The sequence below is a fragment of the Triticum aestivum genome, chromosome 6A, assembly GCF_018294505.1.
Source record: "Triticum aestivum cultivar Chinese Spring chromosome 6A, IWGSC CS RefSeq v2.1, whole genome shotgun sequence".
Lineage (NCBI taxonomy): Eukaryota > Viridiplantae > Streptophyta > Magnoliopsida > Poales > Poaceae > Triticum > Triticum aestivum.
In genome coordinates this window covers 292,682,896-292,754,984 of record NC_057809.1, presented here as the reverse complement: position 1 = coordinate 292,754,984, position 72,089 = coordinate 292,682,896, and positions in this window count along the sequence as shown.

Genomic DNA, 72,089 nt, shown 5'->3' with positions numbered 1-72,089 from the left:
CTTATTCGTCTCCTGTTTTGCTTTATTAGCTCTATTAATATCATCTTTCAAAATGGAATCAGGAGTCATAGGAAGCAAAGTAATATTTTTATCCTTATGAACAAGAGTATATTGATTGTTTCTACCATGGTGTACAGAATTTTTATCAAATTGCCATGGTCTACCAAGTAATAAGGAACATGCTTGCATAGGTACCACATCACAATCAACATAATCAGCATATGTAGAGATACTAAAATGCACACGAACAGTACGTGTTACCTTAACCTTGCCGCTGTTGTTGAACCATTGGATGTAGTAAGGATGTGGATGTGGTCTTGTGGTGACAGAAAGCTTCTCCACCATCTCCATGCTAGCCAAGTTGTTGCAGCTCCCTCCGTCTATGATGACGCGCACAGAACGTTCCTTCACAACTCCCTTGGTATGGAACAAATTGTGCCTCTGATTTTGCTCAGCTTGTGTGACCTGCACACTCAAAACACGTTGAGCAACTAAACATTCATACCTGTCAGCGTCTTCAGGAGCCATGTATTGCGTCTCATGATCAGAATCATCTCCACCATGTTCTTCACGTGTAATAAGAGCCAAAGTCTCCTCATCATAGTCACTAGCGGACTCATATCCACCATCCGTGGTAGCAATCATCACACGCGGAGATTTGCATTCTCTCGCATAATGACCTCCTCCCTTACAACGACGACAAATAATATCACTTGTGTGCCCTGTTGATGCCATGGAAGAAGAAGAACGCTGTGCAGGCCCCGCAGGTGCGCTCTTGGCAGATAATGGTGGTTGTGCCTGTTTTCTTGTATCACGGCTGGAGGTGGCACCTGATGGAGGTGCTGGTGCAGTTGAAGTAGAAAATGCACGTGGTGTCCATGATGAAGGTCGGCCTGCAGAAAAGTTAGTTCGCGCCAATGCTTGTCGATCCTGCACTTCACGTTCAGCTTTACAAGCAAGATGGAATAAACGAGTGATATTAGTATACTCCTTATAGTCGAGAATGGTCTGAATCTCTCTATTTAATCCACCCAGAAAACGTGCAAGCATAGCTTCATTCTCCTCAACAATACCACATCTAATCATGCCAGTTTGTAATTCCTGATAATATTCTTCTACAGAATTTTTTCCTTGTCTTAAACGCTGCAATTTTTGAAGCAATTCACGTTGATAATATGGTGGAACCCAACGCGTACGCATAGCAGTTTTCAAAGCAGCCCAAGTAGTTGGAATAGGATATAATCTACAATGTTCAGACCACCATACACATGCAAAACTAGTGAAAGCACAAACAGCAGCAGCAACTCGTCTCTCCTCAGGATATTGTAAACATGTAAATCGTTGTTCAGTTTCTAACTCCCAAGTAAGATATATATCAGGAACATATCTACCCTCAAATGGTGGAATATTCAATTTCAGTTTAGGAATATGGACATCATCGCGTACCTGAGGTGGTGGTGCAGGCCTACCATTACGAATATATACCTGAGGTCGACCTGCTGGTGGTGGTGCTGGTGGCTGCTCGTAGATCTGATTTTGATCAACCTCATCCTCATAATCGCCCGCATACTCATCATCCTCCTGGGTACCAGCAACAGCAGTAGCAGGAGCCACAGAAGTATCAACAGCAGCACCAACAGTTTGGCCAAACGCAAGAGGAACACGGCTCGCTCGGCGAAGGTCTATTTCGCGACGTGGAGGTAGTCGTTGTTGTTGTTGGTGGAGAGGTGCGTTAGGTGCAGCGGGTGGTGGTGGTGGAAGACGCGCGAGCAATTCATTAAATCTGTTATCGAGCTTTGTTTCGAACGTCTTCTCAAGGCCAGTGATCTTCTCCATGGCCTCTTCAAAATTGTTCAGCACATCTTGCACCTGTTCAGTCATCATTTGCTGAAACTTATCATGAAGCTCCTTGTTCGATAAATTCTCCCAGTCAATCTCGTCGGCTTGTGATCCTGGCATGGTTAGCAGCAATAGAAACACACAAGAATATGATCCTACAGACTACTAAGAAGTGGTGGTGGTGTATCACAAATCCGTCAAGCAAATCTCAAATTCTTACCAGTTCTTACCCAGCAGCAGGCGGTGATCGGCAACCGTTGTAGTCAAAAACTCTCAAAGCTTGGATAGAGCGATTACCAGGGAGAGTCGAACACACGACGTAGATGTATGTGGAGCTGGGAAGGCTTATAGTATGGTAGCAAAAAGGGTCAGCAATAATCAATTCAGAGATGCAAAGTTGAATAACCGCTCAACGACGGTACTGTGCTGGTCCTAGGCTAGACTGTGCTAGAGACGCGAGCCTAGAACACCAACAAAATCACGGCGCGGCACGTAAACAAGGGAAAAGCACACTCTGAATTTTTTTTTTCGCTCTTTTTTTTTGCGCTCTTTTTTTTTTGCGCTGCTTTTTTTTTGTGCGAAAAATCACTATAATGGCGAGTGTCTCAAAACTCTTCCTAGCTCAAACTGTCAGGATGGGCACGAAATTTTTCGACCAATTTTTTTTTTTCGACTGCCCGGACCCAAAAACTGGAAACGGGTCAAAAAAAACTTCCTATAATGGCACCTGTCTCAAAACACTCAGAAACACCTAAAAATAGGATAGCCAGAAATTTTTTCGAAAAATGCGTTTTCGAAAAATTTTGGGCCTAAACGGAGCGTGGCTACCCGACTCTTTTTTTTCCGAAACCTACTCCGGCAAGGAAACACGAATCGGAATCTAGATTGATCCCGAAAACAAACCTAATAAGCAAGGAACTCGGATTGGTGGTGGATATATGGTGGTGGTATATGGCAGCGGTGGTAGTATATGGATATGGATCGGTGGTGGTATATGGACACGGATTGGTGGTGGTATATGGATACGGATTCGGAGCGGTGGTGGTAGATGGCAGGGGCGATGATGATGGTGCGGCGACGGCGTGACAACTTGTGAACAGAACTCGAAACTCTAAAAGACTAGACGCTAAGACCAGCAACTGAACACGACGATGCAACCGCAAATTCAACAAAGCAAATACAGAAAAGATTATGCAAGGCTCAGATTGGTTCGGATGGGATGAACTAACCCTAATTTTTTTTGGCTTTTTCGTGGACTATAGGTATGAAGAACAGACTCGATCTAAACTACGAAAAACTGTAAAATCTCACCGAGCAACCTGGAAATCTGATACCACTTGATAGAGGCAAAGGTGTCCCGTCTTTCGATGAGATGGTGGATTTCGCTTTGGTGGAAGTCGACTTTGACGATCCGACTACGAACGTGCGAGGACGTCGCGCCTTAGCAATCGCTAAACCAACTCCGAGAGGTTATTGACCACGCCGGAGCACGATCAACCTGACCACGAGGGTCTGTTTCCTGCGAGCAAACGAAGAACAAGCAAGAAACTAAGATTGCAATCTGGATATTGCGAATATAAGATGAAAGCTTTATTGATCAAGATGGGGTTCTGTGACGCCTTTGTCTGGTCGTTGAACACAAACGAAGTACGCGAAGTTGCAGCTATGGCGAACTTTTAATCTAAACAAAACCCAAAGTCTAAACGATGCCCTAAGGGCTGTATATATGGAGGAAGAGGGGGGAATTTCGTGGCCCTTGGTGGAGGGGTCCGAAATCAACCCTATCTCTTGTTTCCCCACACATACGGACTCTAAAAATAGCCTATACTTATGTATTTCGAAATTACATGGGCCTGGCCCAATAATAAGGTGACGCAGCACCTAAAATAGCCTCGGGACGAAATTTAGGAAGTGGCATCTTGTATATTTCGTCCAAGGCTTCACGCACCCATTATGGTGGCTTCAAAGTCCTGAAATCATCACTTGTAACTCCGTTCTTGCTCCCCTTGCGCACGCCATCATCTCCATGCTTGTTCTTGCTCCAATGTTCATCCTTCTCCAAGCTAGGCCCTTCATTTGTAAGCAAAACAAATGTATCCAATTTAGGAAGCATCATATTCTCATGAACATTAGAATCATTACCAAGAAACGAAAGTACCTGGTAATTTAGTTGGCGTGCACGAGCTCTAGTAATTGGTCCAGTATGTATAGCAGCAGGGGTTGTGGGTGTAACAATTGTATTGATGTCCTCATCAGGATCTTGATGCTGTCAAGACAAATTTCTTTCTTTCACTTAGAAATGTTAGTACTCAAAACATGCGACCAATAGTGTTCGTACTGAACTACGGTCACATATATTTAGGAAAGATGGTAAGATTTCTACTATTTCTCCTCAGTGCATCTTTTGCATACATTATTTTTTAAGCTAAACTTCATTGCTAAGTATGTTACTATACGATGTTCTTCAACAGGGACTCCCGATGAATGTTGTGCCTGATTGGATCGAGACTAAAGGTACCATGAATATTGTTAGCTTACGACCAAGATATCCTACAATGCACTTTAGTGCATTCAGGATTTCTAATAGCGAGGAATGCTTAATAGTAAAAGACTGGAGCAAAATTGTGACCGATCACAGAGAAGTACTAGGGGGCAACAATCAGATGCGCAACCCACGATTAGGAGACAGGTTCATCTGCATGCTCCAATATGATGAATCGGCAAAGCTATACATGTTCTATGCTATTTTACCTGAGAGAGAGCAGCAGGAGTGATTAATTAGCTAGTTCAAGCTCTTAGTACTCGTCCTCTCATGTCCGTGTTCTTCGTCCTGAACTTAATCTCAAAGAGTGATTTGCTTTTGTGGTGTTATGAACGCTTATAATATCATTACCATGTTGAACTCGATGATATCTTTGCTATGAAAACCGTTGGTGATGATATATATGATGCAAGAGTTTTTATATTAATTAATATGATGATGATGATGATGAGTTATTATATCATTTATGAAAGAAATTGCATATTAGTTTCAACTGGATGGATTCTAGCTAAGTGATCAAGTATATGCCATATCCATATTATCTCGATCACTTAAGTAGGTGATCAAGTATATATAATATGGATATGACATATACTTGATGACTTAGCTAGGATCCACGCATCCAGTCAAACTAATCACCTAATGATTTAACAACTCATTATAATGTAAACCAATCACTAAATTAAATTGAAAACACAAAATTAAAGTAAAAATAAAAAAATAAAACCAAAACACACCCAAACATTTAGTACCGGTTGGTGTTACCAACCGGTACTAATGTCCTACGCGCCCATGGAGCTGGCTCGTGCCACGTGGTTGCCCTTTAGCACCAGTTCGTGCTGAACCGGTACTAAAGGGGGGGGGGGCTTTAGTGCCTACAATTTAGTGCCGGTTACCGAACCGGCACTAAAGGGCCTTACGAACCGGTGCTATTGCCCGATTATGCACTAGTAGTATATCCCCAGGTGCCCACAACCAATCCACCCAAATGTATGTTTAAGTAGCCACCTTAAGTTAACCATTAATTAAATAACCTCACATCTGTCATGGATACACTCAAACCCAATCCACGTCTACGAGCATAGCATTGCAATATAAGCATCACGTAGAAGTAACTCCCAAGGGTTTGATAATAAAAGGGCAATAGGTTCTACCTCATCAACTACTTCCCAAAACCCACATGTTAAACTCATCCTAATCATGCAATGTTTGAGGACCGAAACTAATGCATAAAAACTGGGTATGAAAAGAATATGATCAATGTGTTACTTGCCTTGCTGACGATCTGCAAAACCTAGTGACTCGTAGTAGCATGCTTCACACTCGGGGAATTCTATCGCAAACAAACAATAGCATACATAAGCACTCAAGCATAGATGCATGGGTAAAACTCAAATAAGAAGATCGAATCTGAAAACTCAACTGAAAAGATTCGATCTACAAAAAGAATCAATCGAATCAGAGATATGGAATTGAAACTACGGTCAAAAGAACTTCGAATTCAAATCTACTTGAAACCAAAATTTTAAATTTTCAAAACCATGTTCAAGTTTATTAAACAGAAAGAGGGGCTCGAGACGAAGATTTTGGCATTGGTTTCACTGGATTTGGACAAAAGGTTAAGAAACGACGAGGGTTTGAAAATCAGAGGTTAATTTGTGATAAAATAATCGCGGATAGGTCCCTGTCAGAAAAAGAAAATAAAAAGAAAAGACTAACGAATGAACGTTCGCTGTCTGAACCTAACCGGCGAACAACGTTCGTTAAAACGAACGGACAGACGAACGTCCGCTAAATAAAATAAACCGATGAAAACCGATCTAGGAAAACAAACCGGAAAACTAAAAAAACCGGGATCTAACCGAGAAAAACCGACCAGTCAAACAGGGTCAACGGCGGCGGCTCCGGCGAGATCCGCGGCGGCAGCGGTGTGGGTTGTGGGGGGGGGGTGGCGGCAACTTTAAAGGCTGGGGCGGCGTTGACTTGGGCGAGGGGCCTCGGGAGGCGTGTCCACCTTGGACACGGTCGGCGGCGGCGGGTGGATCCCGCTCGGGGAGGCGGTGCGGGTGGTTGGGCCGGCCTGGCTTGGCTGGGCCGTTGCCCCAATCGGGTGAAGCGATTTTCTTTATTTTTTAGATCAAATTCCGCCGAGAATAAAAAAATCCTAATAAAATATAAAAAAAATTCAAAGAATGCCAAAAACAATTTTCGCCGTCTAAACAAAATATTCAGAACAAAGCGAACATTTTCTTGGCCTAAAAATGCAATTTTGAAAAATGCATATTTTTCTAATTCAAATAAAATCCAAATAAAATTATTTATTTTGGAGAAGCCATATTATCTCCTCTCATATAATTTTAATATGAAATATTTTCGGAGGGGAAAAATAATTAAAACGGTGAAATACCCAACTCTCTCCGTGGGTCCTTGAGTTGCTTAGAATTTTCGAGGATCGCAAAGCAAAATGCAATAAAATATGATATGCATGAATGACCTATGTATAACATTCCAAAATGAAAATTTGGGATGTTACAGGTTGCTCGTCCACCTGCTCTTTAGTAGGCAACAACCAGATATGCACCAAGTCGCCACCCGTACCATCGCATGTGGGTCTCATCACACCCCCACCGGCACACGCACCACAAGCGGTTGCTCATCGCAACCCACTGCCATTGGTGTGGTGCCACTGCTGCAAATGATGTAGAGTCATCCGTCATGTCTCAACCACAATCCTCAACCCTCGTCGAGTCTTCTACAAATTCCTGAATCATGGGGTAATAATATATTTTAAGTGTTGTTCTGCTGCTTTTAGTTGTTGATTTTTTAATAGTTTGGTTGATGATCTTCCAATTTGATTCATGTAGAAAAGGGAAGATTCGTGTGATTTGTATTTCTAGGAAGTTGCTGATGTGGGGGAATGCAACTATGCTGATCATTTGGTTAGTCGAGGAATTCCAATACCAGCAGGTTGGGGTGTTGGACAAGTAACTGAAGGAATGGCAGAAGAGGAAGATGGAGAGCATAAGGTTAAAGATGTAGTTCCTCAGATCATGGCCAAGCAACAGTTGTTGAACGGCCTTGACAACAATGAGGAGATGAAATAGCTTATGAAGATAATGGGCAAAATTGAGGTGCTTTGTAGAATGATTGTCTCTTTATTTGCAGCGTATGTAGCACTCGTGATGTATTCAGTGGCTATGACATAAGCACTTTGCTGAAACTAGTAATGAATGAAACCTATTTAGCAGGCTGGATGTAGTGTTGTGAACATCTAATGATAAATAGATAAATAAATATCAGAGGCCCTTTTGCTAATAAGTAAATAAATTAGCAAAGGCCCTGTCGGGTCAGCTTTGTTCCCATTCGAAGACGTCGAGCAAATTGCAGTCCAACAACAAACTATGTCATGAAATTCAAGTTTCACAACCAAATATGAGTACAACTAAACAACAATGTCATCATATCTTAGTCGTCATACAGTCACCAAACACAAGCCAACATACATAATAAGTGATGTTCTCACAGCAAAATACTAAACAACAAGTTCATTAGGTTTAAATTGTCATAGCAAACACAATTTCACATAGTAGATAAAAAAATGTCTTCTAACATGCAAATACGACAAAAGCAGTCTAATCATCATCCGCAGCAGCAGCGTCAACATCTTTGCCATGTGTATCAGTCTGAATCGTAATTCCCCACAGTGTCATCTTCTTCTTCATCCTCATTGTCCTCGAACGTTGGCTTCTTATTGATCAACTCTTGTATGTCCACAGCCCGACAGGCAATCTTTCCGCCAGCGTCATTGACATGATGGTTCTCAAAGATATTAGGAACATCTGTGGAATCTTGTACATTAGGAGCAGTGTAAGCATCGCCTTGTTGTGCAACTTCATTAAACGAATTCCTTTAGTCAAACCTTTGCAATACTCTCTAGTCATTGCTACGTGCAAATATGTCTTCCAAGAAAATATTTGTGTTGCTTGATTTGCCAAAATAAAAAGCTCGTTGGTCTGGTATGCCGCCTTGACATTGATGGATTTGAAATAATCATCAGCTCTGGGTTTTGCGATCATGGAAAACAGGTTATACCAACGACAACACAACAAAACCACACACCGATGAACCTCGAAACTGGACATATACTGCAACTGAACAATGTCTGTTATGTTAGCATACATTTCAGTTGTCACTTCACCGTACTTATCCATGCTCATGATTGCACTGTTTTGTGTCTTCCTGCCTTCGTCATGTGCAAGGGTGTTGTAGCGCACATCTCCAACAACGCAAGATTCATATTGTCTTACCCGAGTATCAGGACCCATTGCTAGTGCGTAAAGGGCATCATCAACTGTCCTGCCCATCCTCCTGCATCTTCTTAACCTATGGTTTGAAAATAGATAAGATAATCATCTTATGTACTCAATATATTAAAAAAAACTCATAGTGCAATTCAAAAGCTTACATGGCTCTTGAACAATCCTGCCATAACCAGTTTGTCAATGTTTCTTGTATTTTGCGGCAGTAACTCCTTTTTGTAGATGTTGCACAACATAGTGACCGCGTCAAACATCTAAATATATAAGAATGTGCTACAAGTTTAGTAGATTACGATGTATAAGCTGCAGTACTTAGCACTTACTTGATATAAGGTAGTATCTCAGGACAGTTATTCAACACATACCAAACCATTTTGTCCAAATCTTTATGTTCATCATCTTGTCGACTCTTCCCTGTAACTCGAACAAAACAATCAAAAACACTGAGCCCGGGTGATAGAGGCGAGGGTGTCCCGATCTTTCGATGAGATGATAACTATCGATTTAGTGGAGACGACTTTGACGATCCGACTACAAACGTGCACGACGTTGCGCCTTAGCAATCGCTAAACCAATCTCCTGAGGTTACTGACGATGCCGGAAGCACGGTCAGCCTGACCACGAAGGTCTATTCCTGCAAGCAATCAAAGAACGAGCAAGAATATGATAAAGCAATCTGAATATTGCAAATATATATGAGGTATTGATAATGGTGGGGATCCGTAAGCGGTCTTGGTCTGGTTGTTGGACACAAACGAAGTACACGAAGTTGCGTTGGCTAACTTTTAACTAAACAAATCCCAAGGAAAAGCTACTAGATGGATCTACTTATATAGGAGCAAGGGGTGGCGGCCAAGGAGGTGGGAGGACGTCCCAAGGCAGCCTAAAACTAAATCTAGGTCGTACAAGGCCAATGGGCCCAAGTGGAGGTGATGTAACACCTTTGGACTTGTAGTTTGACTCGGATTCTGCTGCAGCATCAGATTGTTTCGTCCACAACTCAACGCTCCGGACGAATTTGAAGGTGATTCCAATTGGGTTGGAAAGTGCACGAAATCTAGTTTCCAACAAAAAAAGAATCACCCAATTCGGAGTCCGTATGAAAAACTTGTGTGCGTTTTGAGTCAGGTGTGTCTGTGCAGTCCGAATCTGAATCCAGAACGTGAGAGACTTGGACTATATCTTCTCTTGGGCCAAAAGTGACGTGATAGAACTTTTTGGACAGCAAATAAACATCTCTTTCTTCCTTATCTTCATATGTGGATTGTACAAATGTCCCATACACCTGCAATTAGACAAAACACAAAAGTGTGTGAAGTATTTTTGTTCTGGATAACATAAATAGATTATTGAATAGTTTGCACTAGAAATCACCTGACAAATATGCATATATGCAATATTTTTTGTCATATCCAAGGTAGTCATGTCCTCATCATCCTCCCCTTCTTGAAAATAAAGCCGTCCTCGGCGTTGCTTAATCTGAAATGTGGCTAACAAAAGAGCCAAGGTGTACATGTTGTATATGTATATGTCATCCATTTTTACTTCCCTTGATTTTTGCATATATGGCACATGAATAGATGAGTAACTTGCATAGTTCATAAAATCTAAAGCCAAAAAATTAGCACAAGAAGTAGAAGGCATGAAAATATTGCAACTCAGTTTGCACATATAAGTGAAGCTCTTATTCATTTCAAAAGATTGACAATGTTCATCATTAAACCATCCCAACATTGGTGAATAAACCTTACTTGCATCAAATTTACATGCTACAACATGCTTAAATAAGCAAACATGCAATAAGTCATTCAACACAGAATCATCACCAAGATTAGAGGTCATATCAAAATGATTAAACATTGGTTCTTTTGCATCAATAGTTAATTCAATGGGTGCACTCAAAATTGTTGGTATTTCAGTTGTTTGATCACATGGCAAAGTCAAATTATAAACGTAGTCCTCTAAAATAGGTGGTGTGATCAAAGTAGTGGATAGCTCATCAGATGGTGCATTCAAATTGACAAGGCATTCATCATTCTCATGTAGAGATGGAAGATCAGTACCTTTGTCATTACCTCTTATGATCAACTCAGATGATGTAGCCACTCTCGGGGGCGATGTGTCACATGGTGGAGGTGATGTAGTCCTGACAACAACGGATGTGGTTGTCATAGTATGCCTAGTAGTTGAAGGAACAATCATATCAACTCTTGGAATGTGCACCGTGCGCTTGTTCTCCTCGTGGCCAACACGTCGTTTTATTTCCTGTTCAGCTTTGCAAGCAAGATGAAACAAATGGTCCATAGGATATCACTCTTCATGAATTAGTATCTCTTGAATATCACGGTTTAATCCTCCCCAAAATCTAAAATCATCTTCACTTTCTTCTAAAGAGGAATGCAACAAGGTAGTTTGTAAATCATCATAATATTTTGTTACAGTTTCACTACCTTGTTTTAAGTGTTGCAACTTCTTAATCATGTCACGAGTATAATAAGCAGGGACGAAAATATGTCGCATGGCAAGTTTCAAATCATCCCAAGTAGTAGGTATATAATCAGGGTGTAACCGACAATATTCACTCCACCAAACCAAAGCATAACCAGTGAAAGAACCAACCGCAACCTTAACCTTTTTATGTTCATCGAAATTATGGGAAGCAAATATATTTTTTATGTCGAACTCCCATTCAATATATAAAGCAGGTTTAAAACGGCCATTAAATGGTGGTATAGATACATTAACCTGATCATGTGCATTTGGATGTTTGTGCACCTCTCGTGACGGTTGTGGTATTTGCAAAGGTGGTGGCACGTCTCCCGCGATCGACAAAGACCATGAATTGACTCTGGATCCTGTCATGATTAGTAGAACAAGAAACAAAACCCAAAATAATGTTCCTATAACTACTAGGATGTGGTGGTAAAACGCTCACAGTAAAGCAAATATCAATGTCTTACAAGTTCTTACCATGCAGCAGGCGGTGATCGGCAACCAGCGGTGTCAAGTAACTCTGAATATTGAGTAAAGCGATTGCCAGGGGAGCATACGTATACACGGTGTAGAAATATGTGGAGCTGGGTTGGCTATATATGGTAGCAAAAGATTAGCAATAATCAATTCAAAGATGCAATGTTGAATAAACGCTCAACGACGGTACTGTGCTGGTCCTAGGCTAGACCAGACTAGAGACGCGAGCCTAGAACACTAATGAGGTCACGGCGTAGCACAACTAGCATCAATGAAGGATACTAAGTAGCTCTTGACAGCAAGATATAAGTGAAGATCACAACAGTAGTGAAGATAATGAGGTGAAACAACAGCCAATCAGGATATATCAACAACTTTGTCTCCAACTTTCCTCTGAAAAAGTTTGTGCCGATTCTTTTGTTTTTTTTTTCTTCTCTCTTTTTTTTCCTCACACTTTTTTTTTCTTTCTCTCCTTTTTTTTCTCTGACTTTTTTTCCTTTTTTTCTCTCGTTTTTTTCTCTCTTTTTTTCTCCCTCTTTCCAAAACAAACTAGATAAGATGCAGATTGGATCAAGTGAAGATGTGAACGATCTCAACTATTATTATGACTTACTGACGATGCCGGAAGCACGGTCAGCCTGACCACAAAGGTCTATTCCTGCAAGCAATCAAAGAACGAGCAAGAATATGATAAAGCAATCTGAATATTGCAAATATATATGAGGTATTGATAATGGTGGGGATCCGTAAGCGGTCTTGGTCTGGTCGTTGGACACAAACGAAGTACACGAAGTTGCGTTGGCTAACTTTTAACTAAACAAATCCCAAGGAAAAGCTACTAGATGGATCTACTTATATAGGAGCAAGGGGTGGCGGCCAAGGAGGTGGGAGGACGTCCCAAGGCAGCCTAAAACTAAATCTAGGTCGTACAAGGCCAATGGGCCCAAGTGGAGGTGATGTAACACCTTTGGACTTGTAGTTTGACTCGGATTCTGCTGCAGCATCAGATTGTTTTGTCCACAACTCAACGCTCCGGACGAATTTGAAGGTGATTCCAATTGGGTTGGAAAGTGCACGAAATCTAGTTTCCAACAAAAAAAGAATCACCCAATTCGGAGTCCGTATGAAAAACTTGTGTGCGTTTTGAGTCAGGTGTGTCTGTGCAGTCCGAATCTGAATCCAGAACTTGAGAGACTTGGACTATATCTTCTCTTGGGCCAAAAGTGACGTGAGAGAACTTTTTGGATAGCAAATAAACATCTCTTTCTTCCTTATCTTCATATGTGGATTGTACAAATGTCCCATACACCTGCAATTAGACAAAACACAAAAGTGTGTGAAGTATTTTTGTTCTGGATAACATAAATAGATTATTGAATAGTTTGCACTAGAAATCACCTGACAAATATGCATATATGCAATATTTTTTGTCATATCCAAGGTAGTCATGTCCTCATCACCGGGATTGTCTTCACCCACCTCTTTGCTAAGTTGGCCAGCTGTTTCAATGTATTTTGAGCAAAATGCCAACGCTTCTGTAGCAATGTAGGCCTCTATAATGGAACCCTCAGGTCTAGCTCTGTTCCTAACATAGCCCTTGAAAGTGCCTAGCCGCCTTTCAATAGCTTACATCCAACCATAATGTACTGGACCTCTAAGTAGTGCCTCATCAGGTAGATGAACAACCAAATGCACCATCACATCAAAGAAGGCTGGAAGATATATCTTCTCAAGGTCACATAGGATAGTTGGTATCTTGTCTCTAAGATGCTCCAAAGCATCTATCCTGATATTTCTACTGTAGAGTTCCCTGAAGAATTGTCCCAACTCTGCAACTGCTCATTATAAGTCAGGGCGGCCCAATCCTCTAAGGATAACAGGTAAAACCCTTTGAAGTAGGCAGTCATTAGTTTTCAACCCTTGTACCTTGTTTCCATCCGCACTGACTCTCCTTTTAGGGTTTCAAGCAAATCCACGTGGGAATCTCACATGTGACAGGACCTCGCAGAATTCTTTTCTTCTTACCTTGTCCAAGACGTACACAGCTGGTACCATATCCCGTGGTTTACCTTCATCTTGCACCTGCAAATCCTGTCTGGTACCCAGGTGTGTCAAATCAATCCTAGATTTTAAGGTATCTTTCGTCTTGCCTTCAATATTAAGAAGTGTGCCGATAATGTTGTCACATATATTTTTCTCGATGTGCATCACATCAAGATTATGCCACAGATCCAAATCTTTCCAATACTCCATGTCCCACAAAGTGGACCTGTGGGTAAACAATAATCGCTCTTCTGCCCTGCCACGCTTCCTTTTCCTGCTACCATTATCAGGATGGTTTCTTGGTGTAATATGCCTGACCTTCTCTAATTCCACTTGCAACTCATCGGCGGTGAGCCTCTTTGGCGCATCATGGTTTTCATGCTTTGCATTGAACACATATCTTCAGTATTTCGTAGGACGCGGCTTGTCCTTGTCAAGGAAACGGTGGTGTCCAATGTAACATTTGTTGCTAAGTATTGCGTATGATAGTGAATTCTTGTCATAGCGAACACATGCATTGTAACCATGTGTCATTCGCCTTGACATAGTACCCGAAGCCAGATAATCATGGATGCACCAAATTATAACAGCACGCGAAAAGAAATCAGCTGGTGGGCTGCTATATAGGTCTCGAGTGAGAACACCCCTCCATAGCTATTGAAGTTCCTCCATAGGAGGCTCAATGAGTAAATCAATATCCTTTCCAGGAATTTTTGGACCTGGGATGGGCAAGGCCATCATGTAGTTTGATTCTTTGGTGCAGACATTTGGAGGCATGTTGTAAGGGATAACAAGCACTAGCCACATGCTATATGTGGCGCTCTGGTGGCCAAATGGGTTAAATACATCTGAAGCTAAGCCAAGTCTAATGTTTCTTGGGTCAACAACAAACTTTTTGTGTTTCGGATTGAAGATTTTCCAGTCACTACCATGAGATGGATGGCTCATTACATTCTGATCTCTGTACTCCTGGTTCCTAGAATGCCACAGTACATCCTCTCTTGTTTCAGCATCATGAATCAGCCTATGCAATCTTGGTATAATTGGAAAATGTCTTAGAACATTATGAGGAATCTTCTTCACAACATTGCCATCTTTCCATCTTGATGATTTTCATTTTGGGCATTCACTTAAGTTGGAATAATCCTTCCAAAACAGAATACAATTATTCTTACAAACATGGGTCATATCATATCCAATTCCAACTGCACGAAGGAAATTCTTCATTTTACTGTAGGTGTGTGGAAGCTCAGACGCATCTGGGAAAGATTTGCGGAAAGTAGCCAACATCGCATCGAATGATTTGTTGGTCATCCACTCAGATGTCTCCACCTGAAGAAAGGTGACCATAGCTGAGAATACTGACAGCTTATTTCCTAGCATGACAGCTACATTGCATTGTTCCAACATGTGGGCCCACCATTTTTCTTCCACAGGTGAAAGTTCACGAAATGCACAAGCATTTCGTAGCATTGTTTCAATGTTGGTTAAACTCACTGGCTCCTCCACCACCACCTCCTCCTCCTCTTCCACTTGAGCATTAGGCAAATCAAGATGGTGATCTGCTGCTTCCACATAGTCAGTAACATTGACGTTCACAACATCACAATGATGAACCCACCTAGTATATGTGACCGACATACCATACAAGTGTAGATGATTTTGCACAGTTGACTGGGGTCTTGTAACTGAATTCATACAACTACTACACGGGCAGAGCACATCTGATTTCGGACCACCGTACTCACCTCTGATAAAGTTCATGAAGTTTTCAACCCCCTCAACATATGAAGCGGAGAATCTTCGAGTAGAAGTTGTCCAAGTCCTATACATTTGTTAGACATACAAATTAGTTCTTCTACTAGATATTACATGAAAAACATATATGCTTTTTTACGAAGTCTAGAAGAAAAATACCTAGGTCGATGTCTAAAGCTATGGCAAGATATTTGGACAACCAGATCTAAGTACCGAAATATATGTAAAGCTCATTCAGCAAATAGATTTGAGTGCTAAATTATGGTAGGTTGTTTCAGCAGTCAATGAGGCCAAGCACACAATCATCAAAGGCCATCTCAGCAACAAAGATCGAGTATAAAACAGTGTAGAGCTATTTCACCTAACAGTTTGGCTACTAGACCATGGCAATCTACGTCACAATAAATATATGGCAGGATATTTTAGCAACTAATCGGGCTCGGCACACCATCTCAGCTAAGCATATTCAGTGCAGAACAGGGCAAGGAAGCTTCTTAAGAAGAGCATATTGACTGTAAACTACTTTGTCAAATAGTGAGATTAACTGAGTCTATCGGCTAACATTCAACGCTACTCCGACATGCATGGGGCATCAGTCTAGAGTGCGCATACCGTGGGAAAAGCTGACCGCCATGCATCTCCACAAGAACGTCGGCAGCGGTGGCAGCGCTGACGCCATGCGTCTCCAGAAGAACGTCGCCAATGGTGGTGGCGCGACTAGAGGACGGCAATCTACGAGAGCGTACAATGGGAGCAAGAGGATCGCCATGCGTCCCCTAGACGAACCGTGGTGCCAAGGTATTGGTGCGGCGGGGAGGGCGACTTTGGCGGAGTGAATGGAGGGGAGGTGGCGGGGGGAGGGGTTTGGGGGATATTATTGGCTAGTTGGCCGAAGGGCGGTTGAATTTTGGATTTGGGGGGGGGGGGATTTTTGGGGTGGATTTTTGCGTGGTGGGGGAGTTTGAAGCATGGTCGGTTTCTCCAAGTGCAGTCCCACGTGTCAGTGAAGAGGCAAGCCGAACCGCGTTCTATTTGCGTGAGCCGTGTGCAGGACCGACCATGTGTGGGGTGCAATGCGACCGTGATAGGCGTGCTATGTGTGTACCACCTTTTTCCCTATTAAACTTGGTGCTTCGCCCCCTCGAAAAAAACTTGGTGCTTTGCGCGATCCATCGATACTACTACTAGTAATCCGGTAATCCCGACTAAAACGGAGCGGCCGGGTCTTTTCCCGTGCGATATGCTGGGAGGTTGGCTTAGTTGGTTTTTTAGGACGAGTAATGGTACACCTACATAATCCCAGTTACGTAATTAATGTAATGTGAAACGTGTGAGCTGTTGATTGTAGATTGGGTGGAGGGATGGGCCCACCACCATGATAATTAGGGGGGAGAGAGAGGCAATATATGTTAACACTTTCGTAGGCTCCCGTAGATGTAGAAAGATGTGAAATGTGTGAATGTGTAGTGGACGTACTATTGGAGTGCCTAGGATAAATTGTGTATGTAGACCCTATGTGTTTATTTACTTCCCATGTTAGCTTTGTCTCGGGTCAAACCTTCTAAGTTTATACACATAAAAACGAATCATCATTCCAGATATTCCTACAATATATCTTACTATTATTCCCCATATACACCAGACGAGATTAATGCAAACACGGTAGATTTTCATTACATTTCAAACTTTTATAGGACAGAAAAATAAAAGAAACCTGACCCTAAACCTATTCTACAGCGGTGACCGACGTCCTCCATCTGTGATCTCCATGTACGGGGTTGGGGTTTAAGACCCGTGAAGTGAAGGTGCGGTCTCCGACGAGGAACAGTAGACCACGTGAGATGGACCGGCCAGTTGGCACACCATGCCATGCCGCCTCTCATGCCCTACTCATCCCCGGAGGAGTCCCCGACCTCGGCGGTGCCGGTGGATGTGAGGTCGATGATGATGGACATGGACAGTCCATCGCTTCACCTGCCACATGCGCCACCAAGCGTTGGACGGTGACAAGTAGGACGCGTGGCTGACGGTGCTCCCGTCGTTGGTCGCGAGCGTGGCCACCGCTTGTGCGGTCGCGTCCACGTCCAACTACGTCGCTATTGCGTCACGAGTGGCGACTTGAGCGAGGGCGGTGACCTCGAGCTTCATCCTCAAAGACAAGCTCTCCCGCAGAGCGTTCGCGCTCACGGTCATGATGGATGTGGTGCCAGGTAGCAGGACGATGTGTTATGGTGTGGAGTTTAGCTGGGCGTTGCCGCTTTAAGTAGCGCATTCCGGTGAGGCCTAGCGTCCGGTGCGTCATTAAGTAGCCGGAGTTGGTTCCTCGGGCACAGAGCCTCTTAATGACGACATATGGACGGATGACATGAATGCGAGCAGCTGGCGCCGGCTGGGAACACACCACACGACGGCGCGAGGGACAAGTGTTTTTGGTGTGCCAGGGTAGTCAGCCATGGTCGTGGCAACATTGGATATGCCCTTTGCTCACATGCGATCCCCACATGTCATTGAAAAAGCAAGACGACCCAGCAAGGTCTTAGGTCCTAGGGATGCAGTTGGCCGTGCTACAACACTCCGCGGACGTGTTGCGGCATGCGCGCACTTCGGTGCCTCGTGCATCCTCAACGAGCCGGGTGTTGATCTGTTGGTCATGCCACACCTCTAACTCCACCCTCGGCAAACTGAAGCCGACCGTGTCTAGCAACGATGAGCGTGTCACTCACTGCGGTCGTAGTGTCCATAGGTGGTGCAGGAGCTGCGCCACGTTGCTGGCCCCCACGACCCACATGAACGGTTGTCGGTGGCGAGGAGGTCGTGGGCCAGCTACTCCATTGGACTAGTATGCGCCATGTCATCCCGATAGGTGTGCCCCACATGTCGGTTTCCCTGTTTTCCCAGCCAAATTCGAGCGTTAGTGCTCCATGTTGCGCATTAGGCGCCGAATAGGAGGTTTTTGTGCCCTAGTTCAAATGTGGTACAGTACCAAGTTGTTACCCTAGCCCCAAGTGTGGTGGTTTTGGGTACGGTACCACCCTTTTGCTTTTCAACTAGTGAAGCATAACACTTGATTAAGTAGCCTGATGGTGTGCTAATGTAGGTGTCCGACTGTTTGAAGGAATCATTAAGGTGTGCCCGGTCCATGCCCGCATTTAGGGGTCCAACTTACCATGTTCCGGCAGTAGTAACTATACTAGTCCCTGCGTACTACCTATGTTTTTATTTACTCCACATTTTAGCTTTGCTCAAAGTCAAACTTTGTAAACTTTGACAAAGTTTATAGACAGAAATAATAACATATACCATAACAAATCAATACCATTAGATTCATTATTGAATATACTTTCACATCATATAGATTTGCTATTGTAAATGTGCATATTTTTTCTATAAATTTGTTCAAATTTTATGAAATTTGACTTCAGTCAAACCTACTATGCAGAGTAAATAAAAACAGAGGGAGTATCTTACTCCGTGACCAAGACGGAAGGGAAAATGAGACAACTTATTGTTTATTTGAGCCGTTCAAGTATAATCATGTGGTGTTGCTTATTTCTCATTCCTCTCCAACCCTCTGCTCTATCGATCATGCCGCCCTCCGACCGAGTCCATCCTCCCGCATGCCTCATTTGAACATTCCGTCGAGTATCATTCGCATGTGGGCCTAGAACATGCTTGTATTTCCAATGTTGTAATTTGTCGGACATGCATATAGCCAAACAATTCATTTAAAATTTCACTTTGCCTCCACTATGTGTCGCTTCCCGTCTTAGTTTTGACATCCCATTCGGTTCATGCCCCGACACATCTTAACAAGATCGATTGATGTTGAGAGATCAATTGCGTGTCTTGCAAGGAGATGAAGGTTTGGTCTATTTCTATGATAGAAATGACCCGCAGGGGGGTCTGTGGGGATCGGAGGGAGTATATTGTACGTTCATAAGCGAAACGAATGTATTGTACTGATACGTCTCCAACATATCTATAATTTTCATTATTCCATGTTGTTATATTATCATTCTTGGATGTTCTACACTCATTTTATATAATTTTTTGGTACTAACCTATTGACATAGTGCCAAGTGCCAGTTGCTGTTTTCTACATGTTTTTTACATCTTTGGAAATCAATACCAAATGGAGTCCAAATGCAGCGGAATTTTTTGTGGATTTTTTTGGACCAGAAGAAATCCAATGGGCCGGAGAAGCACCTGGGGGTGCTCCGATGGGAGCACCACCCACCAAGGCGCGCCTGGAGGCCCAGGTGCGCCCTGGTGGGTTGTGCCCACCTCGGTTGCCTCCCAAACCGCCTCTTTACTCTATAAATACCCCAACATTCCAGAAACCCTAGGGGAGCCGATAGAAATCAATTCCAGTCGCCGCAAGTTCCAGAAACCAGTAGATCCAATCTAGACACCATCATAGAGGGGTTCATCATGTCCATTGGTGCCTCTCCAATGCGTAAGTAGTTCTTTGTAGACCTTTAGGTCTGTAGTTAGTAGCTAGATGGCTTCCTGTCTCTCGTTTGATTCTCAATACAATGGTCTCTTGGAGATCCATATGATGTAACTATTTTTTCGGTGTGTTTGTTGGGATAAGATGAACTTTGGGTTTATTATCAGATCTATCTTTTTATCCATGAAAGTTATTTGAGTCTTCTATGATCTCTTATATGCATGACTGCTTATAGCCTCATATTTCTTCTTCGATATTTGGGTTTTGTTTGGCCAACTTGATCTATTTATCTTGTAATGGGAAGAGGTGCTTTGTGATGGCTTCAATCTTACGATGCTTGATCCCAGTGACAGAAGGGGAACCGACATGTATGTATCGTTGCCATTAAGCATAAGAAGATGGGGTCTATTTCTGTATAAATAGATCTTGTCTACATCATGTCATCATTCTTATTGCATTACTCCATTTCCCCATGAACTTAATACACTAGATGCATGCTGGATAGCGGTCGATGTGTGGAGTAATAGTAGTAGATGCAGGCAGGAGTCGGTCTACTAATCTTGGACATGATGCCTATATAATGATCATTGCCTGGATATCGTCATGATGATTTCAAGTTATATCAATTGCCCAACAGTAATTTATTCACCCACCATTTTCTATTTTTCTCGAGAGAAACCACTAGTGAAACCTACGGCCCCCTGGTGTCTTCTTTCTTATATTTGCCTTTGCGATCTATTTTCCTTTGCTTTTATTTTCAGTTCTATTAAACCAAAAATACAAGAATACCTTTCTACACTTTAATTTATTTGGCATTCGATCTATCAAAATATTAGAACTTTCTCACGTCTGTTTGCCAATTTCTAGCATCATTACTCGAAAGGGACTGGCAACCCCTTTAATACACCGGGTTGCGAGTATTTGTTATTTGTGTGCAGGTGCCATTCACGTAGTGTTGCATGGTTCTCCTACTGGTTCGATAACCTTGGTCTCATCACTGAGGGAAATACCTACCATTGTTGTGCTGCATCATCCCTTCCTCTTTGGGGAAATACCAATGTAGTTCTAGCAGACATCATGTACCCACCCTAGTCCTCTTTCAATCAATCTCCATACCCTGAAACCGAGAGCGAACGAGTGGGTGCATGTGTGATACCTAAGGCGGATTCAAAATTTTGAACCGGTGATCATAGCATCAGCAAATCATATATAAAGGGTATTCAATGTTCGTTTCGCTTTTGAACGTACAATATACTCCCTCCGATCCTTTCTAGTTTACATATAAGTTTTATGTGTAGTCAAAGTATCTCTACTGTGGTCAAACTTACAGAAAAAAGTATCAACATTCAACAACGCCAATCAATATTGTTAGATTCGCACGTACTCCAAGATTTGTATTCAAACAGAGATGGTTTCCAATTTCTTTTCAAACACGCGAATGTGCTTGTTCTCATGCATGCTCTAACTACTAGGATTTCGCCATGTATAGCCAGTCCAATAGTAACTTTTTTAAGCTCCCTTTCCAATAGTACTAGTGGAGTACTAACAACATCTGCAGTAGAGTATGTAGTGCTCATAGTACTAGTACTCCGTCCTTCCATTTATATAGGGCATAATGCGTTTTTCGAAACCGCCTTTGTCTATTGACAAGATTAATAGTACATGAGATGTATAATGTGAAAATTATATCATTGGAAGCTCCTTTCATATACGAATTTGACCGTATGCTTTGTGTAAGTTGTATGTCATATATTATTACTCTAACATTTGGTCAAAGTTAGCCTCAAAAAACGCATTAGGCCATGTATAGATGGAAGGAGGGAGTAGTAGTGGAAGTGGATCCTCTAACGTAGGTATCCCTGCCTTACCCTGTCTTTCGGTCACTGACTTGCGGGCCCCATGCTTGCTAGGCCCCACATGTCATTTACTCAATGGGTTCGGCCACGACAGGGGATCCTCATCCATAGTATACTCCCTCTGTTTTTATTTAGTCCACATAAAACAAAGGGAGTAGTAGTATAAATGGCGTGGGAGCGGGAGGGGGAGGGACATCGGTTTTCTCTCAACTAAGGTCCCACAAGCGAGCGAAAACACAAGACAAAGCGTGTTCCATTCGGTGAGTGACGTGGAGGGTCCAGCGTGCTGGGGTGCACCATGAGGAAAGGACACAATATTTTGAAGAAAAGGTTATGCCCTTACCTTAAGAGCCCTAGAATATGAATTATCCCGAAGATACGAGGAGACTGACATTGCCCACCAAAGGATGGAGTACATTAATTTTGTTGGAACCATAACCATGCTTCTAAGTGTGGTAGCACCCCAGAACTTGCCGATCAAAGGATATGCTAGAAGACCCCAAACCCTAACCTTTTCTTGCTAGCCTCTTCGAATCTTGAGGACAAGATTCATTGTAAGTGTGGTAGGTTTGCAACATCCCAAAATTCTGAATTTTGGAATGTTATATTAATTAAATAAATTTGATTGTTTGTTAGATTGATTGACTAAAAGTGAGTGAAATTTGAAACTTTTTAAAAGTTGAATGAGAGGGAATAAAAGGACTTTCCCACAACTTTGATCTTTACTTATGATCTTCAATGAATTCAAATTCATTTCATCACAAAATCCTAGAGTGAAGAAAATATGACTTAGTCCATTTTAAGAAATAAAAAGTGATTAGAAAATGATTTGAATTCCATTTGAAAATATTTCAAGGTCATAAACTTTATGCAACTCAATGATCCTGATGAGAGAAGATAAAACAAATTCTTCAAATTAGAAGAAAGAGAGTTGGAAGTTCCAAAGAATCATTTGGAAAATCTTTTCGAAGTTATTTGAATTTCCAAAATTCAAATTCTTTGGAAGTTATTCAAAATGAGAGAAGTAATATGACACTTTAGAAATTCAGAGCCATTTGAAACACATTTTGAATGAGGAAAAATAGATTTGAATTTCAAATTCAAAACCATTTAGGAGTTATTTAGCTTTTATTCAAATTATTTTTCTCCTAAAAATAAATAAATTTGAAATAAGGGTAAAATGATTCTATCGAAAGGAAAAAAATTTAGAACATAAATTTGAAATCATTTTGGTATTTAAAAAATGATTTTGTTGGGTTTTATTGCAAGAGTAGCACTTTTGACATTTATGAAATTTTTGGATTTTATTTGTATTTTAAAATATGTTCATGTTTTAGGAAATCTTTTTCTGAATTTTTTGATATATATATATATATATATGTCCTATATAAACTTATTTTTATTTTCTCTATTTATTTTCTTTTCTTTCTTTCTGTCAAAACAAAAGCAAATTTCCAGCGGCCAGCCCTGCCGGCCCTAGCAGCGACCAGGCCAGGTGAGGCCACAGCCATCAAGCCAGCCACAAGTTGCGTAGGAAGCGAGACCAGTAGCGCCCCACGTTCTAAAAAAAGGCCGACCGCCCCACCCTCCTCTCCATCGCTAGCGCTAGCGCTCAGCCATTTGTCTGACCCCTTGCCTCTCTCGTTATCTCTCTCTCACACCTGGTGCATGGGTCCCACCTTATTTCTTCTTCCCCATGTAACCGTATAGAACAAAATCCTACCTGGACATGCCCCGACGTTGTTCTGCGTTCGATCCTCGTGGAAACCCTACCTCTAGTCTTCCCATTGCCCAAGCAAGTTTCCTATAAATAGGCCCGACCGTTCTCGACAGATTCCCTTTGAAACCCCCGCCAAGTCCATCCCAACTGCTTGCACTCGTTGTTCCAATCTTGCTGAAAATGTTGCAGTTCATCGTCGTTTCTCCATGTTGGTGAGCCATCCCGAGTGTCCTCCTTTTGTATGTCGACTTCTCTCGATCTCTACAATCGTTTTGACATGGTCTTGTATCCCCGTTCCATCTACAGACGCCATCCCAACCTCGACGTCTTTGCTGGAGCACCTAGAGCGCTCGAGCTTCTGTTGGAAATATGACCTAGAGGTAATAATAAATTGGTTATTATCATATTTCCTTATTCATGATAATCATTTATTATCCATGCTAGAATTGTATTGATCGGAAACTCAAATACATGTGTGGATACATAGACAACAACATGTCCCTAGTGAGCCTCTACCAGACTAGCTCGTTGACCAAATATGGGTATGGCTTCCTAGTCATGGGCATGAATTGCCATTTGGTAACGGGATCACATCATTAGGAGAATGATGTGATGGACAAGACCCAAACTATGAACGTAGCATATGATCGTGTCAAGGTTATTGCTATTGTTTTCTGCATATCAAGTATATGTTCCTATGACCATGAGATCATGCAACTCACTAACACTGGAGGAGTACCTTGTGTGTACAAAATGTCGCAACGTAATTGGGTGACTATAAAGGTGCTCTACAGGTATCTCCGAGGGTGTCTCTTGAGTTGGCATGGATCAAGACTGGGATTTGTCACTCCCTATAATGGAGAGGTATCTCAGGGCCCACTCGGTAATACAACATCACAATAAGCTTGCAAGCAATGTGACCAATGAGTTAGTCATGGGGTTTTGTATTACGGAATGAGTAAAGAGACTTGCTGATAACGAGATTGAAGTAGGTATGGAGATACCAACGATCGAATCTCGGGAAAGTAACATACAAATGGACAACTGGAACTACATACGGGATTAGCTGAATCCTTGACATCGTGGTTCGACCGATAAGATCTTCGTAGAGTGTGTAGGAACCAATATGGGCATCCAGGTCCCGCTATTGGTTATTGACCGTAGAGGTGTCTCGGTTAGGTTTGCATAGATCTCGAACCCGCAGGGTCTACACACTTAACGTTTGGTGACGATATAAGTATAGTTGAGTCATTATGGTGGTTACCGAAGGTTGTTCGGAGTCCCGGATGAGATCCCGAATGTGACAAGGAACTCTTGAATGGTCCGGAGGTGAAGATTGATATATTGGACGAAGGGTATTGGAGTCTGGAATTGTTTCGGGGGTACCGGGTGATGACCAGCGTCACCCCAGCAAGTGTTGGGGGGCCCCATGGGTCAAGGGGAGGGGCAAACCAGCCCACTAAGGGGATGAGCGCCCCCCTCACCCCATATCATGTAACCAGGAGGGCTAGGGGCGCCCCCTACGGCTTCCCACCTCCCGGCTTGGGAGGAAAGTCACCCTAGGGGAGATCCCATCTTCCCTGGCCACCGCCCCCCTAGGGGCGCCACCCCCTCCTTCCTTCCCCTATATATAGAGAGGTAGAGAGAGGGCAGACACACCCCAGAGGACATCTCCACGCCATGGCACTGCCTCTCCTCTCCCTCGCATCCCTCTTCCTCTCTGTAGTGCTTAGTGAAGCTCTATCGAGATTCCACCACCACCACGTCGTCGTGCTGCCGGAGGACTCGAGCTACTACTTCACAATTGCTTGCTGGATCGAGGATGTGAAGATCATAAAGCCATACATGTGTTGAACGCGGAGGTGTCGTCCGTTCCGCACTTGGATCAGGAGTTCGCGGGACGGATCATGATTGGATCACGAAGTCGTTCGACTACATCAACCACGTTTCTTAATGCTTTCGCTTAGCGATCTACAAGGGTATGTAGGTCCAATCTCTCCTCTCGTAGATGGTCATCTCCTAGGTTGATCTTGGTGAGCGAAGTTTTTTTGTTTCCCACGCAATGTTCTCCAACAGCGGCATCATGAGCTAGGTCTATGCGTAGATGACATCACGAGTAGAACACAAAGAAGTTTGTGGGCATCGATATTCAGATTGCTTCCTTCCTTGGTCTTTTCTTGATTCGGCGGTATTGTGGGATGAAGCGGCCCGGACCAACCTTACATGTCCACGTACATGAGACTGGTTACATCGATAGACATGTGACTTTGTTGCATAAAGATGGCTAGCGGGTGTTTGTCTCTCCCACCTTAGTTGAATCGGATTTGACAAAGGCGGTCCTTATAGAAGGTTAAATAGAAACTTGCATGTCACTGTTGTGGCTTTGCATAGGTAAGAATCGATCTTGCTAGATACCCATAGCAGCCACGCAAAACATGCAACAACAAAGTAGAGGACGTCTAACTTGTTTTTGCAGGGTATGTTCTGATATGATATAGCCAAAGACATGACGAAATATATCTGATGTATGAGATGATCATGTTTATAATAGTTTCTATCTACTTGCATGTTGATGCATACGGCAACCGACAGGAGCTATAGGGTTGTCTTTAATTATTGTATGACCCGTGTGTCAATCATTAAGCGCTATGTAATGCTTTACTTTATCACTAAGCGGTAGCAATAGTAGTAGAAGCATGGTTGGCGTGACAACCCCGATGGTGACACGATGATGGACATCATGGTGTCATGCCGATGACGATGGAGATCATGCTGGTGCTTTGGAGATGGAGATCAAAAGCATGAGTTGATGGCCATATCATGCCACTTATGATTTGCATGTGATGTTAATCCTTTTATGCATCCTATTTTGGTTAGGACGACGGTAGCATTATAAGGTGATCCCTCACTAAAGTTTCAAGATAAAATTGTGTTCTCTCCAAGTGTGCACCATTGCGAAAGTTTGTCTTTTCGAAGCACCATGTAATGATCGGGTGTGATAGACTCTACGTTCACATACAACACGTGCAAGCTAGTTTTTCACATGCGGAACACTTAGGTTAAACTTGAAGAGCCTAGCATGTATAGACATGGCCTCGGAACACAAGAGACCGAAAGCTCGAACATGAGTCATATGGTAGATATGATCAACATGGAGATGTTCACCATTGAAACCACCTCATCTCAGGTGATGATCAGACTTGGGTTGGTGAATTTGGATCATGTTACACTCGGACAACTGGAGGGATGTTGATTTGAGTGGGAGTTCTTAGGTAATATGATTGATTGAACTCATTATCATGAACAATAGTCTAAAGTTTCCTTTGCAAATTTATGTTGTAGATCAATGGCTCACGCAGTAGCTCCCCTGAATTTCAATGTGTTCCTAAAGAAAGCTAAGCTGAAAGATGATGGAAGTAACTTTTTGGACTGGGCATGTAATATGAGGATTATCCTCACGGCTTCCCGTAAGTCTTATGTCCTTGATGCACCGCTTGGTGCGCCACCCCCTCCAGTGACTGTGGGCGTTGTAAACTCCTGGCAGACACGTGTTGATGACTACTCAATAGTTCAGTGTGCCATGTTGTATGGCTTAGCGCCGGGACTTCAAAGGCATTTTGAACGTCATGGAGCATATGACATGTTCCAAGAGTTGAAGTTTATCTTTGAGAAGAATGCCTGGATCGAGAGGTATGAGACCTTCGATAAGTTCTATGCTTGCAAGATGGAGGAGAACGGGTCTGTCAGTGAGCACATACTCAAAATGTCTGGGTACTACAACCGTTTGGCTAAATTGGGAATTGAGCTCCCGCTAGAGGCTGTCACTGACAGAGTTCTTCAATCGCTACCACCTAGCTACAAGAGCTTTATGTTGAACTATAATATGTAAGGGATGAACAAGTCTGTCTCCAAGCTGTTCGTGATGCTGAAAGTCGCTGAGTCAGACATCCAGAAGGAGCATTAAGTGTTGATGGTGAAGAAAACTACTAGTTTCAAGAAGAGCAAGGGAAAGAAGGGAAACTTCAAGAAGGGTGGCAAAACAGTTGCTTCTCCCATGAAGAAACCGAAGGCTGGACCCAAGCCAGAAACTGAGTGCTTCTATTGCAAGGGAACTGGCCAATGGAAGCGGAACTACCCCAAGTATCTGGCCGACAAGAAGGGGGCCAACATCAGCAAAGGTATATATGATATACATGTTATTGATGTGTACCTTACCAACTCTCGTTGTAGTGCTTGGGTATTTGATACCAGTTTGGTTGCTCACATTTGCAACTCAAAGCAGGAACTCTCGAATAAACGGAGGCTGGCGATGGACGAAGTGATGATGCGCGTGAGAAATAGTTCCAAGGTTGATGTGACCGCCGTCGGCACGCTCGCTCTTCGATTACCATCGGGATTAGTAATGAAACTGAATAGTTGTTATTTAGTGCCTGCGCTGAGCATGAACATTATATCTAGATCTTGTTTAATGCGAGAGGGTTACTCATTTAAATAAGAGAATAATGCTTGTTCTGTTTATATGGGTAATATCTTTTGTTGTCATGCACCCATTGTGAGGGGTTTATACTTATTGAATCTCGATAGTGATGATACACATGTTCATAACATTGATGCCAAAAGTTGTAGAGTTGATAATGATAGTACCACTTTCTTGTGGCACTGTCGCTTAGGTCATATTGAACTTATAAAGGATGAGCTACATGCTACACACAACCAAGGCATCCACGTACGTAATGAATAGTGCGCCACACCGAGCGAAGCGAAGGGAAACGCGAGCGAGTGAAGGGAAAGGAGACTGCTTCCCCCTCCCCTCCTCCAAAACGAGCCCGCGTTCCCCTCCCCCTCCCACCTCAGGAACCCTAGCCGCCTCCTCCTCCCACCTCAGCCATCTCCCCACTCCCCTCCCCTCCCCCGCCCACGTATCTCGTCCATCCCGTGTGCGGAGGCGAGCTTCCCAGCAACGATGGCACTGGCTCGAGGCCGATGCGGGGTCGGTTGGATCGAGGTGCGGGAGTGGCGTAGGCGGCGGCACGAGAAGAGCAATGGTGGCGGCATCGACTTGCGAGGAGGAGAGAGGAGAGGTGGTGGCGGCATCGAGCTGCGAAGAGGCGCCGCTCGGGCGTGAGATCACGAAGGTGGGAGCGGCTGCTTCGGGCCCCGTTTTGGGAGGGTACGAGGCAGGGAAGGATGACATCGTCGCCCTCACAGGTATCCCTAACATCCCTTTTGCTCCCTCTCTGGTTCATCCTCTTCCCATCCCACATATTATTCAATTAGGATTCGGTGCCACCATGCGCCATGATTTCAGATTGGCCTACCTGCTACCCCAAATGGATGTGCCACCCAGTCAGCCGAGTGATGGCATATAGATAATTTTCGACCATTTGTGACTGAAAGATTTTTGCCATAAGAAAATTAACTCTATCGAGCAGTGCTCGTTGTCAAGGAAATAACGGGAAATTGCTGAGCCTATTGATTGGAAGAGGAATGCTAATCCTACAAATAGATCTATAATGAATTATACTTGAGAACAATCAACAAATAATAAACTGTCCCAAATTTATAGATGTTGTTTGATTCAAGTACCGATATAAGAATTTGGCGCATCTAAAATTCTTCAAAAAGGATGCGTGATTTTCTGCCTAATCGCTTAATGTATTGTTTGGTAGGTTATCCTGGACCTCTTCGGAGACAACATCACCAAGTTTTCTTCTTACTGCACTGCAAGTTTAAAAAAGTCAGTGACTAATGATTCTTCTTATCTCTCCGTTCACCCTTTTGCTTAGCTGCAAAAATTCTAAAAAGATGTGCCTAATGAGGTCAATTTTATTTTATGTGATATCTATTTCAAATAGTGTGCATTCTTCGAAGTCTATGTACTCCTCTACTGATCGACAACACATTATCCAACCATATATGAGTCCACCTATGAAGCTGTAAGGATATATAAAACAACTCCCAGTTTCCAAATGAAGACTTCTACTAAAACATGCGTCCAAGCATTTCGGTCTGGCACCACAAAGCTGCCGGAGAAAGATAGCTGGACTATGGAGCCCCTAGGGAAATTATAATTAATGAATTGCATGATTCAACATGAAGTATCAGATAATACCAATGTCCGGTCGTAAAATCTGATTGTGCATGTGAAGAAGCTAAGATAAGTGTGTGTGCATACCAATTTAGTCCAGATTTAGAAAATATGATGTCCTGCTATGATATTTTCCTACATAGTTTGACCCTTGAGACACTTCCAATATTCATGTGTATTGCTTATTATTGGAGTCATTTTGAACAAACAGTGTAAATCTCAGTCAGTTTCTAATATGCTGCCAAACCTAATAATAATGGCCCATGCATACAACTGGTATGAACAAATGCTACCAATGCTCAAGTTTGAAAATGAAGGATTCAACTTTTTTGGAGTATGGTTGAATCCATATTTTTACATACTCCCTCCATTTTTAAATATAAGACTTCTTAGAGATTTCAATAAGGACTACATACAAATGATATAGGCATATTTTAGAGTGTAGATTCACTTATTTGGCTCCATATTTAATCAATGTTCGAATCTCTAAAAAGTATTACACTTAGGGATGGCGGATTAAATATAACCTAATGTTAAGCATTTGTTAATTTAAAAGAAGTATGCCCATCGATGAATAAAAATATGTAGTTTCAGTTAGTCGTAAGTTCTGCTATACAAATCCATGAACAAGTCTAAAAAATATGATAAGATGAAGCAGTACTAACTTATGAATAATACAAGATTTGCTATGAAGTAAAGCTACATTTACGAGGAGATTGCTTTGCAAGTATAACAAAACCCAATGAAGTCACCGAAAGATTACATAGCTGTGTGTCACTAAATTTCTTTGGGCCTATGGTTATGAAATGGTAAGGCAAAAGGTTTTCTTTGCATTATTATTTTTAATTGAAGTTATGTTGCGTTTTCATACTCAAAAAATAGTTCTTAGTTCTTTACTTGCAGTATGTTGAAGTGAGTAATGTGTAGTACCAAACTTAATTTGAGAACACGGGCTCGTTTTGTAGGAATTATCTTTCTTTGCCTAGGACTTGTGATTTATGGCTAATGTTAGTTCCATCTTTTTAGGTGCTTATCAAGTATTTAACATAGGCAGGCTCGCGCCATCCACGTGTCGCTATGAATAGTGCGCACAACAAGGGAGCAGAATTGAAAGCGAGCACCCCCCAGCCGTTGGCCCTTACTCCCCTAGCCGCTTGCACACCCTAGCTGCCTCTCCTCTGCTCCCCTCCTCTCTCACGAACCCTAGCGCTGCCACACCCCGCCGCAGCCGCCGCATCCCTCCCCGCTCTCCATTCGCCCCACGACCTCCTTCCATGGCGGCGCCCTCCCCATCTTCAATCTAGGGCCCAGTCAGCTGAAGCAGATGGAGAGAGGTGGCAGATGTGCGTCCTCTAGGGCCTCGTCAGCCAGAGATGGAGGGGAGGAGCGGATATCAACCAGCAAGGTGGCTCAGTTTGGACCGGCCATGGTGTTGGCTGCTGACTCCCACCGGTCTTGTCTCCCCCAACCCTTCCATGGAGCTTGCTTAGCCGCTGGCCGCCACATCTTCTTCTAGCTCACAACACCAAGGTAGGCAAAATTCTTTCTTTTTCCCCATGATGTGATTTCTTTTGCTAGGATGGATTACAACTGGTTGGAGTAGCGGATGTGTGAAGTTTTGCCCGTAACCTAAATTGTGTATTTTATCTAGCTAAGTTCAGCTAAAGCTTGTTTTTTTACAATGACTGAAGCAAAATCATTCTCTTGCAGGCCATGTAGCTTACTTTTTTAACTGTTATTGCTGATTGGAGCCATTGCTATTGGCTATTTATACATAAGATGGAAGGTGGATTGAGATTTTTGTGAGGGGGATTGGATTTTATCCAGATGGCTTGCTTCTCATGATGAGGCTGATACTAATGAACTAATGACGACATGAAGGTTGCATCTTATCTCCATTTCCCTTTCTACATTTTCCATTTAGTCGATTAACATACATTGTACTATTTCCCTTTCTATAGTTGCCATTTAGTTGATTAACATAGGTTGTACTATTTTCGATTAAGCAGACTATGGGTTAATGAATGTTGAAATTAGCTACTTTTTATATCCCTGGACCATATATATATATATATATATATATATATATATATATATATATATATATATATTACATGCATCAGTACTTCATGCATCTCTGATATGCTTTTGCTTTTTATTGTTGCCCTTAATTACTACTTTTCTATGAACCCAACGTTTAGGTTGCAGGCTCAACTGCATATCCATATCCTCTGTATGAATTTTTTAGCTAGCTTTGAAGCGAATGTGGTGATCAAGGCTCTAATAAGTATTCTTTATTTGCATGAATGTTGTGTGCATATAGGTAGTTGCAATGGAATCATTTTTCTCATAGACGAGAAGTACATTGAAAACAGATTTAAAAAATTGATACAATTTTACAAGTGTGCAGATAGTTGACAATGCAACAGTGCTATTGTTCAAATGTGGTCGAGCCGGGCTTTCGGTGTTTTCGGTGCTATTGTTCAAATGTTGCTTTCTTAGATTCATTGCAACCAAAAGATTTGGTAATATGTTTTTCTGAAAGCATGGATACACTTGTTGGTGTTGTATACTGGGATCTGTAACTATTGTCATAGGAATTTTTGATCCTAAGGATTCACATAGATTGGAGGGGAGTTAGTATCTAACATCCTGTTAAATGTACACAAACTAGTATATCTTCTTCATGGCTTTTAAGATATAATTGTATGTGCTAATTTATGCTTTGATAAAGTAACATCTTACTTCTCGGTGCTTGGATAAAAGAGTATAGTTTGCTGAAAATATGTTCATACTATATATCACAGAAGTACAAGCTTACAATCAGCCTATGGTGAAGTTAAAAGAAGCAAAAATTATTGTGTGTATAATCATTAGATTTCTTTACCAAGGTGAATCGGATTTATTTTTGCTGCTTTATGTAGAATGTAGATTATTTTTATTCCTGTTGCTGCATTTGGCCCTACATGTCGATGGGTGTGGCCACTCCCTTGTTAGTTTGTTGCTTGATTCGGTTTGGTCCAAGGTAGGCTGTTTGTTGTCTACGTCTGTATATTCGTTGGTTGGATAAGAAGATTTTGCAGGTTTTTCTCTGGTTTGGTTGCTTCTACTCTCAGTGCAGGTTCCTATAATTTCTAGACAATGTATTGGTTCTACGGATTATCTCGGTTAGTTTAAAAGTGCTTTGGTTGCCTTCTTGTCTTCACGCATAGACCATGGAGATGGCTAGGTTTGCATGGGCATGGGGTTTGCACACCTGGACTCTGTTAAGATTTGTTAATAAATTCAGTTTGTCACGAACACCATAAATGTGTATCAGTTTACTATATTGGCACATGAGCTATTTTTCAGTCAATGCGTGCCCAGTCCACTTGGAACTGAATATGCAGTGTTTTCTTTGAAACTGAATAACGGTGGTTGAAATTTAGTTTCATTTAGACGAGCTACCCCAAGTATCATCAATTCATGATGGCTAATTTGTTTTGGTTCTTGATGAATCGGCCTTGGTCCTGATTTAAGAGTTTTTATGTTATTTCTCAGCTTATTTCATCTATTATCTTTTCTGTTTAACACACACAATTGTAGCTGCCCTTTTGATTCAGAAAAATGGTCTTCATGTTTGTGGTTTGGTTAAACATTTTCTCAGCATATCTCTATTCGTCAGCCTTACTCGCATAACATCCAACATAGTTTGTCTGATCCAAACTAAATGTTGGTTGTTTCTATGGTTTGTGTGCTGTCTATTTTTCTTCGATCTTGGTCATTAAAGATGTGAAAAGAAAGAAATTTCAAAAGGTTTGATAATCTAGAATGCTCATATGGAGTTGTTTGAACCAGTTTTTTTAGTAGCTGCTGAGACCAGATGTATCTGAAAGTTTTCAAATATACCAACAGTAGGAGTTGACCAATAATGTTGAATTGATTCAGTCTTCAGGCCTTATGCACAACCTCCACAATGTTAAGATAATATAAGCTTTAATGCTCCTGTGCACTGCTTTAATGCTTCTGCTTGCTTGTCTGAATCTTGTTGTTGTTCATTAATTTTTTGTCGCCTGCTGTAACCCGTGAGGGGGAGTTGGATCCATCTTGGATAACCATCCCCAATAAGATTTTAATACACACTGATGGTGACAAATCGATGCCATTGTTCAGGATGTATACAAAAATGTTCCTACAAGGTATTCTGACATTGATTATCTAAAAAGAAAGAGCAATTCTAACACCAACGAACCAAGTAGTTGAAAAAAATAAATGAGTGTGTTCTATCTTTAGTGCCTACCAGTGAGAGAGTACCTAAGCTTTGTCAAGTGTCCATGCCTATGTTTTATATGCAAAGACCTTTCCTCTTTTGCACAAACCATGCTTCCTGTACAATGATATTTAATAGCAGAAAACTAAACAGGTTGGTCAGGAAACTGAAGGTACAGCTATTGAAGAGCCAAAGAACATTCTTGCTGTACATACTAAAGCCAAGAGGTAATGACTCATAGTCTGTTACAACAACCAGTTCAACATATGCTATGGTGTGCCGCCTCTTGTTCTTCCTTTACCTTGTCTTCTTTGACAACCAAACCATCCTTCTTTGTGGCTCTCAAAAATGCTTTCTTCTTCAGACCATGCATGTTATGCTATTTGATCAAACTATCTTTTCTGCCACAGCTATATTCAAATTATTATAGGCCCAATAAAACATCATTTTACCTTCAAAATCTAATCTACGTTTTATTTATTTTCATGTTGTATACACAGGCAACTCTTCCTGTTGCATCAAAAGTAACTTGGTTCGTACATGCAAACTAATTTGCCATAAAGTTAAATTAGCTATGTATTAAGATTCGGTACATCTACTGCTTATTTATGTTGTGTTCTATTTGATGTGTCCAATATTTATGTGCTTGTTATTTTTATCACACTGTAATCAAGATTCTGTTCTTATAGCAATAAGAAACCTTGTGCAATCAAGCTTCTATTCTTATAGCAATTATAGTTTTGATACCTTTGTTTCTTTATATCATCTTGTTGGGTTTCTGTTTCTCTTCATATAGGATACAGATATGTGATTTCCATGTGATCCTTTTGCTGGAAATTTGCTAATCTTAAGGGTGCTGCTACTGGTGTAAAAACCATTTTATCAAAAGAACTAAAGTAGTAGCTAATCCAAGCATTGAAGAATTGACGCAGAGGTTACGCTATATTGGCATGAAGTTAGAGCAGCTCCTGAAGACTACATAAGATAGTTCCTGGTGACCTTTAGTCTATATGTCCTAACCAACAACAGCCACCTTTTATTTCGTACCAATTGATCGAGTATCTTTCCCCTTTTTGCGTTGCTCTGAGCAAGATATGTATAGCCTTTAGATTTCCATTTGTGTATGATACTGCATGTACACTTTAGACCTCATTAGTGTCTCTGTGGTCAAAAGAAGTTTGTGATCACTTGTTCTATATATGTAATCTACTGCCCTTCTACTAATATTTTCAGAAGACTATTTATGTATGTTTACACTGGTTAGAGAAAATCAAGACATTGATGGCAGCAATTTTTTATTTACATATGTTTCAATACGACGACGACGACAACAACAACAACAACAACAAAGTCTTTAGTCCCAAACAAGTTGGGGTAGGCTAGAGGTGAAACCCATAAGATCTTGCGACCAACTCACCTGTCTCTAAATATTTTTATCTATACTCTTTCAATACTTGGCTTGCTCTCGCTCTTTGCTCCATTGGCGCAACCGGTCATCCAGTTGGTGTAAAGCGCAACTTTTGGAGTCACTTGATGTTGAATCACTTGACAGCTGCGAACCATGCCTCATGGGCAAGATGACTAAGACCTCATTTTTCGGAACAATGGAACGAGCAAGTGACTTGTTGGAAATCATACATACTAATGTGTGCGGTCCGATGAGCGTTGATGCACATGGTGGATATTGTTACTTTCGCACCTTCACTGATTACTTGAGTAGATACAAGTACGTTTACTCAATGAAACATAAGACTGAAACGTTCGAAAAGTTTAAGCAATTTCAGAGTGGACTTGAGAATCATCGTAACAAGAAGATTAAATTCCTAAGATCCGATCGAAGGGGAGAATATCTGAGTCATGAGTTTGGCAATCACTTAAGACAATGTGGAATTGTTTCACAGTTGATGCCACCTGGAACACCACAGCGTAATGGTGTGTACGAACGTCGTAATCGTACCTTATTGGATATGGTGCATTCTATGATGTCTCTTGCCGATCTACCACTATCATTTTGGGGTTATGCATTAGAGACAACTACATTCATTTTAAATAGGGCACCATCTAAGTCCGTGGAGATGACACCATTTGAACTGTGGTTTGGCAAGAAACCTAAATTGTTATTTCTTAAGGTTTGGGGTTGCGATGCTTATGTCAAAAGGCTTCAGCCAGAAAAGCTCGAACCCAAAGCGGACAAATGTGTCTTCATAGGATACCCAAAAGAGACGGTTGGGTGTACCTTCTATCTCAGATCCGAAGGAAAAGTGTTTTTTTCTAAGAATGGGTCCTTTCTCGAGAAAGAGCTTCTCTCGAAAGAATTGAGTGGGAGGAAGATAGAACTTGATGAGGTTTTTGAACCTTTACATCAACCAGAGAGTAGCGCAACATAGAAAGAAGTTTATGTCGCACCTATGTCAGTGGAAGTGGAAGCTAATGATGATGATCATCAAGCTTCAGATCAAGTTAATGTCGAAACCTCGTAGGTCGACAAGGGTACGTACAACTTCTAAGTCGTACGGTAACCCTGTCTTAGAGGTTATGTTGTTAGATAACAGTGAACCTACGAGCTATGGAGAAGCGATGGTGGGCTTAGATTCTAGAAAATGGCTAGGAGCCATGAAATTCGAGAAAGGATCCATGGATGAAAACAAAGTATGGAGTTTGGTGGACTTGCCCGATGATCGGAAAGCCATTCAGAATAAATGGATCTTTAAGAAGAAGACATACACTGATGGTAATGTCACCATTTATGATGCCCGACTTGTCGCAAAGAAGTTTCTGACAAGTTTAAGGAGTTGACTATGATGAGACTTTCTCACTCATAGTGATGCTAAAGTCTGTTGGAATTTTGTTAGCAGTTGCTGCATGTTCAATTACGAAATCTGGCAGATGGATGTCAAAACAAAGTTTCCTTAATGGTTTCCGTGAGGAAAGGTTGTAGGTGATACAACCAGACGGTTTTTTCGACCCTAAGGATGCTAAAAGGTATGCAAGCTCCAGCAATCCTTCTATGGACTGGAGCAAACATCTTGGAGTTGGAATATACGATTTGATGAGGTGATAAAGCTTTTGGGTTTATAGAAAGTTTGCAAGAAACTTGTATTTATAAGAAAGTGAGTGGGCACACTACAGCTTTTCTGATAAGTATATGTGCATAACATATTGTTGATCAGAAATTGATGCGGAGCATCCTACGATCATCCCCATGTACACTCGAGCATACACCATTGGACACAAGGTGAACTCGCTCCTTTTCGAATCTTCCCTTTCTGCATGTAAGACATGGATGCTACTTCAAGCACGGACCTTGTGCATACTCAGGTACACCCGAGGAGACCAAGGAGAGCCCAAGGACTAAGGCCAAGTGTGCGTGGGAGCGAAGGAAGGAGAAGGAAGAAGAGCCAGCTGCTACCGGCCCCGGACATCCGGACCAGCCCGGACATCCGGCCCTACCCCCGGAAGTCTGGCCCCTTCCTATCTAGAGAGCTCCGGAAGCGACCCCGACAGCCCGGACATCCGGCCCCATGCCCCGGACATCCGGCTCCTCCCGAAGCCCCAGACATCCGGCCCCTCCGCCTGGAAATCCGGAGCACGCTAACTAGAGAGCATAAGAATCGGGCAACTCCAGCCCTGACATCCGGCCCGAGGCCCGGACATCCGGCTCTTCATGAGCCGTCGGACATCCGGCCCCCAGCCCGGACATTTGGTACCTGCCTGTGCGCAGAGATCGGGCCAAGGGCCCATGTATCCCCCCTCTCACTTACCCCTTCGTGGGCTAGCACTATGTATACTTCCCCACCTCCTCCTAGTTAGGGTTAGCAAAGGTTTAGCTCATGTTTGTGTGAGAGCTTTGCTCATCCACTTGGTTACCTTCTCCATGGAGATTCGAGCCTCCACCGGAAAAGATCCCCCAAGCGGATTCAAGACCCCTTTCAGGCAAGAACTCAAGACCTCCTCACGGAGAAGATCGTTACCATTGTATTGTCCCTAGTTGATCGTGTACCGTGTATCGTTCCATGTATCCGAGGATCTAGCACATGTGTGACTTATTCATGTTGGTTTGAGTGTTCCTCTTCGTTTCCCCTTGTGTTTCTCTTGTTTTCCCCTTTGTGTTCTTCGTGTTCTTCGCGGGAGTCTGCTCCTTTCGTGAAAGATCGGCTAGTTAGGGTTCTACCCTACATCATCTTGGTATCAGAGCCACGTTGATCATGATTTCAGAGCCTCCCCTCTTTGTTTTCTAGCCTAATTTTGTTGATTTCGTCCTAAATTCAAAAATTGCAACCAAAAATATCCCCCAATTTTTTTTGTGATTTGTTGGTTTGATGAAGTTTTGTTGGATTGTATCCATGGATTTCTTGGTTTCGAGTGGATCTAGCATATCCCCAAGTTTCCCCACTTTCCATCCATGAAATCTCCGCAATTTTGCCCATAAAATCATCTATTTCCGCCCCCAAATCGAGTTTCGAAGTCCAAATCCCGATCTGGAATCGTTGGGCCTGACATCCAGGCCTCAAGCCGGACATCCGGGCTATTGGGCCGGACATCCGGCTCCTAGGGTGCATTTTCGCGCAGCGTTCTGGACATCACGTCCCGGATATCCGGCCCCTGGCATTTCAGCCTTCGGTGTTTCACCGTTTTGACCATAACTAATTGATCCAGAGTCCGATTTTCGTGTTTTTAGCTCGTTGAAAAGCTCTTGACACCCCCTTCCCACAAAAATACAACCAACATCTTTTGACTCCATCAAAATTTTGAAACTTTGGTATCTTTGCCTTGGGCTTCCACCACATCATCGGCTACACGACCACCGACTTCCGCAACCTAACCAATTTTGTTCCCCTTCGCATTAGTGGTTGCTTGAGGAGTGATTCGAGTCTCCTAAGATGTCTAGGCTACTTAGGGATGGTTTCTTCTTCATCAACCACCACCACCATTACCGCATAGGCTTACCCACAATACAGTTTCGCCACCGCAACTTAACCCAAGTTTGTTTGTGTTGTGAGTTGTGTCTCCTAAGGTGTTTCAGCTACTTAGGGACCGTGCTTCCAACTCCGAAACCGTGCATAGTCCACCACCTTACCCTCCATTTCTGCATTGCCTACTCGAAAAACCCATAATTGCATTTCCGCAATCCCATTGAGCTTCCGCCACCACCACCGCATTCCTGCTACCACCATTTGACATTTGAGATTTTGATTTCGCCGTTTTTCCGTTTCCTAAGGTGTTTCGGCTACTTAGGGACGAGTATCCATCATCTTGGTGTCTCCAACAAGATCACCGCCACTCATCATCGCCACGGACGGTAACCTCCATATCATTTTGGTATCGTGGTATCCCTCCATTGTATATTCCCTTGCCATTGCATTGTTAACCCCGAGCCCATTTTGCGTCACTTCCCCATCGAGACTAGCCATTTGAGTATTGTCGGCAACGTTACTTGTGCACATTAGTGATCTACACCATACATTGCATACATACCATATCATATTGGTATCATATCATCCCTTGTGTCACAAGATTGTTCCCGTATATACCCAATTGCTATCTTGGTTTGTGCATTTCGCAAAGTGGCCATATAAAAAAAGAATAAGCTTTTAAGCAAAAGAGAAAGAGCAAATAAGCTTGTAAGAAAGTGCCATAGCATCATACCACATTGCATATAAGATTGTCATATCCGATCATCTTCATACCACCGGAACATCATATACATAGCATACTTGGGATAGAAAGTTATCCATTTTGCATCTTATAGGTTGTGCACAAGTGTCGTATCCGCCTATTGAGCAATCGTACTAGCGTCTCTCTTCAGTTGTGCAACACGAGCATTTCCGTGGATTCCACATTTTGTGCTCATCCTTGGTTGCATGACCCCATTTATCTATTCGTGTGTGTGTTTCCGTGTGCCACATATTGCTATTGGTCTACTTATTTCACTTGCGAATTTGTGAATCTCTTTCAACATTATTGACTCTTGCTAACACTTTGCATCAAATTTTTTTGTGCCACTATCCTCACCGAGCTCCACCATAAGCCTTACTTGTGTAGGTGTGAGAAACCGACAAGAATTGGTACCAATTGTGCTATTTCCTTGTCCACATTGGAGTGATCATTGATCCACTTTCAACTTCGGTCAAGGTACATTCGGTATTCGTTCTTCTCTTTCTACCACTCACATTTTTCTCTTGGAGTGATAGATAGGCAAGGCATTTCATCTATGGTCTTCCACAACAACGACGACGTGAACAACTACATCACCAAAGCGTCAATCTTCGATCTACAACGACAAATGCAAGGCGCACAATCAAGATTGCGAGAGCTCATCGAGAACCTCTCCATTGACATTCGCCACTCCGAAGCGAGGAAAAGGGACTACATCGACAACAAGCTTTCCGCACAAAAGGAGGAGCAAGCTGCAAGGATGGAGGAGATTCGAGCCTTGTTGATCAACCGTTCTTCCCCTTCATCATCCTCAAGGCGGCGACGTTGAAGTCACAAGTCTTCGGTGTAACGCCCTCGATGCGGATATATCTCCCACGTGTCGAAGCACGACTTAGAGGCATAACCGCATTGAAAGCAATGTCGCAAGTGAGGTAATCTTCACACAACCCATGTAATACATAAGGGAAGAGATACATAGTTGGCTTACAATCACCACTTCACACAAATACAAGAATAAAGCATTACATCATCCAAATACAATCAGGGCCCGACTACGGAGCCAAAATAAAAGAAGACTACCCCAAAAGCTACACAGATCCCTGATCGACCCCAACTGGGCTCCACTACTGATCAACTAGAACGAAACAACACAAAGGGCAAGATCTGCATCGAGCTCCTCCTTGAGCTTGGTTGCGTCATCTGCACGGTTCAACGGCACCTGCAAGCTGGTTTGGAAGTATCTGTGAGTCACGGGGACTCAGCAATCTCACACCCTCGCGATCAAGACTATTTAAGCTTATGGGTAAGGTAAAAGGTATGAGGTGTAGCTGCAGCAAGTGACTAGCATATATGGTGGCTAACATACGCAAATGAGAGCGAGAAGAGAAGGCAAAGCACGGTCGATAAAAGTATGATCAAGAAGTGATCCTAGAACAACCTACGTCAAGCATAACTCCAACACCGTGTTCACTTCCCGGACTCCGCCGAGAAGAGACCATCACGGTTACACATACGGTTGATGTATTTTAATTAAGGTCAACTTAAGGTTTTCTACAACCGTACATTAACAAATTCCCATCTGCCCATAACCGCGGGCACGGCTTTCGAAAGATCATATCCCTGCAGGGGTGTCCCAACTTAGCCCATCACAATCTCTCACGGTCAACGAAGGATATTCCTTCTAGCGGGAAGACCCGATCAGGCTCGGAATCCCGGTTACAAGACATTTCGACAGGTAAAACAAGACCAGCAAGACCGCCAGATACGCCGACATCCTGATAGGAGCTGCACATATCTCGTTCTCAGGGCAACACCGGATGAGCTCTCCGTACAACTAAAACCAGCCATCAAGTTTCCCCGAGGTGGCGCTGCAAAGGACTCTAGTTCGGACCAACACTTAGACAAGCACTGGCCCCGGGGGGGGGGGGTTAAAATAAAGATGACCCTCGGGATGTGCGACTCCCAAGGGAAAAAGGCTAGATGGCGAATGGTAAAACCAAGGTTGGGCCTTGCTGGAGGAGTTTTATTCAAGGCGAACTGTCAAGGGGTCCCATTATAACCCAACCGCGTAAGGAACGAAAAATCCAGGAACATAACACTGGTATGATGGAAACTAGGGCGGCAAGAGTGGAACAAAACACCAGGCATAAGGCCGAGCCTTCCACCCTTTACCAAGTATATAGATGCATTAATTAAATAAGATATATTGTGATATCCCAACAAAATATCCATGTACCAACATGGAACAAGCTCCAATCTTCACCTGCAACTAACAACGCTATAAGAGGGGCGGAGCAAAGCGGTAACATAGCCAAACAACGGTTTGCTAGGACAAGGTGGGTTAGAGGCTTGGTTCAACAATATGGGTGGCATGATAAGCAAGTGGTAGGTATCGCAGCATAGGCATAGCAAAAGAGCGAGCAACTAAGCAAGCAAAGATGGAAGTGATTTCGAGGGTATGGTCATCTTGGCTGAAATCCCGCAAGGAAGAAGATCGAGTCCATGAAGAAGACAAACGGACGTAGCCAATGGATCCTCACAAACGCAACGTTACCGGATTACCGAGAAGAAGTACACCAGAAAGAAAGCAAACAACATAGTAAACAACCACCACATAGACATGGCATGATGCGCAAACAAGTATGATGCATGTCCGGTTTAAGGAGGGCATGGCATGGCAAAGTGCACAAACAATCCTACAAATTAAGTGGAGCTCGATATGCAACTCCATTGCATATTGACGAAACACCATGTTCAAGTTATTTAGTTCGATCTCGTTTATGTACCCAACAATATTAAATGTTGTTAAACATGGCAAGAGGGTGAAGCAAATGAAAACTACCTATCTAGGCAAGTTTAAATGAGGCCGGAACAACAAAACAATAAGTCCGGAAACTCCTCATGTGCATATTTTGGTTATGGTACTGTTCTGCCCTAAACACAATTTTAGAGTTGTTAAACATGCAAAGTAAAGCCACCATGTGAAACTAGGCATTTTTCTTCCCCATTTACATATAAAGTTTATTAGGTTTGGAGCTACGGTTATTTAGTTATGAAATAACTCATTTTAACAAGTTATTTAAGCAAATTTAAACAAACAACATTTTAAACATAGATGAAAGTGTCAAATAATTAATCTACACAAAATTCTAAGCAAGTTTCATATTTAAATTTTTACATATGATGCACCATTTGTGAGTAATGAAATGCATGAAGTTTAGGGGCTGATCTGCAAAAGTGCAAATACCTGGAAATTGATAAAATCACAACTAAGGAAAAAAACCCTATGCAGGCTGAAAACGCTGGGCGCTGGGCTTTGGGTGGCTCACCATGGGCTTTAACCCAGCTGGAGAGGGGGGAGGCTAGGCAGGCTGGATCTGGCGCGACTGGGCCTTGCGCGGCATTGGCCCACGTGCGTGCGAGCAGAGGAGGGGCCGGCAGGGGAGCTGGACCTGCGGGGCACAGGAATCAGAGGCGAGGCGCTGGCCTGGAATCGGGCCGGCAAGGTCCACGCGAGAAGTCAACGCGGGGCGCGCGAGCTGCTCTGCTCGTTCTGAAGGAAAACGCAGCGACAGGTTCAGGGACTTGGCGAGGCGGAGGAGGCAGGGCTTGCCAGCGGCGTGGCCGGATGCGGAGGTCCGCCTGCTGCGGTGGATCGAGGAAGGGATGACGGAGGGGCGCAGCTCCAGGCGTAGGACGGCGAGGCGAGGGACTTGGCGAGGTGGCGACCTGCGGGATTCACCGGCGTCTGCACTCACGGCAACAGGGCAACGCAGGCGCGGCAACAGGGAGGCCGACGGGACTTGCCGCAGCAGGACCAGCCGGAGGAGGAACTTAGTGCATCAGGGCTTCACGGGAGGGCGGAGGAGGACCGGACCCGTGGCCGGGGATGCAGTATCCGGTGAAGAACAACGGCGACCGGCGACGTCCGAGGACGGTGGCGCGACGCTCCACTTCTCCTGTGCTCGTGAACAGAGAGAGAGAGAGAGAGAGAGAGAGAGAGAGAGAGAGAGAGAGAGAGAGAGAGAGAGAGAGAGAGAGAGAGAGAGATGAGAAAGAGTAGGGGAAAACGAACATCAGCAGATGGGAGGGAAGCAGGGCGCGAGGAGCTGGTGTTGCTGAATGGCGCAACCGTTTGGTAATGGCGACTAGGTGCTCCGGGACGTGGGGTGATGGCGGCGCAGGAACGACGGGGAGTCGAAGGTTGAGTCAGGGGGCTGCGCTGGAGTTGCTGCTGCGGCCGGCTCAAGGAGAGATGCTGATCTCAGGCGCGTGAGGAGGGTGGAGCTCGGGCGTGGAATGGATCGAGGGGAAGGTGGAGGCTGGTTGGGGGGGAACTGGCAGGGAAGATCCCAAGGGGGATTTGGTGTAGTGGCGGCGGCGGCGATGGGTGGATGGGACATGATGCCTAAAATTTAGTGTTGGCTTGATTTGGTAGGGGTTGGACTATATATATAAGGAAAAGAGAGAGTTTGGATCATCAGATTGAAATCAGACGGTTCAGAAAGAATAGGCTAGGGAGTCCAAATAATAAAACGATGATGTTTTGTAGACGTTTGGGGATGATCCGGACACAACGGTGGCGACTGCTCGGGTCGGGTCCGGGACAACTTTTCGGGCACGCGCGTGAGGAGGGCTGCGGGCTGACGAGAGAGGTTAGGTTGGACCTGGCGGTAGGCAGTGGGCTGTGAAGACGGTCTTGAGCTGAGAGAAGAGACGAGAGAGAGAGAGAGAGAGAGACGCAGCGACTGTTTCCGGAGACCGAAGACGTCCGACGATTTGACCAACTATATTGCCGCTATAGTTTAACGGTTGGGCTATCAAACGAACACCGAATGCGATGAAACTTGACAGGCGGACTATCTACACTATAATAAGACCGCACGTCAACTTTAATCCCATTCCAAGAACATTTTCCAGCCACTTACAAAATAACATTTCGGACATGCCGCGGGCGCGTGCAAGTGTGTCTGGGCTCAGAACGGACAACGGACGTAACGAGGAGACCGAGACGGATGCAAGTTTTGAAAACACGATGATGCAATGCATATGATGCAATGACAAGATGCAACACGCAAGCGAATGACATGGCAACGACGGTGAATAACTGGAAGACACCTGGCGCATCGGTCTCGGGGCATCACAACACTCCACCACTACGAGAGGATCTCGTCCCGAGATCTAGAATGGCACCGGAGGGACAACGGAAGAGAAAGAGAAGAGGTAAAACTAAGTTGCTTCTTTGACAAACGAGTGAAACCAAAGAACCTTGAAAAGGTTAAGCCATTTCGAGAAAAAAATACAAGGAGATGAACGAAGTTGAAAATACTCCGTTAGAAAAGAGGGACAAGGAAGAACAACTTCGAGCAGCACACCGGTTGAGAAGTTATGCAAGACTTGATAAGGCGAAAAGAACTTGAGCAAAAGGCCCAACACTCCGGTTAAATGGGTAGGCATGAAAGAACATGATCTTTGACAAGACAAGATGACGGGTGAAAAGAACAACATCGCAATGCCTCCAGAACAAAAGAATAGAAGATAGATAATTGAAATAGGGGAATGGAGAAGAAAATGCCAACTTCTGCCACAACAGAGCTTGAGAAGGCATCCTTAGGAGAAGGGTCGAACGGAGTTGTTGGAAAAAAAACAACAACAAAAAGAACAAGGTTGTAGTGGACTTATGGAGAACATCTCAAAAGTAAGAGGTGAAATTCTGCCACTACTGGAAGCAATAGATTGGATTGATAAGAACAAGTAGACGAGAAAACTTATTCACCGGAAGGATAAAAGAAGAACTTGGGTCATTTATGAGCACCATAAACAACAACAATCTTAGGGAAGGCTTTAGGTGAACTATCACCCAAGATAACTCCAAAGAAGAGATTGATGGATTTAAAGTAACTCATTCTTAACAACATGTGAACCATGAAACATGAACTCAAATTATCAAGAATGACATAATACCACCTCCAATGATACGGAAGAAAGAATTGCACTCCGGATTGCAAGATGAAGAAACTTAAGCTCCTTAGAAAAGAATCTCGATGAACACTTCAAGAAGGAATTAAATCCTTGATGAACCATCATGTAGAACCTTCATGAAGACTCCGGTAACAAAAGGATAACGAGAAAAAAGAGAAGTTGAAAAACACAAGGTGAAGCCTTGCGATGATTTAAATGGAGCTTCGCGACAAGACAAAGTGGAAACTTGGTACCCCGGAAAAGAAAGATGGGCAAAAGAAACCAAGAATTTTTCAATGAACCTCCGGAATAAGGAATTGAATCACTTGGAAGAAACAAGAATAATAATTACATTATGCTTATCCTTCACCAATTCAAATTGATGACAAGCAATGGAATTGGCATACTACTTATTCTCGTAGAAAGGATTCAGCGAGATATAGCGCAAACTTGGGAAGGTCTTCGACAAATCCACCGGTAGGATTGAAAACAACAAATCAATTTATATGATAACAAGGTAAGAAGAATCTTGAACAAACCACCGTAAGAATTGAAAAAGAACGAATAAAAGATAACGAATCACCGGGAAGAATTTGCAAATGAACAAAGATGCTCGAGATAATCTAGATACATGAGAACGAAGGGATCACGAACTGATTAGAGATCACTTGAACGAAGCACCGGTAAGATTTGGAGAACCATAGCTGAAAGCTGAGAATGAATAAATTCTGAGATGATGGGCTCCGGAGAAACAAACTGAAAAGAATCTTGAATTGCTCTGGATAGGTGAAAAAATTTTCTCACAATCCAAAAACAACTATGAGATGATGGTCGAGAATGGGGCAAGATTTGAGATAAACTCTTCTTCGAACTTCAAATTCTGAGAATTACGACGGGACACACCATGAAGAATTGTTGAAGCACTCCGTAATGAAGAAGAATGGAAAAGTTGAACCAACGATGAAAAGAATTTGAAAGATCTTGGAGAAAGGCATTTGACTGATGATAACTCATTCTTACGTCAAACTTCAAAAAGAATTTAGGATAGCTCCGGGAAAATAAGAAGAGTCAGGTAAGATCTTGGAAAAAGACCTGTGGGTTAGGGCCCACTGAAAAGATACATCGTTGAAATGATTTACAAGATAGATTGCACCGGTTGAATTAAATGGCTTGAATGAGATAACATCCTCGAAAGATCTTGACCGAAAGCAGAGTAGAGACATGAATCTTCGAAATATCTTGAGCACTACGGGACAAAAGAATAGCAAGAAGTGGATGATTAAGAGGTGCACCGGCATGAGAAGGTATTTGAAACGAGGGAAAAGGGGTATGATCAACAAAGCTTGACTTGGATCCACCGGAGAAGAAAAGAATGAATAATGGTGAACTAGAAGAACACCTTCAAGGGAACTACTGGGTAAGAATAATGATAGAAAAGAATGGAGAGACTTCGCATCAATAAGATGGATACTTGATTAAGAAATCTTAGTCCTCGAAGAAAAAGGGAGGGTGGGCGGGAAAACAAAGGCAGCTTGGAGACGAATGAAACAAACACCGTTGAGAAGACTTGGGTTGATCTTGCGGATGTTGAAATGATCGGATCCACTTGAAGAGAAACACGCCGGTTGAAAAGGATTAAAATGACACTCTCGATTATCATGAAGGATTTTTATTCACATCGGAGTATGAGAACACCGTTTAGGAAAGGTATGGAATCAACACTTGACTTCGAAGCAACTCAAATACCACAACTCAAAACAAAACAAAGGATTGGCTTGCAGAATAAGCCAGAACAAACATATGATATAGATTTCGTCTGAAGTTTTCGTGGTGGGGCCTACACGGGCTCGATCGTACATCACCATCATGTACAAGGCAGTGCACATGACATACGAAGCGTCCCCGAGTCGGCATAGCCAAGGACTCTTTAAGACACAATGAGACCACTGTAAAACCAACCATGGATATGCGGACCACTAGACGTCGAACCCCAATTTCGTATCATACATCCGTCGGAAAGATATCCTAAGAGCTACTTGCATTCCCACTTATAAACTCCCGAAACTTTCCGGTTATGCAATCAGGTGTTGGGGATACAGGGGAAGCATAATATCTCACCCAAAACTAACAAATCCTACATCCTGCTGTATCCATCCTTCAACACATAACCAAGAAACCTTCGGAAATCGTCTACCTCAACCTTCGAAAAGCATCCGTTATACGAGTTATGGCAATACTCCCGAACTCCCGCCCCAGTACTGGGTGGCGTCGAGGTTATCTCACCAACAACTGCATAAAAGAGATTTTTGATGTCGGCAAAACTAAACTCAGGTATTCCACAACTGCAATGATAAAATTGTGACGACAACACCTCGGAGCTCAACTCCCCGGGACACTGCCACAACCCCTAAATGACAGGAGGCACCAAGAACAATGTTGTCGTCACAAAACCATCGGAACGATTCCAAGATACCCGCGTGATCCTAAAAAAATTTAGTGAAAATTTGAGAAGAGAAGAGTCAAAACTCTACGTCAGGATGCCTCAACAGAGCGATGAAGGGACTGGGGAGTAAAAAGAATTCCTAAATTCTCCGATATATATAATCCTAAATGACTCAAAACATTTTTCTAGACTCAACAACGCTAGCTATTCAATCAAGCAGGGGGCTCCTAAGGTCGGGGAAGGCTCTGATTACCAACTTGTAACGCCCTCGATGCAGCTATATCTCCCACGTGTCGAAGCATGACTTAGAGGCATAACCGCATTGAAAGCAATGTCGCAAGTGAGGTAATCTTCACACAACCCATGTAATACATAAGGGAAAAGATACATAGTTGGCTTACAATCGCCACTTCACACAAATACATGAATAAAGCATTACGTCATCCAAATACAATCAGGGCCCAACTACGGAGCCAAAATAAAACCGGGTAGACAGATCCCCGATCGACCCCAACTAGGCTCCACTACTGATCAACTAGAACGACACAACACAAAGGGAAAGATCTTCAACGAGCTCCTCCTTGAGCTTGGTTGCATCATCTGCACGGTTCAACGGCACCTGCAAGCTGGTTTGGAAGTATCTGTGAGTCACGGGGACTCAGCAATCTCACACCCTCGCGATCAAGACTATTTAAGCTTATGGGTAAGGTAAAAGGTATGAGGTGGAGCTGCAGAAAGCGACTAGCATATATGGTGGCTAAAATATGCAAATGAGAGCGAGAAGAGAAGGCAAAGAACGGTCGATAAAAGTATGATCAAGAAGTGATCCTAGAACAACCTACGTCAAGCATAACTCCAACACCGTGTTCACTTCCTGGACTCCGCCGAGAAGAGACCATCACGGTTACACACGCGGTTGATGTATTTTAATTAAGGTCAACTTTAGGTTTTCTACAACCGTACGTTAACAAATTCCCATCTGCCCATAACCACGGGCACGGCTTTTGAAAGATCATATCCCTGCAGGGGTGTCCCAACTTAGCCCATCACAAGCTCTCATGGTCAACGAAGGATATTCCTTCTAGCGGGAAGACCCGATCAGGCTCTGAATCCCGGTTACAAGACATTTCGACAGGTAAAACAAGACTAGCAAGACCGCCCGATGCGCCGACATCCTGATAGGAGCTGCACATATCTCGTTCTCAGGGCAACACCGGATGAGCTCTCCGTACAACTAAAACTAGCCCTCAAGTTTCCCCGAGGTGGCGCTGCAAAGGACTCTAGTTCGGACCAACACTTAGACAAGCACTGGCCCGGGGGGGTTAAAATAAAGATGACCCTCGGGATGTGCGAATCCCAAGGGAAAAAGGCTAGGTGGCGAATGGTAAAACCAATGTTGGGCCTTGCTGGAGGAGTTTTATTCAAGGAGAACTGTCAAGGGGTTCCCATTATAACCCAACCGCGTAAGGAACGCAAAATCCAGGAACATAACACCGGTATGACGGAACTAGCGCGGCAAGAGTGGAACAAAACACCAGGCATAAGGCCGAGCCTTCGACCCTTTACCAAGTATATAGATGCATTAATTAAATAAGAGATATTGTGATATCCCAACAAAATATCCATGTACCAACATGGAACAAGCTCCAATCTTCACCTACAACTAACAACGCTATAAGAGGGGCGGAGCAAAGCGATAACCTAGCCAAACAACAGTTTGCTAGGACAAGGTGGGTTAGAGGCTTGGTTCAACAATATGGGTGGCATGATAAGCAAGTGGTAGGTATCACAGCATAGGCATAGCAAAAGAGCGAGCAACTAAGCAAGCAAAGATGGAAGTGATTTCGAGGGTATGGTCATCTTGCCTGAAATCCCGCAAGGAAGAAGATCGAGTCCATGAAGAAGACAAATGGACATAGCCAATGGATCCTCACAAACGCAACATTACCGGATTACCGAGAAGAAGTACACCGGAAAGAAAGCAAACAACACAGTAAACAACCACCACATAGACATGGCATGATGCGCAAACAAGTATGATGCATGTCCGGTTTAAGGAGGGCATGGCATGGCAAAGCGCACAAGCAATCCTACAAATTAAGTGGAGCTCAATATGCAACTCCGTTGCATATTGACGAAACATCACATTCAAGTTATTTAGCTCGATCTCGTTTATGTACCCAACAATATTAAATGTTGTTAAACATGGCAAGAGGGTGAAGCAAATGAAAACTACCTATCTAGGCAAGTTTAAATGAGGCCGGAACAACAAAACAATAAGTCCGGAAACTCCTCATGTGCATATTTTGGTTATGGTACTGTTCCGCCCTAAACACAATTTTAGAGTTATTAAACATGCAAAGTAAAGCCACCATGTTAAACTAGGCATTTTCCGCCCCATTTACATATAAAGTTTATTAGGTTTGGAGCTACGGTTATTTAGTTATGAAATAAATCATTTTAACAAGTTATTTAATCAAATTTAAACAAACAACATTTTAAACATTTTAAACATAGATGAAAGTGTCAAATGATTAATCTACACAAAATTCTAAGCAAGTTTCATATTTAAAGTTTTTACATATGATGCACCGTTTGTGAGTAATGAAATGCATGAAGTTTAGGGGTTGATCTGCAAAAGTGCAAATCCCTGGAAATTGATAAAATCGCAGCTAAGGAAAAAACCCTATGCAGGCTGAAAACGCTGGGCGCTGGGCTTTGGGTGGCTCACCATGGGCTTTAGCCCAGCTGGAGAGGGGGGGAGACCAGGCAGGCCGGATCTGGCGCGACTGGGCCTTGCGCGGCATTGGCCCACGTGCGTGCGAGCAGAGGAGGGGCCGGCAGGGGAGCTGGGCCCGCGGGGCACAGGAATCAGAGGCGAGGCGCTGGCCTGGAATCGGGCCGGCAAGGTCCACACGAGAAGTCAACGCGGGGCGCGCGAGCTGCTCTGCTCGTTCTGAAGGAAAACGCAGCGACAGGTTCAGGGACTTGGCGAGGTGGAGGAGGCAGGGCTTGCCGGCGGTGTGGCCGGATGCGGAGGTCCGCCTGCTGCGGTGGATCGAGGAAGGGACGACGGAGAGGCGCGGCTCCAGGCATAGGACGGCGAGGCGAGGGACTTGGCGAGGCGGCGACCTGCGGGATTCACCATCATCTGCACTCACGGCAACAGGGTGACGCAGGCGCGGCAACAGGGAGGCCGGCGGGACTTGCCGTAGCAGGACCAGCCGGAGGAGGAACTTGGCACATCAGGGCTTCACGGGAGGGCGGAGGAGGACCGGACCCATGGCCAGGGATGCAGTATCCGGTGAAGAACAACGGCGACCGGCAGCGTCTGAGGACAGTGGCGTGACGCTCCACTTCTCCTGTGCTCGTGAACAGAGAGAGAGATAGAGATATGAGAAAGAGTAGGGGAAAACGAACATCAGCAGATGGGAGGGAAGCAGGGCGCGAGGAGCTGGTGTTGCTGAATGGCGCAACCGTTTGGTAATGGCGACTAGGTGCTCAGGGACGTGGGGTGATGGCGGTGCAGGAACGACGGGGAGTCGAAGGTTGAGTCAGGGGGCTGCGCTGGAGTTGCTGCTGCGGTCGGCTCAAAGAGAGATGCTGATCTCAGGCGCGTGAGGAGGGTGGAGCTCGGGCGTGGAATGGATCGAGGGGAAGGTGGAGGCTGGTTGGGGGGGAACTGGCAGGGAAGATCCCAAGGGGGATTTGGTGTAGTGGCGGCGGCGGCGATGGGTGGATGGGACATGAGGCCTAAAATTTAGGGTTGGCTTGATTTGGTAGGGGTTGGACTATATATATAAGGAAAAGAGAGAGTTTGGATCATCCGATTGAAATCAGACGGTTCAGAAAGAATAGGCTAGGGAGTCCAAATAATAAAACGATGATGTTTTGTAGACGTTTGGGGATGATCCGGACACAACGGTGGCGACTGCTCGGGTCGGGTCCGGGACAACTTTTCGGGCGCGCGCGCGAGGAGGGCTGCGGGCTGACGAGAGAGGTTAGGTTGGACCTGGCGGTAGGCAGTGGGCTGTGAAGACGGTCTCGAGCTGAGAGAAGAGAATAGAGAGAGAGACCCAGCGACTATTTCCGGAGACCGAAAACGTCCGACGATTTGACCGACTATACTGCCGCTATAGTTTAACGGTTGGGCTATCAAACGAACTCCGAATGCGATGAAACTTGACAGGCGGACTATCTACACTATAATAAGACCGCACGTCAACTTTCATCCCATTCCGAGAACATTTTCTGGCCACTTACGAAATAATATTTCGGACATGCCACGGGCGCGTGCAAGTGTGTCTGGGCTCAGAACGGACAACGGATGTAACGAGGAGACCGAGACGGATGCAAGTTTTGAAAACACAATGATGCAATGCATATGATGCAATGACAAGATGAAACACGCAAGTGAATGACATGGCAACGACGGTGAATAACTGGAAGACACCTGGCGCATCGGTCTCGGGGCATCACATTTGGAGCGCAAAAATGATGCAAGCGCAAGTCGTCCACGTCCACATCTCCATGGCGACCACCATCATGTTCGTGATCCACCTCGTCATGAAGGGCAAGTCACCTCCAAGCAACATGTGCATGACGACGACGAACGACATCTACTATGAGCTCAAGTGTGATAATGCCAACATCACCATGACGATGCTCACCAAGCGCAAATGCACAAGTCCCAAAAAGCCCTACTTCACACCAAGTCCAAACTTCATGACCATAAGAGAAGACCGTGAGACGAGCACCACAAAGACGGAGCTACGGCTACAACAACCACTTCGGCATCTTCGCCAAGTGCTATCAAGGCATCTTCGCCTTTGGACGTACGGCATCTTCGCCTACTTCCCATGAGTTCGCCTACATCGACATCTTCACCAACGAGGCGACCACCTATGAGTGAGTGTGAAACTTCCATCTTTGGAAGCCCCCAAGGAAGATGGCCGAGCATGGGACATTCCCTTCGGTTATGGAGACAAGCTACAAGATGCCACATCATATGGGCCTCCAACAACAAGACGGTGACAAGACTGTCGAGCAAGGGCCATCCCCTTCGACCATGGCGACGAGCATGAACCTCTTCAAAAACATGAAGACGGCACCCATATTGGACTCATACTCCGAGTCAAGCTACGAGACCGCACATGAGACCTTATCTTTGGTCTTGGAGGAGAGTGATGATGTGCCATCTTCGGCCTTCATCCCCGGCTACGACAACGACATGATTGAGCATGGAGACATTTGCACCTACATCTCTCCGACACCCATATGCCATGAGATGCACCAATTGCCATGTGAGGAAATCCACCACCACATGAGTGACATGAGTGACTCCACCATACGTGACATTGAGAGCATTTCCTATGAGAGGATGAGTGTGACCACCACTAGCCCCACACTTGAGAGCATGCCACACATCCTATGTGAGGTTGAGAGCCATTTGAGTGACTCCACCAACCATATGAGTGAGAGCATCCAAGAGGGAGTGAGTGAGCCACCACACTTAGTGAGTGAGGTAGTTGACACGACACGTGAGGCCACTATGATTTCTAACGACCTAACCTCTACTCCGAGCGTGTTTTCTTATTTGGTGCTAGGTCTCCTACATGACTACATGCCTATCCCTGACGAGTCCATACCTCCAATGGAGACAACGATGGCCATGGTGGAAGAAGATGCACCCCCACATGGTTCCATCAAGTTGAAGATGACCACGACTCGGTCTTCGACACCTCACCTACAACACATGAGCGATGCTCCAAAGGTAACATAGGTGATGGTGCTTCTCTTGTCCCACTAGTGGACTATCTCACCAATGATTGCTTGCTTGATGTTGATCCACCTATTCCCATGCTTCATGCTAGTGCGACTTCCTCATGTCATGACTTACCCATTTATGATGAATATGAGGACGAGCATGTCGAGTTTTCTAGTTGTGATGTTATGCTCCATAGGATATCATGTGAAAATTCTTTTGGTCACATCATGTTTGACAACCCATTAACCTTGTCATATGCTATGAGTGAGATCTCCCATATTGCATCATTTCAATCTCAACATAGGAGTTATGCATGCCCCATTCACATAAATCCCATTTGCACTTATGGCATAGATGACGAAATGATGGTCATTGGCTTTTGTTTTTCATGTGATGATATTGCCATGCTTCCTTTGCAAAATTTGCACAATTCATCTCATATGCCATGCCATGAAAATTATTGTGTATTGCATGATTACATCCCTTGTGTGCACCATATGCATACCATTCCTCACAATGCTATAGATGTTGCTAGTGATGCATTACATCCTTTGAGTCTCCATTATGCTATACATAACAACAAACCTATCATGATGGATGACATGTTTCTATATCACGCATCTCATTTATTTGAGCATGGGATATTTTGTGCTAACCAACACTTGCATGTGCGCATCATGATGGATGATGTGTACATATACCATGCACACACGATTTTCCCTTTGTCTTTGTTTTGTGTAGGTACTCACGTATACTCGTGAAGATCTCAATCCCAAGAGTTGACGAAACGAGCTCTTGAGAGCAAAGATGACTTGGGATCCCGTGAACTATCCTTCCCACCGCTCTCTTCGCGCAACGACTACGTGCATCTCTCTCACTTGGCTCTCACATGACTATGGGCTATATACCGCTTGTCGCTTCATGCTCATTTTACCGTTTTCACTTTGCATGCCATGCTTGCTTCTATGCCTTTGCCATGCAATTGTGACCCTTGCTTGCATCTACCCATGATTCACAATTATGCTACTCCTATGTGTATTTGCATGCTTGGTGGATATCCTTGTTGCTATTGCCATGTTTATCATGTGCCTCATGCTATTGATGCTATTTTGCTCATATTCTCCTTTCATGCTTGTGATATGTCTTGTGAATTATTCATGCCCATCATTTGCACACATGACATACTTGACATGATTCCTTCTAGTACGTTGCATCTTTGCACTACTAGCTTGCTTGCCTTGATTCACATGATTGCTTGCTTTGTCGCATCACCCATGTTCCATTCTTACTTGCTTTCTTGGGTGGATGACGTATATGTTCATGCCTCTCACATGATATATTTCGTTCATTGTCGCTTGCCTCCAATTATGCTTATTGATCTTGGAGACTTGGACACCTTACTTGTGATGCATGCTTGTTTGATTGAGCCTATTGAATTTGGTTGTTCTCGCATTATATGCCTCCATACTATAAAATGCTCCCTTGTCCTTTCTTATGATGAGCATGATGCATACACTTGTTAGGTATTTTACCACACGAATGATAGGTTTTGCATCTCCGCTGACCTCATTTGTTTTTCCGAGTGTTTGTCGTGTTCTTTCATTTTGAAGGATTCACAAGGCGATACCGTCATGAGACAATTCGGTCATGTGAAGGCATACACGATGTGCAACACCAACATTTGCGAGAATCTCCTAAAGGTGAACTCCTTCCTTTTGAGCCATCCTCAATTACACATATTGGATGGGTCCCTCTTTCATTGTTGTCTCCTTCTTGTTGTCTACATGATACATCTCGCGAACGGAGGAGCGACATGGGAGATTGGCTCTATGGACCTTCAAATTGAGGAGCGCTCGGACTTATTGGAAGCACCTTCGAACCTTCACTCATGCCACGACATCGCGCATTGGTACACCAACACCTCCATATTTGTTGATTGTGCTCACACATGTCATGCTCATTGGACATCTCACACTCATGACACATTTGCATCTTATGCATGGATGGACTCATATTATGATTGCCTTGTTGCATCTTGTATTCCCATTTCATCCATGATATATGAGCTTGTGCATTTCCTTAGCAAATTTATTGTGATCTTTCTTGACGGCATATATATACATCATGATTATATTGCCCATCATCAATTGCATGATTACCTACTCATATTGAGAATCCATTGCCATATTCATGCTATTGATAAACCGTCTCTCTATGACATCATTTTGCACCGTGGTTGCATTGATCACTTTCACAATACATTTGTGTGCACAATGAATGTTTTTTTCTCCCATGAATGCTTTGCATACCATTCCATATCTTTTGGATAAGCTTCATGCACCTCGTCATTCTCAATCTTGTCGCACAGACTCATTCTTACATGATGGACACTTTGTGTGCGCTAACCATTGTATTTTCGAGTGTCGTTTGTGTTTGATCTTTTTGCATGTGTATCACTTCGGAGACACCTTGAAGTACTTGGATTGCGCCATGTCTTCCACTTCGTCCAACTACAAGTCCATCCACGACAACCGTTTCCATGGTGATGAGGTTTTCGATCCGATGTTGGATCTTTCCCAAGGGAGGGGAGATGATGCGGAGCATCCTATGATCATCCCCATGTACACTCGAGCATACGCCATTGGACACAAGGTGAACTCGCTCCTTTCCGAATCTTCCCTTTCCGCATGTAAGACAGGGATGCTACTTCAAGCGTGGACCTTGTGCATACTCAGGTACACCCGAGGAGACCAAGGAGAGCCCAAGGACCAAGGCCAAGTGTGCGCGGGAGCGAATGAAGGAGAAGGAAGAAGAGCCAGCTACTACAGGACCCGGACATCTGGCCACAGCCCGGACATCCGAACCAGCCCGAACATCCGTCCCTACCCCCGGAAGCCTGACCCCTTCCTATCCAGAGAGCTCTGGAAGCGACCTCGATAGCCCGGACATCCGACCCCATGCCCCAGACATCCGTCTCCTCCCGAAGCCCCGGACATCCGGCCCCTCCGCCCGGAAATCCGGAGCACACTAACCACAGAGCAGAAGAATCGGGCAACTCCAGCCTGGACATCCGGCTCTTCGTGAGCCGCCAGACATCCGGCCCCCAGCCCGGAGATCCGGCACCTGCCTGTGCGCAGAGATCGGGCCAAGGGCCCATGTACACCCCCCTCTCACTTACCCCTTCGTGGGCTAGCACTATATATACTTCCCCACCTCCTCCTAGTTAGGGTTAGCAAAGGTTTAGCTCATGTTTGTGTGAGAGATTTGCTCATCCACTTGGTTACCTTCTCCACGGAGATTCGAGCCTCCACCGGAGAAGAACCCCCAAGCAGATTCAAGACCCCTTTTAGGGAAGAACTCAAGACCTCCTCACGGAGAAGACCGTTACCATTGTATCGTCCCTAGTTGATAGTGTACCATGTATCGTTCCATGTATCCGAGGATCTAGCACATGTGTGACTTATTCATGTTGGTTTGAGTGTTCCTCTTTGTTTCCCCTTGTGTTTCTCTCGTTTTCCCCTTTGTGTTCTTCGTGTCCTTCGCGGCATTCCACTCCTTTCGTAAAAGATGAGCCGATTAGGGTTCTACCCTACATCAGAAATGATGTAGAATTTCTGGAAAGCATAAAGGGTTGTTTGAAAGGAGTTTTTCAAAGGAAGACCTAGGTAAGGCTGCTTACATATTGGGCATCAAGATCTATAGAGATTGATCAATACGCCTGATAAGACATTCACAAAGCACATACCTTGACATGATTTTGAAGGAGTTCAAAATGGCGTAGCCAAAGAAGGAGTTCTTGCCTGAGTTGTAAGGTGTGAAGTTGAGTGAGACTCAAAGCTCGACCTTGAAAGAAGAATAGAAAGGATGAAGGTCGTCCCCTATGCCTTAGCCATAGGCTCTATACGGTATGCCATGCTGTGTACCGCACCTGATGTGTGCCTTACCACGTGTCTGGCAAGGGGGTACAAGAGTGATCCCGGAGTGGATCACTAGACAACAGTCAAAATTATCCTTAGAGGAATAAGGAAATGTTTCATGGTTATGGAGGTGATAAAGAGTTCGGCGTAACGGGTTACGTCGATGCAAGATTTAACACTAATCTGGATGACTCTGAGTAGAAAACCGGATACATATAGTGGAGCAGCCATTTGGAATAGTTCCAAGTGGAGCGTGGTAGTAGCATGTACAATATGACATAAAGATTTCTGAAGTACACACGGATCTGAATGTTGTAGACCCATTGACTAAAACCTCTCTCACAAGCATAACATGATCAAACCCCATAACTCTTTGAGTGTTAATCACATGGTGATGTAAAATAGATTATTGACTCTGGTAAACTCTTTGGGTGTTAGTCACATGGCGATGTGAACTATGAGTGTTAATCACATGGCGATGTGAACTAGATTATTGACTCTCGTGCAAGTGGGAGACTGTTGGAAATATGCCCTAGAGGCAATAATAAATTGGTTATTATCATATTTCCTTATTCATGACAACCGTTTATTGTAACTCAAATACACGTGTGGATACATAGACAACGTGTCCCTAGTGAGCCTCTACTGCACTACCTCGTTGACCAAAGATGTGTGCCTTGCCATGTGTCTGGCATGGGGGTACTCGTTGTCCCTTAGCCATAGGCTCTATATGGTATGCCATGCTATGTACCGCACCTGATGCGTGCCTTGCCATGTAGCATATGATTGTGTCAAGTTTATTGCTATCATTTTCTGCATGTCAAGTATATGTTCCGATGACCATGAGATCATGCAACTCACTGATACCGGAGGAGTACCTTGTGTGTACCAAATGTTGCAACATAGCTGGGTGACTATAAAGGTGCTCTACAGGTATCTCCAAGGGTGTCTGTTGAGTTTTCATGGATCAAGACTGGGATTTGTCACTCCGTGTGACGGAGAGGTATCTCAAGGCCCACTCGGTGATACAACATCACAATAAGCTTGCAAGAAATGCAACTAATGAGTTAGTCACGAGATTTTGTATTACGTAACGAGTAAATAGACTTGCCGATAACGATATTGAACTAGGTATGGAGATACCGATGACCGAATCTCGGGAAAGTAACATACCGATAGACAAAGGGAACTACATACGGGATTAGCTGAATCCTTGACATCATGGTTTGACCGATAAGATCTTCGTAGAATGCGTAGGAACCAATATGGGCATCTAGGTCCCGCTATTGGCTATTGACCGTAGGGGTGTCTCGACCATGTCTGCGTAGTTCTCGAACCCACAGGGTCTATACACTTAACGTATGGTGACGATATAAGTATAGTTGAGTCATTATGGTGGTTACCGAAGGTTGTTAGGAGTCCCGAATGAGATCCAGGACGTGATGAGGAACTCCGGAATGGTCTGGAGGTGAAGATTGATATATTGGACGAAGGGTACTGGAGTCTGGAATTTTTCGGGGGGTACTGGGCGATGACCAGCGTCACCGAAAGGGGTTTCGGGGGGCCCCGACAAGTGTTGGGGGGCCCCATGGGCCAAAGGGAGGGGCAAACCTGCCCACTAAGGGGCTGAGCGCCCCCCTCACCCCATCTCATCTAACCAGGAGGGTTGGGGGCGCCCCCTACGGCTTCCCACCTCCCGGCTTCGGGGCCAAGTCCCCCTAGGGGAGATCCCATCTGCCCTGGCCGCCCCCCTAGGGGAAACTTAGGAGCGCCACCCCCTCCTCCCTTCCCGTATATATAGAGAGGTAGAGAGAGGGCAGCCGCACCCCAGAGCACATCTCCACGCCATGGCGCTGCCTCTCCTCTCGCTCGCATCCCTCTTCCTCTTCGTAGTGCTTAGCGAAGCTCTGCCGAGATTACCCCACCACCACCGCCACCACGCCGTCGTGCTGCCGGAGGACTCGAGGTGCTACTTCACCATCGCTCACTGGATCGCGGAGGTGAAGGCGTCATCAAGCCGTACGTGTGTTGAATGCAGAGGTGCCGTCCGTTCCGCACTTGGATCGGCAGTTGACGGGATGGATCATGATTGGATTGCGAAGATGTTCAACTACATCAACCGCGTTTCTTAACGCTTTCGCTTAGCGATCTACAAGGGTATGTAGATCCAATCTCTCCTCTCATAGATGGTTATCTCCTAGATTTATCTTGGTGAGCGTAGGAAATTTTTTGTTTCCCATGCAACGTTCCCCAACAGCTTCGTCACCTTGCCCCGCAGTCGTGTGATGTCCCCAAGTTACTCCGCCACCACCCCCGGGACCGCGACACTCTGTCGCATCCCCTCGACTCCACCACCACTGCCGACGACCACCGGAGCCGCGGCCACCATCACGCTCGACCGCCCAACACTCTTCATTCTTCTCTGTAAGTTGCACAAGCACATGTTGACCTCTGTTAAAAACGGTTTAGTAGATCGTTTTTTTCTTCAGTACATTGGTTTATTCCCGGTTTAGATCGAACCGGTACGCTGGTTTCTTTTATTTGTACGCGCGTTAGCGGTTTAGATATTCTACGGATGAACGCGCTTTAGTTACTAAACACACACCCTCTAGGCCCAGTAACAGCCCAACACGTAGCACTCGCCCGTTTTGTTTTTTAGTTAGTTTCGTTTTTTTAAACAGAAAAGTTCCAATCTTAGAAAATCAATATCTCCTATGTTTTTTAATATTTTAATTTGATTCTTTCTGCTCTAGATTGGAAATTTCTTAAAATTTCTATAGATATCAAATTTGACTATGTTGAAATTTTGAAATTTGATTTACATGAAATTTGTTCAAATCCCTAAATTTGCAATATCTTGAGCTAGGAATAATATTTTTTAGTGATTCTTTTTGTTGCTAGCTTCTTATGGCTTTGTTTTACCTTTAAACTGGGGAATTTCATGATTATTTTAAATTAGGTTTTTAGGCAAAACAGTACCATTTTGACTTATTTTTGTTTTACCTTTAAAATTTTACTTTTTATTGTTTTTAGATTATTTTATTTTTGTCACTTCTCAAAAATTTAGTTTTGTTTCTATTAGTCAATAGAAGATTTTTTGATTTTAAAAATGTATTTTATTTAGTTTTGTATGAAAACTTGTATATGTGATTGTTAGAATTTTGTAAATAGCTTTTTGTTTATTTCTTTTTGCTACTAAAAGTTTAGGAAAAATACTTTCTGTTAAATTAGTTGTTTCACATTTTTCTTTTCTTTTAGTTTATTACTTTAGTGTTTTAATTGTTGTTAATTTTTTACTTAGGGCAAAACTACATTAGATGTTTGTTGTAGATTCTTAGACTTTTCTTAGTAGTTTTTCTTTGTAGCTTTATTTGAAGGTCCTTTAATTTCATTTGAGTTTTATTATTGAGTTTCTTTGTTGTCTTAATTGTTATTTCGAGTGCTAGAATTGTTTGCTAGCATGTTTTCTTATAAGAATGCTATGACTGTTTAATATAGATTTTCAACGGAGTGACGAATAGTTCTACCAAGTCTTTATTCTGAGAGCGTTAATATCTTCATCAACTTACCAGGAAAGTTCACTTTGACCATGTTATTCATACCTATGTTTTTATTGCATCTAGTGTCACCATTCGTAATTCCTCTAGTAGTGATATTGAATCCTTGTAGTTGAGTAGTATGCATGAGGTAGGAACCCATCACCCTGCTACCAAGCCCGGGACGTCGTTTAGTTTTAAATGCTACACTATAGTAGACGGGGTTGGTATGAGTGTTCGGGAGTGGTGTGAGTATGGAGGACTCTACGATAATGGCGAAAAGTTCATGATGGCATCGGTAAGGACTGCATCTTTAGGACCTCAAGACTTCAAGACTCGATGACAAAAATTCAATGCACACTACTGGGTGAAGGATGGATTTGATGGGCACCCTAGAGCCACTAGTGAATAGCCGGGATGCATGGAGAAGCAGCATGACATCTTGCAGAAAGTTTAACCCAGATTCAAAGAGATGGAAGAATACTTCATGCCCGGAAGCTTACCTATGCAAGCGCAAGTCACTATGGACTCTGGCAATGTTGACCCTAGTGGTGACTCTGGCTGGGACAGTGCCAGTAGATGTAGAACTAGGTAGGATTGGATGGGCACCAAACAGTGGTCAGAGGAACTCTTTGGAAGACCATGTTTCAATCGTCCTGTTCTCAAACGATCTAAAGTGCGATGACGAAAAGTGAGGGATCGAATCTTGCGGGTAAAGTGTACAAATCTCTATAGAGAGTGGAAACCTAATCCATTAGTCGTGTCCACGGTTACGGACAATTTGAGACTCTGGACTTGGACCTATCTTGGAACTTTCAACACCGGACTGATAATTAATTGTGTGTAAAGTGTTTTGGGCTATGAGACATCAGTTGGCAGAACCATGTCACAATAGACAACTCTGTAGTGAAGACTCTTGATATTCCTTTGTTGTAGGGAAAATAAAATCCAGCATTTACGCAAACAAAATTTAGACATAGAGCCACAAAGCCATATTGCATATAGTATAGTTTTATCATCTGTTTTTCTACACAGCTACAACGTATCATGTTGCAGGATTATTTCTACGACGAGTGAGTTTTGTTATTGGGTTAATGTCTACACTCAACTTGCCAATGGTGTTGGTGGGACTCCACACCCGATTGTTTGCTTCCACTGAGTATATATATATATATATATATATATATAGGACAACACTATTATGATCATGGTATTAGAATAAGTATTATGATCATAGCGCCCCTATATAGGGAGCGATTGGTTGTTCCAGAACCAGTGCGAAAGAAAAAAATACCACCCAACCCCCGTCGCCCTCCCGCATCCCTGCCTTCTTCCCCGGCGCCCGCGCGCCATGCCCAATCCAACCTGCGCCCCCCTCCGCCCAGCCTCCCTTGCCTCCCCTAGCTTCTTCCAGGCGCCGTCCCGAACCCCGGCCAAAGCAGCCGTCACCGCTCTCCCCAAATCGCGCCGCCACCGCCATCACCGGATCGCGCCGCCACCGCCGTCGCCCTCCCCAGATCGCCCAGCAACCGGCGCCACACTCCATGGTCACACTACCACCGCCGCTCGCTCCCCAAATTGCGCGCCACTGTCACCTCGTGCCTCATCCTTTATACTGTGCCCCTGCTCCTCGACCACCGACGGCGACACACATCCATCCTCCTCTGCCCCCGCGACCTTCTTCCTCTCCTGCCGCGGCCTTCCTCCTCTCCCGCCGCCGGCGTGAGAGCTTCCCACGTGGGAGTGCCGCTCCAAATCTGCGTCGGAGTCATGGCGTCCTCCGCCCGCCCGGTCGTGCCGCCCTTGCAATCAACTGAGGCTACTGCCTTGTCTTCACACATAGATGCAAGCTAGCCATGGGTCGCCATCCATGGAGCCTGACCTGCATAGGCATCTCTTGCCGACCTTCATTGGCGCCTGTCATCGACCTTCCATCGACATCTCTGATTGCAGCTGCGCATGGCACTCTGTGGCTTCCCTGACCATGGGTCAACCGCCCACTCATCTCCTACCTTCTGGATGTGCGTAAGGAGCACGAGCACGCGAGTGCCTGCCGCCAGCAAACAAGAAGATCCATCTTGCCGATGCTGAGGGTGCTTGGCTGGAAACAAGAAGATCCATCTAGCCTGGTAAGTTTGGCCAGTGAGCCTATGCAGTCCCACGGCACATGCGTGCTTCTGTCCAGTTCGCGTCCGCAGGGAGTGTGGTGTTGGCGTGCACTAGACAGCCACATGTGGTGAGAGGAGAATCCAAGTTAGAAGCATAAAACACTACCTTCACACTTGCACGCAAGAGAGACACACTGTTTTGACAATTGCTGTTTACAAAGAAAGAAGTTGACAATTTTTTTCCAGCAGTTACCGTTTTTTAGATGATGTTCAGGCCGCAAAAAAATGCAAGAGACTCTATAAGTAATTGTTTTAAACTTGTGAATCTTGATAGTACGTTACTGTTTTGAATGTTGAATGTTTTAAATAAATTTTTAGCAACGGTTGAATAGTTCTTGTAAAAAGTTGTGTGTATTTATTTCTAACAATTCGTTGTGTTTATTAGAAAGACAGAAGTTAAACATTAGAAACTTGCACAGTTCATTGTATATAAAAAAGGAATAATCAACAAGAAAGTTCATAAAAAGATCAAACTTTTCACACTGCAAAAAAAAGAACTTCTCATAGTACAAAATAGTGTTTGTTTCTCTTTTTCAAAACCAGAATAAGTAAAATGTTGAAGCTATTTTTCTTTATGTCTCGAAGAAAATAAAAAGTAAGAACAAATGTCTCTCTAGGTGTTATGTGTTACACACCTTTCCAACTCAAAACAGAATTGTTTCATGTGGTAGGAAAAGTACAGAAAAAATTCAAGCAGAAACAATGATTGATACTTGTAAGTTTGGAAGAAGAAAAAAAGTTTCAACAAACAAAAATCATGAGGATTGCAAAAAAACTTTGAGTTAGCATGGTGAAAATTGAGAAGTTCGGGAGATGAAACCTTTGTGACTTCAAAAAATAAGTTTAACTTTTTAAGCAAACTCGTGTAATTTATGAAAGAAACTCATAATTCACTTTGGATGTTTAAAAAACTATGATTTTGTAAAACTCAGGTTATCTCGTTAATAGAGAATAAAACCAAGAAGTTCAATTTGAAAAAGCGGAGCAGTTTGATATTTATTTAGAAAAACAAAATTTTCTTGTTACTAAAGAATAAAACCAATAAGTTAACAATGAAGAAGTTCGATGTTTCTAACAAAACTCCAATTTTCACATTTCTAAAAATACATAAAAGAAGGTCAAATTTAAAAATGGAGTGGCTCGATGTCTATCAAAATGTTGGATTTTTTTATTATTAAAAGAAATAAAACCAGGAAGTCCAAATTAAAAAGATGGAGAAGTTCGATGATTATAGAAAACTCAGATTTTCCTCGTTATTAAAGAATGGAAACAAGAAGTTCAACTTTTAAAAATAGAGCGCTTCAAAATTTCATAAAAAGATTAAGAAATAAACCAGGAAGTCCAAATTAAAAAGATGAAGAAGTTCGATGATTATAGAAAACTCAGATTTTCCTCGTTATTAAAGAATGGAAACAAGAAGTTCAAAATAGAGCGCTTCAAAATTTCATAAAAAAGATTAAGAAATTCAGATTAATATTCATAAAAAACTCAGATATTTTCACATAACCGAGAGAAGTTCAGCTTGATAACTGCCAGAAGTTCACGTACTACAGGGTGTGCATTTTGTATTAAAAAATAAAAAAAGCAAAGACTGGAAGTTTGTTGATATAAGTTCAAGTCCTCCGCCGGAGAAAGTTAAAAAATTGTGAGAGAGGTTTATACAAAAGAAATACCATTTGTGTAACACTTGACGAATGGATGAGAAAATTACAAATGAAAAATATGTCACAGAAAGTTCAACATGAAAACAGTAGGAAGTTCACCTACTACACTGAATGAATATCAGATGAAAAACTTTTAAAATCGTCGCGAGTATGAAAAAATGATCAACACGGGAAAGTTGCGTGTTTACAACAGCTTTCCATCGGTATATCACTTGCTCAATTTTGGTGAGTGGATGGAGAGCTACGGGCAGTGAATGGAGATCTACGAGCAAAAAAGCACGTAAAAAACAGAGTGAAGTTCAAGCAGACATGCCGAGAAGTTCAGATTCTTCACACGGTGCATTTTCGAAGAATCTGTTTCGTGATAAAGGCAGAACGAATGATCTTGCCATTTTCAAAATTACTTGAAAACGGTCAGGATTCAGAGAAAACCATCAACACGAAAAAGTTTCGCATTTTCCGTAGCTTTTCAACGGTATATTATTTGCCCCATTTCGATAAAGTTTGTAGAAATTACGGCAAAAATACGTTTTTAACCATTTTCAAAACTGACATAAAACCGTAATGAATTAGTAGAAACAATATATACAAAAAAGTTTCGCATTTCTTCAAGCTTTCAACGCCATATCATTTGCTACATTTGGACGTACGGTTAAAAAATTAGCTCGAAAATACAAACTCGGTGGAACTTGTACCGTTTTCTAAATTACTTTTAAACCATTCAAAATTAGAAAAAACTTTTAACATAAAAAAGTAGCGCATTTTCATAAGCTTTCCAACGCCATATTATTTTCCTCAATTGGATTAGCCGTTTAGAAATGGCATCGAAAATACGAACTCAGGTGTTTGGTTTGCGAAATTTTACGATTTTCCGAATTACTCTTTAACCGTAGGGAATTAGAGAAAACTTTCAACATGTGGAAGGAGCGGTTTTGCAGAAGCTTTCCAACGCCATATTATTTGCCTCATTCCGATAAACGGTTTAAAAATGCGATCGAAAATACGATTCACGTTTTTTATATGAAGAAAAAACAGTTTTCAAAACTGCTCTTAAACTGCTTACATTTTGCCAAAAATTTAACTTGGGTCATGATACTGATGTCCATAGCTATCCAACGGTATATCGCAAGCCCCATTTGGACACCTTTTAGCTGAAGTTCAACCTAGTACTCGGGGAAGGTCAGGCGCATTACTCGGGAAGTTCATGTTGTGATCAGAATATTATTCTGATCCCGTGATCAGAATAGTGTTTATGTGTATATATACACATATATATATCATTTTTATGTTATTTATACATGTGGTTGCACTTTGATATATACATTGATGTACTGTGTGTGCCAGCATACTAATCCAGGGATGGCACAAATACATAGAGGCTTGACCGTTTGAGGCCGGGTCACTACAAAGTTATCCTTTCCGATTAATCAATCAAGTTATTCCTATAAGTGTCACAAACAGTCCAAGAGTTCGTACTAAAATAACAACATATGAAAACACATCAATCAACCCTAATGTCACCTAGTTACTCCAATGTCACCACAAGAATCCGTGGGTCAATTATATGATATGCATCAAACAACTTCAGATTCATAATATTCAATCCAACACGAAGAACCTCAAAGAGTGCCCCAAAAATTCTACCGGAGAAACAAGGATGAAAACGTGCATCAACCCTATGCATAGAGTACCCCAATGTCACCTCGGGAATCCACTAGTTGAGTGCCAAAACACACATCAAGTGAATCAATATGATACCCCATTGTCACCACGGGTGTTCATATGCAAGATATACATCAAGTGTTCTCAAATCCACAAAAGTATTCAATCTGATAATAACGAAATCCTTGTAGCGATCCAACCTCAAACGATCAAATCTTTGTGTATAAGTGTCATCCCTGGATCGGAAATGCTGACACACACAATACTCGAGGATTTATAAAAGAGTTCAATCACACACTTATTACGTCGAATGTCTCAAAGAGAGTACTTATTACAATAATATGGCTGAAGGCCATCTAAATAATATAAAAGTGGAAGCTTCAGAGGTAAATGAGTCCATCAACTCCAATGACATAGTTGAGTGCATGACAACGACCTAGCGCACCTTACTCTTCATCTGGAAACTCTACAACATAATACATTGCGGCCTGTGTAGGTCAGCACATGGAATATGCTGGCAAGATAGCACTATAGAGCAATGAACAAGTAACAACTATAACTATATGCATATATGGCTCGTGGAGGCTCTATAGTTATTTTTGCGGAAAGCTGGTTTTTCCCTACAACAAAGGAATATATTTTATTTAACTAAAAAGTTTGTTGAAAAACATTGAGAATGGTAACCCCATCTCAATCCCAAATTAATAATCATCAACCCCACATATTAATTAAGTAAAGTGATGAGATCAACATAGTAATTCAAGCACCAGATACTCAAGATGTCCATAACCGGGGACATGGCTAACCATGATTAGCTTATACACTCTGCAGAGGTTTGCGCACTACTCCCCACAAGACTCGATCTCCTTCGTTGAATTTCTCGCACTGCATGTTTTTTGAGAAACGGATGACCGAGACACAGTCTTTCCGAAGAGGTCCCCTTAACCCATAGATAGGACGGTACACCTACAATCCCCTACATCCGCTAGCCCATCATGGAAAGGTTTCCCACAACTTACTCAATTATGCCAGATCCCATAGTGGCTTGTGGCTGCACACGGAAGTTTCCAGCATGAATAATATAATGATCCCTTTGAGCCTGGGTGGCGAACCATAGGAAAAATCACACGGATACCCCGGGATTCTCCTTTGGACAGTAGTGGATTTCCCCAGGTGCCCACAAACCAATCCACCCAGATGTGTGTTAAATTAGCCACCTTAAGTAAACCCTTAGTTCAATAATAATACTCACAACTGTCATGAATCACTCAAACCAAACCACGTCTAAGAGCATAGCATAGCAAAGTATAATAAGCGTAACGTAGTAACTCCCAAGGTTTGAATAAAAGGGAAACAGGTACTACCTCAACAATTAATTCCCAATACCCAAATCTTATACAGATCCTACTCATGCAATGTTTGAGGATTGAGACTAATGCATAAAAACTAGGTAATAAGGGATATGATCAAAGTGTTACTTGCCTTGCTGACGATCTGAAAACCCTAGTGACTTGTAGTAGCATGCTTCGCACTTTGGAAACTCTATCGGGAACAAACAATAGCATACATAAGCACTCAAGTATAAGATGCAAGGGTAAAACTCAAATGAAAAGATCCAAACTGAAAGTTAAACTAAAGAGCTTCGATTTGCAAAAAAAGAATCAACCAAATCGGAGCAACAAAACTCAAACTACGATCAAAAGAAGTTCAAATTCAAATCTTCTTACAACCAAATTTTAATTTGTCAAAACCATGTTCAAGTTGGTTATCTGGAAAGAGGGGAACAAGACGAAGATTTTGGCGTTGGTTTCACTCAATTTGGTTGCACGAGCAAAAAGTTGTGAGGGTTTGAAGATCAGGGACTAATCTGTGAGAAAAGTATTCGTGGATAGGTCCCTGACAGAAAATAAAATAAAAAGAAAAACTTGTCGACCGAACATTCGCTAACAGAACCAAACGAACGAACGTTGTTTGCTATTGCGGATTAACAGACGAATGTCCGCAAATTAGATCCGAATGTAAAAACCGAGAAAAACCCTAACACTAGAAATAAACCGATCTAAACCGAAGAACCAAAAATTAACCGGCGAACCGGGGCGGTTTTATACCGGTTCACGGCGACAACGGTCAACGGTGACGGCTCCAGCGAAACAAAGTGGCGACGCCAGTGCGGGTCGGCGGCGGCGGTGCAAGCGGCGGCAGCGGCAACAGCGGCTACGGCGAGCGGGCGGAGGGGGTCGGCGGGCTTTAAAGGGGGGCGGGGCGGCGCTGCCTTGGGCGAGGGGGCGGGCCGACGGAAGCCCAAGCCGGACTACCTCAACGTCCGTGCGACGGCGGGTCTCCTCCCGCTCGGGAGGAGGGCGGCGGGGTGACGCTGGCTGCGGCCCAGCTCGGCTGGGCCTTCGGCCCAGTCGGGCGGCGAACTTTTTTTAAAAATAAATTTCGCCCGAAGAAAAATCCTATTAAAATATAAAAAATCCTAAAAATGCCAGAAACAATTTTCATCGTCTAAACCTAATACTTAGAACAAAGTGAACATTTTCCTGACCTAAAAATGCAATTTCCAAAAATGCATATTTTTCTAATTGAAATAAAATGCCAATAAAATATAAATTTGATTTTAAAATTTCCTCTCCAATATTCGTTTATTTTGAAGAAGTCATTTTATCTTCTCTCTTTTATTTTGATTATCGGAAATAATTGGAGAAAAAAAATATTAAAACCAAATTGATCCTCTGTTCAAATTTGAGAAAATTCAAACATGAAAATATGTGAAACCTCCAACTCTCTCCTGGGTCCTTGAGTTGCTTAATATTTCTAGGATCATGACCAAAATGCAAATAAAAATATGATCATATGATGACCTATGTATAACGTCCAAATTGAAAATTGGGATGTTACAAACCTACCCCCCTTAAGATGAATCTTGCCCTCGAGATTCAGGTTGGCTAGAAAATAGTTGTGGGTGGTCTTTCCATAGGTCTTCTTCTCTTTCCCAGGTGGCTTCATATTCAGCACGGTGGCTCCAGTGAACTTTGCAAAATTTGATAACCTTGCTACGTGTAACTCGGCAAGCAAAGTCGAGAATCTTGATGGGTTTCTCCTCGTAGGTTAGATCACTCTCCAACTGAATTGCTTCCAAGGGCACTATATCTCTCAGAGGAATATCGGCCATTTCTGCATGGCACTTCTTTAACTGGGAAACGTGAAACACATCATGAACTCCTAAAAATCCTTCGGGTAACTCCAACTTGTAGGCAACTTCTCCCATACGTTCCAGAACTCAATATGGTCCTACAAATCTCGGGGCTAACTTTCCCTTAACTTCAAATCATTTAACTCCTCATAGTGGTGAAACATGAAGATAAGCTTTGTCTCCGATTTCATAGACTACCTCCTTTCGTTTAGTATCAGCATAACTTTTCTTCCTGGACTGAGCTACTTCAATCTATCTTGAATCAACTTAACTTTCTCTTTAGACTCTTTGATCAAACCTGGTCCAAACAACTAATGGTCTCCAACCTCATCCCACATCAACGGTGTCCTGGACCATCTTCCATACAAAGCTTCAAAAGGGGCCATCTTCAAACTAGCCTGATAACTGTTGTTGTATGAGAACTCTGCGTAAGGCAAATTGCCATCCAAACTAGATCCATAATCTAGCGCACAAGCTCTCAACATGTCCTCTAGAATCTAATTTACTCTCTCTGTCAGTCCATCGGTCTGCGGATGAAAGGCTGTACTGAACACTAGCCTAGTACCCAAAGTCTGGTGTAGTTGATTCCAAATCTTCGAGGCAAACTATGTCCCTCTACCTGATATGATGGTCCTCGGAACTCCATGCAGACATACGATCCTGGTGATATATATCTTGGCTAACTTTGCGCTTGTATATGTGGTTTTCATGGGGATAAAGTGAGCCACTTTGGTCAAGCAATCAACTACTACCCAGATTGAGTCATATCCTGATCGGGTCCTAGGTAATCCGGTGATGAAATCCATGCCAAGTTTATCCCACTTCCAATCGGGTAGCGACATAGGCTGTAATAATCCGTCTGGCTTCTGATGTTCTGCCTTCACTCTCTGACATACATCGCATACTTCTACATACTCGGCAATATCCTTCTTCCTACCCGTCCACCAGAAACGTTCCTTCAAATCCAAATACATCTTGGTGTTTCCTGGGTGAATCGAGTATGGTGAGTCATGGGCTTCCTGAAGTATTAACTTCCTGATCTCCACGTTATTGGGCACATATACACGTTCCTCAAACCATAAAGTTTCGTGCTCATCCTCACGAATACCTTTTGCTTTTCCTTTGCTCATCTTCTCTTTTATCTCAGCAATTTCCTTATCATCCTTTTGAGCTTCTCGAATCTTTCCCAATAAGGTAGATTAAACCTCCATTGCTGCAACAAAACCTCTTGGAACTATCTCCAACCAATGTTCCTTGAGATCGTCTACTAACTCCTGCGGTAATCCTCCGATTACGAGAGTATTGACATAACTCTTGCGGCTGAAAGCGTCTGCTACGACATTGGCCTTTCCTGGATGATAATGCAACTTCACATCGTAATCCTTTATTAGCTCCAACCATCTCCTCTGCCTGAGGTGTAACTCCTTTTGCGTGAAAATGTACTTCAAACTCTTGTGATCCGTGTACACATCACAACGGTTTCCAATCAGAAAATGTCTCCAGGTCTTGTGCGCCTGCACTACGGCTGCTAATTCCAAATCATGTGTGGCATAGTTAAACTCATAAGGTCGAAGTTGCCGTGAGGCATATGAAACAGCTCTTCCATCTTGCATAAGTACACCTCCAAGTCCCAAGCGACAAGCGTCGCAATACACTTGGAAATCCTTGCGTATATCCGGAAGAATCAGCACTAGGGTTGTAACCAAATGTTTCTTCAACTCCTAAAAACTAGCCTCACAATCCTTGGTCCATTTGAACTTGGTATCCTTCTTCAACAATTCTGTCATGGGTTTTGCAATTTTGGAAAAATTCTCCATGAGCCTCCTATAATATCCTGCGAGTCCCAGAAAACTGCGGATCTCTCCAACTGAGGTGGGTGCCAACCACTCAGTGACAGACTGAACCTTGGTAGGGTCTACGGCTATACCTTCTCCTGATATAACATGTCCAAGAAATCCATCTTCCTTCAACCAAAACTCACACTTGCTGAACTTGGCATATAGTTGATGTTCCCTGAGCTTCTCGAGAACTAAGCGTAAGTGTTCCTTGTGTTCCTCTTCATTCTTCGAGTACACCAAAATATCATCAATGAACACCGCAACAAACTTATCCAAAAACTCCATGAACACCTTGTTCATCATACTCATAAAATAGGCAGGGGCATTAGTCAATCGAAATGACATGACCGTGTACTCATATAGTTCATACCTTGTGGTAAAAGTTGTCTTAGGTATATCCTGTTCTCGAATCTTCAACTAGTGATATCCTGATCGAAGATCGATCTTT